This window comes from Dreissena polymorpha, chromosome 1 (assembly GCF_020536995.1).
Source record: "Dreissena polymorpha isolate Duluth1 chromosome 1, UMN_Dpol_1.0, whole genome shotgun sequence".
NCBI lineage: Eukaryota > Metazoa > Mollusca > Bivalvia > Myida > Dreissenidae > Dreissena > Dreissena polymorpha.
The window spans coordinates 1923116-1995204 of NC_068355.1; the positions used below are offsets into that span (position 1 = coordinate 1923116).

Consider the following 72089-nt stretch of genomic DNA (forward strand, 5'->3'; position numbering starts at 1 on the left):
GAAAGTAGGTCATATGTGGTCCAAACTAGGTCAACAAACCAAATCACAGAAAAGGTTAGTGAACACTCCAGAGGTCACATTTTCTTCCAGATCTTCATGAAAATTGGACAGAATTGAATGTTATCTCGATGAAATAAAGTTTCAGTTTGAAAGTTGGTAGTTTGTCAAAAACTAGGTCATTAGGTCAAAATATAGAAAACTTCCTTTACCTTTCTACAGGTCACATTATCTTCCTGATTTTCATGAAAATTGCTTACAATGTCCATCTTAATCAAATCAAAAGCTGAATTTGCAGGTTGGTCCTGGCAGGCTAAAGCTAGGTTACAACTTAGTAAAGTCATACACAAGTTTTTGACACTATAGAAGGAGTTTGGGTGAGCGATACAGGGCTATCTTGTTTTAGAACAGCCTGTAGTAAGAAAGGGAAGGTATTGTATTTGTTTCAAAAGTTACATTTTATTGTTATTGGAAGTAACTGAGCAATTATATGATGTCATAGTTTTGGTTATTTTGCTCACTTGTTATGATGTTACAAGGTGAGCTTTTGTTATCACTCTTTCTTGTATGTTATCCGAAGTTTATTGTGAACACATAAGATATCATTTTACAATGTTTAAATTTGGGTGTCACCTCTTTGCCAGATTCTTATGAAACTAGTCACCTCTATATCATTTTTGGTTTCATATTCTATCAAAAATTAGGGAACTAGGTCAAATATAAGAAAAGGTCTGTTAATACTTTAGTGGTCACATTCTCTCTCTGATCCACTTGTAAATTGGTTAGAACATTATTTTAAATGCTTTCAAAGTCAAGCATGAAAGAAGCATATTCAACATTTAGGTCACAAGGTCTAGTCTCAGTGATTAACAGGTCACGTTCCAAAGTGGGTCATGTGCTTCCAAGCATTTGATCAATAACTAAAATCATTAAAATCCATGTTAAAACTTACATTTTTTACCTGATCTTCATGGCAGTTGATCAGAATGTTCAAATAAATAAAAGTAGGATCTCGGTAACAAGACTCAACTAGATCGGATAGACGCAAATAGTTTGTTCATACTCACAATGCCTTTTTTTCTAGATCTTCATGAAAAATTAGTTTACACCACTAGGAAACAATCAGTTTCAGGTGAGCCACATTGTGCTGTTAAATCTATCTATGTATAGTATAGATTGTTACAATTTAACCTTGTTTATCAATAAAAATAAATGAGAAAAATGGCTTTCTAAAACTTGTAGTCTTGGATGATATATTCATCAACGTGTAATCTACGACAATCTTTTGAGAAGAAAAAAAAAGTTTGATTATTATTATACCCCAACATACTGTGATTGGGGGCTAGCACAGGAATTCTCAATTATGTTCCTCGAAAAATAATGGGTTAGCATATTGTTGCTGTTTTATCCAGTTGTCTGGACCATTTCTCCCAAAAGAATTTTAAGTTCAAATATGAGATATTTAGATATTTAAATAAATTTCATTGAAGGGATGCAGTGTTCAAGAACGAAAACGATTGCACCACAACCATTAACTATTGACCTGCGGATAAATGACAAGCAATAAAAATTACACAATTGCGGTGATGTAGATTAACTTAAATGGATGCTTATTTATGTTATGCTTTCCGGTGATTTATACAGAAATATCAGTGAAATAAACTGGTATTTTACTTTTTTAAACAGTGAAAAATAACAGTGAAAATATTGATATTTTTCGCATTTTTTCTGGGAAAATCGATATGCCACCGAATACAACAAATATCCTCTATATATCCATCCTCTTCAAAAGCATCGTCAAACCAGTACTTTCAGTACTTTGATTTTGTTATCTGCCACGTTCAAGTGCTAAAGATTTGTTATCTTTATTAAAACAGAAGAGTATTATCTGAAACTAAAAGTAAGCATTGCAGTTGACATTTCACATCTGACAGCATTTTTTAAAGACAGTTTAAACAGGAGAGTTTCTCGTATTGGGCAATTTATTTCTAATGTACACTTTTGCAATATTGAAGTGCACATTTTTCAATGGCATATCTAATGTTATTGTCATTATGTTGTCAATAGGTTATCAGTTGCATAACAATCTATAAAAGCAGATAAATGTCCAACTATGAAATGACAGAACAGAGCTGAGCAAATAACGTTTTGGAGGGACAGGAAAGTTTTAACATTAACGCCCCTGCATCTTTCCAATGCCGAATAAATAAGCCAACAACCATTAAGATTAAGCCATTATTCTCGTTGATTAAATCAATATTTAATTTTAAACACAACTCTTTCCATTTTTGCTTATCCATTTTGAATACCAATATGGCATACAGGTTGGTTATCATATCCCTCAAGAACAAAACCATCTCACATAATCATCCTAACTGTTAAAATTATTTGTGGTCTTTAATCTTTAAATTGTGTTCCAAACAATAACCAATTTACCCATCAAAGACTTGAAAACATGCACTAATAATCAATCTAGAATCAAGACTGGGTTCAAAAGAATAACAAGGGTTGGAAATCTAACACCTCACAGTTAATGCCAAAACCGTTGTCATTAATTGGGTCATAATGACTTCGTACTCAAACCTGATTGAACAAAAACACCAATGAAGTAAGGTGTGAAAATTACTGGTCGTTTGACGGATGTCAATTTAGAGCATATTCGTTGATTGGTTCTGATTAAAGTGGTAGTAATAGCCGATTAACGGGTTCGTCGAATAAGAGATAATAACGACATTGACATTTACAAAGAAAAAAAATGCTGAAAAATGCTGGTCGCCTTAGCGAGTTGGTTGTAATTACGTGGTGGTCGTTAAGAGTTTTTACTTTATATTATTGTATTGATTTAGATTCATTGATTGATTTATCTTTCACTTAAAATATACTTGATTTTTTTTTAAACATTTGAATACCATAGACAAGTTATAAGCACATATGGGAATTGATTAGCTTGTTTATTTTTGCAAGTATGGATACTCTATAGTGAAATTAGTGAAGTGGTTAGTTTTGCCCAAGTGGTATTTCTACAAAAACAACATTTTTTTTTAAAGCTGCAAAGTGTATTGAAAACCTTTAGAAAGTGACTTTAAAGAATGTGATGAAACCAGTGAGTTTGGAACTTTGCTACTGTGACAACAATTTTATTCAGGCCTTTTTTATATTGTTGTTTTTCCATTATTTCTTCTTTTTTTGTCATTTTCACATTATGTAACATAGCAGCTTTATATTATATCATAGTTATTAGCCTACTAAAAATATGGCCATGTAATTGGGATGCTGCTAGGTAACTAGTGACACACTTTGCCTGTTTACAAACCTCTATAGAAGAGATTTTATCACATGCCATACCCTGTTTCCCATGTAATATAACCATTACGAATATTTTTATCTTACACATGTGTAATATACTTGTTAAGCGTTTTCATTGGCTTATTTCTGTTCGATTGACCAATCGCATTTTGTTATTTTGCTGAAATGACGTTGCAACGTCAAATGACGTCATGAAATGTAAACACCATTCGGAATTTATCATTATTATTGCGTAAATATTTTTTTAATTTGCTCATTTAAAAGCATGTGATAAAAAAGATCTGACACTCGTTGTCAATTCATACTATATTTTATTAAACTCGTCCAGGAAATTCATTAATAAGCTCGCTTACTAACAAAATTCCTGAACTCGTTTAATAAAATATGGTATGATATGACAACTTGTGCCAGGCCCTATATATATATATATATAAAAGTTTTTGATGCATTTATATATATATCCAATGTATATCACCATGTTAGTTTGGACTTCACAAGTAACATGTTCTGCCTACTTAACAGTGGCCTAAGACATAGCACATTTACTTGAGATTAGATAACTTTAACTAGACCATCATTAACTTTATCAATTATAGTATAAATCATATTAGCATGGACATATGCATACAGCATTTTGAAGGACCAGGTAAGAATTTCTATACTTGTATAACTTTTGTTAAAGGTATTTTCTAAAACAAATGTCAATATGATGGGTATCTTGATCTATTGTCAATGACTAGAACCATTTAATGCCACAAAACAATATTTAAAATAATCACTTATTATTTTCATAAATTACAATAATTTTGTATTTCCATGCTTAACCTGCATGGTGTTTATGTAACCTATCATTGCACAAAATGTCAGCCTATTACACTTCCATCAAAACTTAAGTTATTGAGCAGGAACCATTTTCTATTTTTAGTAACAGTGACTTTAACCAGACTATTAGTCCCTAATGAAATCCCAAGTTAGGTCTGCATGTAAGTTTGCAATTCATTCATAGATTATTGGGAGTTTTCTTTATTATGTGACATTGTCCTTGACCTAACTGGCCAAAAAATACAATCCAAAGCTTAGTTTGCATGTTAGCTACATACAGGCATTTTGCCTAGGTTCACAGTGAAGCTTAATATGCCCTGTGAAATTGTAAAAAAAAGTTCTCAGTAAATCATCATAAATTTGGTATGTTTCTGGAGCTTAATGTCTTACCTGTCTCATACAAAAGGTTACAGTATACTAAATAATCGTTTCATGCAGGGCTGTACTCTCTTAAAAATTATCAAATTGACAGGAAGACATGTTTTATACTTCAAACTATTGTTCGGGTTTTATCTTTCTGAGATAAGGGTAGGGCATGAATAGGTGTTCACTACTATATCCCTGAAATATGATAAACTTGAAGACTATAGTAAAGCATTGCACTGACAAAGGTTACATTCCACTAAGAAACGGCCGGAAAAAAAGTTGCAAAAACAGTCGATTTTGATTCGTGTCAAGTTCTTTCTTGGTTTGAACATGACATTTTTTTTATTGCATATGATTCCGCTTAGAATGGCCTTTAAAGCTTGTTTCATTATTGAACATAATGATATATCTTTTGGAGACTGTTGCACTGTGTACCACAAATAAATACATAATTTCCAGTAAACTGTTACATCACAGACTTATGGTACGAAGTCCACAGGGTACGAACTAGATAATTTCATTTTTGTATAGCTAAGTAAATGATATAGACACCTTTTAAATTATTCTAATCACATCAGTTTAAGAATTACTTAACTACCAACTTATCGCGCGGATTGTTTATCTAAATTTAAATTCCAAAGAGCACAAGCAAAACTTCCAAACATAATGATAAATATGTAATACCACGAAAATATATATGACTCATGATTGCAATAGAAATTTGCGAGTTACAACATGTTTCATCCTATACTTTACATAATATTCTTAAAGTGTTTACCTGTTTGTTTGTCACTTTTTCCCCAGTAGAACAGCGTATAGTAAACTCTGCAGACCACAACATCTCTGTTGACAAGAACGAATCACTGAACACGTTTATAAAATAACGCCGTAACGTCACTTCCGGTGTAGACCGGCATTTCCTGTCATCTATTTTCGCGACTTGTCAAAATGTCGATCCGTGACATAAGTAAAATTAACAGTAGTTGAGACCACGACTACACTTCGGGAGTTTATATAAACGCAGAGAAACAATGTCTAGAGAAGAACGTATCCAGTGATCATAGTTTGAAGGCTAATTCAGTAATTGAAGTTTGTGTTTTGTTGGAGAAGTTACGGTTTTGAAAGACTGTGTTTAAGAGAAAGATTGATATTATTGTAATTGTTGGTCGTATTTATGTGACTGGAGTTAATGATAAAAGTCAACTATTGGACGGAAGTGCTGATAATTACAAAGAAAACTATTAGTAAAAATACTGTCGCGGTCGCCGGAGTGTCGAATTCGGACGCTGATTGACAATTCAGATGGAAATGTAGGTTTTTCACTGATTTATGCGATTTTTAATGTATATCCCATTTTTCAATTAATAAATTAAATGTAGCATAAATGGTCAGTTTCGTATCCATTAGGAATAATAAATGTATTTGGTATTAAATTTGGATGAAGAATGTTGTTTTCCCTTATTTATTAATCCAGTTTGAAAGTGTTCATCATATAAAATACTAGCACGAATGTCTGAATTAATAAAAGCAATGACACTTACACACAATGGATTATATCACACTTACTATTAAACACGTCAGTTGGTACTCCTATACAAGTGCTTGTTTATTTGACCTCGGTTTAGACTACAATTGTTTTGTTAAATATTAAACATGAAGAAAATGTCAATTATAGTAAACTGTAGATGTCATTTCTTTCCAGAAAAAAGGCAAGGCGAGGAGGGAATTATCGGGGGCAGTAACTGTGTAAAACCGTCGAAAAGGCATGTCAGTAGCTCAGGATACTTGATGGCATAAACTGGGTTTCGGCAGTCTAAAATGTAAGTTAATTGTAACAAACACTTCATTTGAAGCAATAGATTGTCACTGAAGCAAACCTTTACATTTGATTTTATTAAAACAATTAAGGAATGTATGTCTGTCTGACTGTCTGTCTGACCGTCTGTCTGTCAGTTTATTTTTAACTTTTAAACTTGTTAAGATATCAACTCCAAACTTCATGCATAAATAGTGCACACACATTACTACATATGTACAATAGCTGCATTTTATATGGATTTAATTCCCCTGTTCAGTTGTCCTTGTTTTACTGTCCAAGTTAGTTGTCAGGGGTGATATTTAGTTGTCCTTCAGCAATGGTTCTAGTTTTATTATAAAGTCAAATAATTTATTTCAGCACACACATTCTTGATGTCCAAGCAAAAGTATGGAGGGCAGATAGTGAAGTAGGTCATGTCTCATCGTATCTGTGAAACATATCTGTGAAACGTGCCAGTGGCGGCAAAGAAACCAGACCGGCCAGGTTGCACGTGCACATGACTGTGTCCACAAGTTTACTGGAGTGTCAGTGGTGAGAAGGGACTCAAGGAGCTTATTGAAGAGGGCAAGCCTGTTGAGATTTTAGAGGGTGATGGATATAATAATATAGAAATTCGCGTGAAAAGGATCATAAACCTTACTATACAGAAACGTTTTGATAAAAATCATGTCAAGAACATTTTCATAATAAAGAACTCAGACTGTCAGCCCAGGCGGAGTTCTGCAAAAATCAACCATGAAAATCATGTTTATATTGTGTATATAATAATAAGTTTAATGTTATTAATCACTATTCATTAATGAAGCTATTTTCCTTTTAACTGGTATGATTGAATGATTAAATATGCCATATGACTTAATTTTGAATTGCTTTATTTCCCCTATTACATGTTAAAGTCATACTCATTTTTATCTATTTTTGAACATTTGAACTCCTCAATATGCTCACATGTAAAAAGTCGCAAATTTTGTATGGTGTTTCTGGCAAATGTGGGTACCTTTGATTGTGAGGCAGGAACTTTTCATTTTTACTGGTGACCCTTTTAAGTAGTTCAGGCTAATATATAGTTTTAATTATTTTTTCCGAATTTTTTTCGATAAACCAAGTCAAGAATATTTCATGAACCCTTTTTGAATTCTAAGGATTCATGAAAAGTTCTTCATTAGTTCTTAAAAAAGGCAAAAATATTCAAATTAAAGTAATTAAGAACTGATACGTTTTGTATTGTGTTGGTTGATAAACTAAAATAGATAATTTTTTTAACTCAAAAAGTAGATCCATTTCAAATTTGGATATGTTGCTTCATGTGACAAAATAAATGACAAATTTAGTTTTCAGAAATATTGCTTATGTTGTTTCTAATTGGCGGCTAAGTTCATGAAAATTTATCTAATCATGAAATTTCAGGAATATGTTTTTCAGGAATTTTTCAAGAACTTCTCATGAAACAAAAATGACCTTTAGACATTCATGAAAATTCATCAAAAGTTCGTAAAAATTCATCCTGTCGTGAAATTTCATGAATCTTTTTATTCAAGTAATTTTAAAGAACTTTTCATGAAATCAGATTGTTCATAAAGTTCATCATATGGTTCATAAACATGTCCTTAAAAGTTCATGAACAGTCCATGAAACTAGTTGACGAACTTTCATGCATTATACTGTCTAAATTTTGTCTTTATACATTCATGAAAATTCATTGAAAGTTCATGAACATATATCAAATAATGAAATTTCAGGAATTTTTTTTTTCAGGAATTTTTCAAGAACTTTTCATGAAACAAAAAATGACCTTTAGACATTCATGAAATTTCATCAAAAGTTCATAAAAATTCATCCTTTCATGAAATTTTATGAATCTTTTTATTCAAGTATTTTTCAAGAACTTTTCATGAAATCAGATTGTTCATAAAGTTCATCATATGGTTCATAATCATGTCCTTAAAATTTCATGAACAGTCCATGAAAGTAGTTCATGAACTTTCATGAATATTTGTTCTTGAACTGCCTTTATAAACCGATCATGAACTATTCATGAATCTTCATGAACATTCATGAATGTTCATAAAGTGATGAACATTGTTACGCCTGGGAGGGAAGTTTTCCCTATATGGCTGTAGTAAAACCTTATTAACACTCTTGTTGTACTGAGGATGTTGGCGCACAATTAATGATGATGATGAACAATTATTGCATTACTCCAATTAATTATTGCCATTACTTCAAATTGTTATCTTTATTTTGCAGAAATTCAACATAGTGGTAAAACCAGTAAAACAACAAAACTGTTACATATGAATCTTATTTGACTTTCCATTCACTTTTTCTACTCTCCATAAAACTCATATCTGTGCTTGAATTGTTGCTGCTACAAGTGTTGATTGATGCCTTCTTGGATAGCCATGTAATGATTGTGTAACAGGCTTACAGTTCCCTGGAAATTGGCCTTATAGACCAGTTTCACAATACTACCGCTGTTGCTATTTTTAGATATTATGTGGCGCGTCGAATTTCAGAACGAGGCTGAATGTGTACAGATCTTTGGCGAAGATTCAATATCGATGATTATATCAGTTGATTTTTATTTATTACATTCCCGATTTTCATGAGCACTGACACTGGTTACAATTACGGCAAACATATGCATACATGCATGTGTTGTTTAGTCAATAAATTGACGAGGGGTGATAAAATAAGCATTCTTACACCTAAGTCATATTTCAATGCCAAAGTATGAAATACAACTAGTGTATATGTGTATATACACTTTATTTAATCTTTTATTAAAATTCCAGATACCCATGATCATCAGAGCAAATGTTGTCTGAAGAATAAAAATTAATAATTGCACAAAACAAAGATATGCATAAGTCGTATACTACAAAACGTTATTATATAACTTAAATTCTCAAATTTAAGGTATGTTTGTTGGTCTGTAATATTTTTCATGAACGATCGAACGTGTAAAATGTTTTTTGAATCAATTATAAGAAAAAGCAATAGTAAATGCAAAGCACATCACACTATTTAAATGTAATGTCATTTTTCTTTTAACTTGAATTAATGTTCTTTTATATTGAAAGACAATATTGAAGAATTATTTATACAGGTGAAAACAACGAATGTGGAGCAAACTGAACTGTCTATGCATGCACCTTGATTTCGCTTTAAACGTGATAATGTGTGATAAATATTTGTCACTTTATGTCATAAATCTCTTTTGTCTGTATTTTTCGGAAACATTATTTAACCCCGTGTTTTCAACAAAAATGCATGTTTTTATTTTGTTCTTCCAATCACTAAAAAACACTCTTCATAAGACTATGTAATAACGGAGTTTTATTTTAGCGGTACCCGCTAAATAGGTTTCGTGTTCAGAATAAAATTGTATAAATATTTCAAATGTAAAGGTATTAAGCACTTAATTATTTATCTGAACATTCTTTCGCAAGGACAATCGTTCCTAAGCTAATTTTGACAAGGCGGACATTCGTTCATACGTTATTTTGACATCCCGGAAAATCGTTCCAACATTATTTTGACAGGTCGGATATTCGCTCCTACATAGTTTTCACGCCCTGATTTCTGCAATGTTTCGCAAAGTACAGATCTCAGTTTAAGTCGATATATTCCAATATTTTTGACGTTATAATTCTCATGATCACGATAAAGTCTTACAACAGTATAAAGTATGACACAAAATATGAGGGAAAAAAAACTATTTTAATAACGACACATTAAAATACCAAATAAAATGCTCAGAGTGTCATATTATTTTGATTACATGTGATAATAATGATCAGGATAGCAATTATTCAGGAACGAATCTCTGGCTGTCAAACTTACGACGGAACGAATGTCCGGGCTGTCAAAATTATGTAGGAACCATTATCCGCATTGTCAAAATAACGAAGGCACGAATGTTCAGGTTGTCAAATAACATAGGATCAAATGTCCGCCTATGTGAAAAATAGGCTAGGACGAATGTACTGTATTATTATGATTAAACTGGCTAATATCTTTACAGTATTTAGTTAGAGTACTTGGCGTTACATTTGTTTTAGAAATGATTTCATAATACTACTTCCACGATAAGACGTTGGGGTATCATAAATGATGTTCATCTGCCACGGATGGTTTATGACACCATGCTGGTATTTAGTATTTGTCGGCACAGTTTCTGATCATCATGAGATAATGGGTTTGTGCTGAACACAGGGGCTATTAAACCACAGATGAATCAATGAACAAGATAGATCTTTATTCAAACAGCGCGATAAACAAGCTCTAACAAAGCGTGTCAATTGTGTGCAAAAAATCAAGGAAAAAAAAGTACTTTAATGAAGAAAATTTATTTAATGTATTGACACTTATAATGTGAAGTACATATTTATTACTTATCCTGAGAACATCATAGTGTTTTCTAAATCGTTACATCGAGGAATGTTCAAAAGAGTAAAAGACTGAAATCAGATGCGGCGTTGCGCGGGACTATTGGAAATGGCTACATGTTCAGCCTCGTTCTGGAGTTCTACAAGTCACGTGACTTTGCGCTCTAATCAATTTTGGCCTATTTAACTGTGCTCTCACATCAAAGACCTTTGTCTTAATGTCAGATGGACACTATTGATAACATAGACTGCTTATACAGTTTGCAGCCATTCAGTAATTTTAAGTGATTATCAAAGATTTGTGATTTTTACGGGTTTCATTGTTGTTTCAATAGGAATTATCATCGCTAGCTGAGTCTGAAAATTGTTCTGGTAGTTTAAAAAAAAATGTGTTCAATATGTGAACGATTAGGTATGAAACAACAATTAATAAATAAAAAAAATTTAAAAGCACAAAAACTGTTTGGTTAAATAGCTAAGTTGTTTTAGTAGTTGTTTTTGCAAAATTAATGTATTTATGCTATAGATTGTTTGTGCATTTGAATTCAAAATAGTTTAACAGTTATTTGGATATGATAAATTTTTATATTTTGTGTGTGTGCTTACTTCTCTATTTTAACTATGAGAAAGGGTAAGTGTCAAATGTTTGGTACCTAAAAAGAAGATCCATGTTGAATTTCTGTAGATATTCTCATACTCATTTTGTTACAACTGAATATGATAACAAATCAACATATTGTATTTAATTATGCAAACACTAGTTCATGAACACTCAATCTATTTAAAAAGAACAGTTGTTTTTGGTATCTAAAGCTATTCTTGCAAAAACAAGTTGCAACTAGTCATCTCGTATAACATCTTAAGATGCTGAGATGCTTATCTCATGATCTCAAAAGCTTGACTACATGCAATTTGTGAAAAAATGTACTTCCATTTCCTTTTGATGATTATGCTTATTATTAAATTTCTGTCCGCATATCTCTTTTATTCAAAATAAACCTTTGTTGCAATGAGAAACAAATGTCTATTTAAAAAACATAAAAAACCTACTTATAACACTTATATTTAAATATCTGTCAAATCAACAAACCCTTTCTTTTCACAAAACAATGTTATTAACCCTTGCTTAATGTTACTTCTACTCAGGTGAGCGACCTGTTAGGGCCACCATGGCCCTGTTGTTTGTTGTTCTTTTTTCTCCAAATTTAACCTTGATTAATTGTATATTGCCAATTATTGTACATTCTGATGGAACTTGAATGTTCACATTTCAGAATGGAGTGTACACAGTGTGGTAAACCAGTTGGTGATGAAGTCAAATTTTGCAGAGAGTGTGGCACAAAAGTCAGTAAGTGTAAGGCCGTAAAAATATTGATTTACCCACAAAAAACAATCATTAAATGTGGACTAGCTTTTACATATAACAAGAGCTGTCAGAGGACAGCGCGCTCGACTAATCGAGTGCTTGACAGTATAACGTAAGCCATCATGGTGAAATAGTTCATATTCAATAATTTATTAGACGATCTTTCAAAAATAAAAAAAGGAAAAAAAAATTATTAATTTTTTTTTGGGGGGGGGGGGTGGGGGGTAGGGGGGGGAGGGGGTGAGAGGGGGGTATAATGTGGGGTGTGGTCGTTTATAAGATGATCTTTCAAAAATAAAAGGAAAACAAAAATTGGGGGGGGGGGGAGGTGGGGGGGGGGGGCAGGGATTCTGGGTTGGGGCGTGGAGTTTTGTTTGGGTGGAATCCATTGTGGTATTCAGGTAAGTGTGGTTTTGTCAAAGTATTGATAAAATCTGATCATAAATAAAGAAGTTATGGCAATTTAAGCAAAATGTTCAATTATCTAAGTATAAAAGGGGCCATAATTCTGTCAAAATGCTTGATACAGTTGTCTGCTCTTAATATAGGTTGGGGTCATGTTGGTAAACAAGTATGCAAATATGAAAGCAATATGTCAAGGGACACAGGAAATATTTGGGGTAGTACGCAAACTTTAACATAGATTTATCAATAATATGTATATTCTAAGTATAAAAGGGGCAATAATTCTGTCAAAATGCTTGATACAGTTGTCTGCTCTTGTTTGTACGTTGGGGTCATGATGGTAAACAAGTATGCAAAATATGAAAGCAATATGTCAAGGGACACAGGAAATATTTGGGGTAGTATGCAAACTTTAACATAGATTTATCAATACTATGCATATTCTAAGTATAAAAGGGGCCATAATTCTGTCAAATTTGCTTGATACAGTTGTCTGCTCTTGTTTATTGGTTGGGGTCATGATGGTAAACAAGTATGCAAAATATGAAAGCAATATGTCAAGGGACAATGAAAATAATTGGGGTAGTACGAAAACTTTAACATTTGCACGCTAACGCTAACGGAAACGCCGACGCCGGTGTGAGTAGGATAGCTCCACTATATATATATTTCATATATAATAGTCGAGCTAAAAATCATCCGCCCATTATACTTAATATTTGTTAAACATGCTTATAATTAAGTTGTATATGACATCATTATTGGAATGTACCATGTTATTTCAGTATGAGTTTATAAGCTGTTTAAGTGTTGTATTCACAAAGTTTAAGTAAATTAGACTGTTGCATATATATTTGTATCATTTAAATTGATGAAACCACAAAACTGCATGTTTTTCATGTTTAAAAAAAATCCATAAAAAAGAAACTAAGTCCATAAATGCATGACCACAGTTTAAAAATACAGCAAAACTAATCAAATAAACCAAATTGGGCCTTTTATAATATGGAATGAGTGATATATATTGACGTTTAATTGAACAAATGTTTATGGGGGCTATCATTCCTTAAGTTGCAGCTTATAGCTGCAATTTGACTCGTTTGGATACAGGTCTATATCTTTGCTGAAATTTTGCATATTTATGAACTAGAACGTGATCTACATGTTGGTATATGTGTAGTGTATTTAAAAATCTAATTTTCAAGTATTTTGGGGTTAAATATATTTTTCTGGGAAAACACCATGCGCAAACAAAAACAATGTGGAAAACAATGTGATGTCAAATCATGAACAGCGCCAGCATCCATCTTGTTACGCAGAACAAAGAAACCCAGTTACGTGTTTATTTAACCCTTTCCCACTAAGAAGCAAAGTGAAAATGGCTATGTGCAAACAGCATTAAATCAGAACAGCCTGTGAATAACTCGCAGTCTGTTCATGTTTAATGCTGTTTGCTGCTCATCAGTATCTAAGGGTTTGGAATGAGACCTTCTAAATTTGAATCTATTAAGAAAGGTCTTTAATCAAATTTCACGTTCTAAGGGACTACAAATGCGTCAAAATACGTATCTAAGTGGTAAAGGGTTAATAAACGAAGACAAATTTAGTGTGTTTAAAGAAAGGATGTGAACAAATTCTGAAAATGATTTTATAATATTCATTCTTCATTACTCCAATATATTTGAAAATTCGATTTATGAGCAAAAGATTAAAATGTCCAAACTTTATACGAACGTTTGTAGCACTGTTCCTATTTGGCATAGACACCACTATGACCTTGAATGCCATTTTGTTTTAAAGGGTAGAGTAAGCATTTTGATAATAAAATTCTTCATTTTCACTTTATTCTTTAAATTTTCAAAATATATCAGATATTTCTAGTATAGTCAATAGATAAAACACTGTGTATAAACACCATTCCCAACTGCCCGATAAAACCAACTTGAAGAAAGACAATACCCCTTTGCTGATTCTGTCTGGTTGGCCCATTATAATGTCTCATTCATTAATGGCACCTGTTATCCAAACTATTACTGATACACAAAAGTCATCTGCACTGGACAAAACAAGGTGACCTTTTATTTCTTTGGAAGTTTGCTTAAAAACGAATATTCAAATACAAATTTTGGATTTGAATATTTGGACCAGTTTTTAATATTCAAATATTTGGATATTTGTTCCCATTCCTAATTTAAATATCATAGAACATTTATTTACTAAAAAAGTAAAAAAACTAGTGAAGATAATATTACAATATGTTAAATATAAATAGTAAAAAAAATAAGCGACGATGGCCAGCCTTTATTTGTATCTGACAGGCAAATATTATAGTTATCATATCGGCCCTTGGGGTCAATTTTTTCATACCTGGAGAGAATCGGATCGTACGACTTCAATTGCACAAATATCGTGCATATTCAGTCTAAGTCAACAGATATAAATAAAATTGAGCCACAAATCACCAAAGAAGGGAAAATAATTATATTTTAAACGTAGTACACAATTGGGATATTTAAAATATTGATTGCAAATGAAACCGTGCTGTAGATTTTATTGATTACACTTTTTAAGCTTTAACAGGGGTCATCAAACATCTAAATTCAGTATAAGTGGTATTCTTACCTAATGACATCTCAAATCCAATTTTTAAATTCTCAATTCTCAAAAATTAAGTTACAACAATATGCAGTTCCATTTTTTGTTTTTCCATCTCTTTATCAAAATGAAATTATTTGCGATTGTGTTTTTCCTATAGAAAATTTTAATCATGCACAACAAACACAATCCTAAATAGGTTTTGGATTCGTTTGATGCTTTACTAAAATATTTTTCTATTAAATAAAATACCATGTCCATGGCTTGTCTTTAAATTCCTGAGAGAGTTTAACATAAACAGGTGCGTTTTGTCACAGAAAAGTCGTCAAGCAAGGTAAATCCGTTGGAAGATAAATTTCAGAGGAATAGCAATATAAGATGATAGGTAATATAAACGATAACACACTGCAGAGCTTGGCCAGACATCTAAAAAAGCACACATTTAATAGTTACTCACAAGTATAAAAAAATTTGTGAGAACTATGGTAACCATCATCAAAAGCACAGAAATAATCAGTTTTCAAATTAATTTGATCACTCCACTCATTCAATCCCACGAAACCCGATGGTAGCACATACGGCACCAGGACAATCTGCACCCTGCATTTTTTGCATTCCCAGAAAATCTGCACCTCATAAATGTGTCGACCAGGACAATAGGCACCCAATCATATTGTGAACCCGTACAACAGCACCCAATTTAAGGCTAAGAAACATTAAATGTTTTTACCAATAAAGACATAAATTTGACTTGATTTGACTTTGCTGTGACAGAAGTTCTTTGAAAGGTGGCGTTCGATAAAACCCATCAACACCTTGTTGGACTTAATCCTACTGAACAGTCTGTTGTTTTTGGGAAGAATCATACGTTTAGGAATGCTTAAATTATCTTTGATGTTTGTAAATTGTTTACAGGTGTTATTAAACACATTTGCAGTTATAGTTTATTAATCGACAAGTAATTACTTTGATAACACAGTTTTTTGACTGGATTTATTAATCATCTCTTTTACCAAATTAGCGGATTAGACTTATTAGTCCAACACGGTCATCAGCTGGTAGGCTTTATCAATTGCCTATATTCGGATGCCAATTGTCCTGGTCGACAAATTTACCGGGTGCCGATTGTCCGGTAATGAAAAACAAGAGGGCCCAAAGTCGCTCACATGAGTTAACTAGAAATGGCGCGGCAGAGGCCGACGCCTATCCCCACGCCGAATGTTTGACCTAGGTGTGCCCCAGGGTTGGTAATGGGGCCATGCATAGTTGAGATTGACCGTATTGTCATAAGAGAAGTTCAGTATCAATTTGAAGTGAATCGGTGTAGAAATGAAGAAATTATAGTAAAAGGCAATTTTGGGTGGGTGTGGTCTATGTGGGCGGGGCGCCCCAGGGTTGGTAATGGGGCCATGCATAGTTGAGATTGACTGTATTGTCATAAGAGAAGTTCAATATCAATTTGAAGTGAATCGGTGTAGAAATGAAGAAATTATAGTAAAGGCAATTTTGGGTGGGTGTGGTCTATGTGGGCGGGGCCCCAGGGTTGGTTATGGGGCCATGCATAGTTGAGATTGACCCTAATGTCATAAGAGAAGTTCAGTATCAATTTGAAGTGAATCCGTGTAGAAATGAAAAAATTATAGTAAATGGAATTTTTTGGTGGGTGTGGCCTATGTGGGCGGGCGCCCCAGGGTTGGGATTGGGGCCATGCATAGTTGAGATTGACCCTAATGTCATAACAAAAGTTCAGTATCAATTTGAAGTGAATCCGTGTAGAAATGAAAAAAATATAGTTAATGGAAATTTTTGGTGGGTGTGGCCTATGTGGGCGGGGCGCCCCAGGGTTGGGAATGGGGCCATGCATGGTTGAGATTGACCGTATTGTCATAAGAGAGGTCCAGTATCAATTTGAAGTGAATCGGTGTAGAAATAAAGAAGTAAATGTAAAATAACCTAAAAAAATGAGTGATAATTTCTGACGCGGCCCCACCCCAACCGCTATAACTTTTGACCCAGGGGTCAGATCAAAATTCCAAATAGTGCAGGGTCGCACATATGCTCATAGCTACCATGTGTGTAAGTTTCAAGGTTCTAGTGCTTTTAGTGTAGGAGGAGATAGTGGCCAGGACGGACGGACAGACAGACAGACGGACGGACGGCGGAGATAACCACAATATCCCCACCTTTTTTTCAAAAAGCGTGGGGATAACAAGATATTATTGGGACAAATCTTCTGACCAAGTTTCATGAAGATTGGACTATAAATGTGGCCTCTTGAAAGTGTTAACAAGGTTTTACTATAGCCATATAAGGAAAAATGCCCCGCCAACTGGCAGCCATGTTTTTCAACCAACCAGCATCATTTTTGAACTCGTCCAAGATATTATCGGGATTAATCTTCTGACCAAGTTTCATGAAGATGGGACAGTAAATATGGCCTCTAGAGTGTTAACAAGATTTTACTATAGCCATATAAAGAAAAATGCCCAGCCCCTTAATGGAAGCCATGTTTTTCAAGCAAACATAATTATTTTTTAACTGATCCAAGATATCATTGAGACCAATCTTCTGACTTAATTTCATGAAGATTTGACAATAAATGTGGCCTCTAGAGTGTTAACAATGTTTTACTAAAGCCATATTAAGCCATATAAGGAAAAATGCCCCGCCCTTGGTGGCCATGTTTTTAAAGCAACCAAAAGCATTTTCAATCTCATCCAAGATATCATTGGGACAAATCTTCTGACCAAGTTTCATGACGATCGGAAAATAAACGTGACCTCTAGATTGTTAACAAGGTTTTACTACAGCCATATAGGGAAAAATGCCCCGCCCCCGTGGTGGCCATGTTTTCCAACCAACCGGCATCATTTTTGAACTCATCCAAGATATTATTGGGATGAATCTTTTGACCGAGTTTCATGAAGATCCGACTATAAATGTGGCCTCTAGAGTGTTAACAAGATTTTACAATAGCCATTACATAGCCATTACATAGCCATATAAGGAAAAATGCCCCGCCCTTTGGCAGCCATGTTTTTCAAGCAAAGGTTACCATTTTCAAACTCATCCAAGATAACATTCGGACAAATCTTCTGACCAAGATTCATGAAGATCGGAAAATAAATGCGGCCTCTAGAGTGTTAACAAGGTTTTACTATAGCCATATAAGGAAAAATGCCCCACCCCCTGGCGGCCATGTTTTTCAACCAACCGGCATCTTTTTCGAACTCGTCCAAGATATTATTGGGGTGAATCTTCTGACCAAGTTTCATGAAGATTGGACAATAAATGTGACCTCTAGAGTGTTAACAAGATTATACTATAGCCATATATAGCCATATAAGGAAAAATGCCCTGCCCCTTGGCAGCCATGTTTTTCAAGTAAAGGTTACCATTTTTGAATCCATCCAAGATATCATCGGGACAAATCTTCTGAGCAAGATTCATTTAGATTGGAAAATAAATGTGGCCTCTAGAGTGTTAACAAGGTTTTACTATAGCCATAAAAGGAAAAATGCCCCGCCCCCTGGCGACTATGTTTTTCAACCAACCAGCATCGTTTTTAAACTCGTCCAAGATATTATTGGGGTGAATCTTCTGACCAAGTTCCATGAAGATCAGACAATAAATGTAGCCTCTAGAGTGTTAACAAGATTTTACTATAGCCATATATACATGTAGCCATAGAAGGAAAAATGCCCCGCCCCTTGGCAGCCATGTTTTTCAAGCAAACGTAGCCATTTTCATTCTCATTCAAGATATCATTGAGACCAATCTTCTGACCAAATGTCATGAAGATTGGAAATAAATGTGGCCTCTAGAGAGTTAACAAGGCAAATGTTGACGCCGCACAACGGACGACGGACAATAGGCGATCACAAAAGCTCACCATGAGGTGAGCTAAAAATACAGGGTGCAAAGTGTCCGTGTGCCGCTTGTCCAGATACCATGTCGCAATTCTAATAAGTTTAAGAATAAAGAATATTCTTTAAATTGGTATATTGAAGAATTGCTTGAAATTTGAGTCAAACTTGAAATTTATATATATCATTCTTCAAGTAGAACATTTTGTTAATGACATAATCACCAGTGGATGCCTGTATTATATTCAAACACTGAATGCATTTTTTTTGGTTCCAAGTCTATTCTTTATTCATAAGTCTTAGAATGGATTGGGGAATACAGGCCCTGGATGAAAATGTTTGGGCCGATTGCAATCAGATTATTTACAGAATAAAATACCCCAACTCTGAACAGATTCTGTACAGATATTGATTAAGTCCATTTTGAATAAGCCAGATTCATTGATTTTTTTATGATAGGCACAAAACAAAAGGTGTAAAGATTTCTCAAATTATTGAAATAAGGATGATTATTTTTTAAGGAAGAAACATGTGGACAACATGTAAACTGGGGAGAACTATAAATGAGAATAACATAATGTACAGAAAAAAATCTGTAAATTCGCATTTTACAAATTCTGTACAGAAAAAATATGTGCCGAAAATGTTTTGTACAGAAAAATGCTTGCACAGCTAAAGTAAAATAACTACTGACAAGTCAATACAAACATTTGATTAATGACATCACAAGCTCAATTTAATATATGCAAAGTAAAATATACAGACAGTCAATCAAATCAAATTAACCCGTTCCCCCATAAGAAGCATATGAAAATGGCGTTTGCAAAGGGTTATGGAGGTTTCGGTAAATGACAAGTTCGGTAAATTGATTTATATAGTAAAAGCCGTGGAGGTTTCGGTAAATTGATTTAATAGAGGAGGTATACCTACAACGAGGTGTTAATGACACCTATTATCGGCTTACAATAACATTAGGGGCATTTATTTGCAAACTGTGGATTAATTTTGATGTACATTAATTGAGTTGTTTGGCACTAATTAATTTATCTGTTTAAATGTACGGACTTGATTTTATCAAATTAGAGAGTTTGCAAAGTGTTATTATTAATTATCCAGGCTTGCAACCTATTGATATTCTAATCGATGGAGGTAAATTATATATTAAAAGTTTATCTTTAGGTCATGATCGTTTTGTATTTTATATATGTTTTTAAACAATTAGTTGATAAAAACCTTAATTAAAGCGTATCAGTTAAAAAATATAATAATGTGGCTCTTACAAGAGGTTGCCTCCACGTGGCAAGAGCTGGGCAACATATTCATTATGTTAGCAAACTACCTCATGTTTATATAATGGTTAAGTTTCGGTGGTTTAAAATACTAAGATCAAATATGTTTGTTTCTTATATAAATAAATTTCTTGCTTCTTTTTCCTACAATCAGGTCAGCACATAAGGTATTATTCTTAAAATAATCTAGAACATGCTTTAACACTGGTGGCCGAGTTTTTACATACACGACCAGTAACTTTCAAACTGTGAAATAAATAAACGTTTTCCTTCTTTAATCATGTTTACCAAAAATACTGGTGGTGACATCAAAGGATGTTTATTTGTGGTAAAAATAACATTATTATGTAATTGGGTAATTATAAAATTATAATGGTCATTGTCAAATAAGAAATGATCATCAGCCACATCAATGCCCTGGGACCATCCACAGCGGTCCACCACATGCTCGACGACGACGAGTCTTGAACGATGAATGACTGATATGGTTGAAATGTAACATTAAATTGAATTGTGTCGTACATGTATCTCATTTGTATTAGAAATGTAATTAAATTAAATCAGCATGCGGACAATCTGAATGATAATAATGTGTCGTATTAATATTGTAGTGTGTCAAAAATGTATCTTATTAATATGTGATTACTCCCTCATTATTGTTTTAAATGACATGAAATATTCAAATATATATATTGCATCCATGTTTTACTTGTTGCTAAATAAAACGGATTACAAAGAAATCAGTTATTATTTTTTATTGAACCGATTTGTTTAGGCAAAAAATGATATCAGTTATTTTGGCCGTAAAACCCATTGTTCCAGTACAGTAGCCAGGTGCCTGTGTATTAAGTTGATAAGATAATGATCATCACAGCAGCTTGCTATTACACAGTGTATTCATTCTGCTGGCGTTGTGTTAGATGTCATTTTTATCAGTTTTCAATTATGTGTATCTCTTCGCTTAACTCAACGTTCAATGGCACGCGCACTTAACATAATTATAAAACATAACGCGTATCATTATATCACTTTTTATTAATTACGTACACGTATTAAATTTTATATATTGTTTTTTTTCTTGTGTTTTTCTCAACCAGAAAGAAATAATAAAACATATAAATAAATATAAAATTCAACATGAAATCATTTTTTATTAAATCATATTTTACAAGAAACTTTTTAGAATAGCATTAAACTTAATTGAAGAGCTTACATTGATTCCGCCATAAATCATTACTTCTTATTACTATTATGTTACTATTATGTTATTTAAATAAAAGCACCAATTAAGAAAACAACAGTATTGCGTTATTTAAATCGTAAAATTAACCAAAAATTTCCTAACAGAATTCGTTTTTCAGAGGTAGCTCATTCATTTCCCTTAATTCTTTACCTTAATCTTTAGCATTAATTACTCAACTCAAAATTAATCCACAGTTTGCAAATAAATGCCTCTAATGTTATTGTAAGCCGATAATAGGTGTCATTAACACCTCGTTGGAGGTATACCTCCTCTATAAAATCAATTTACCGAAACCTCCACGGCTTTTACTATATAAATCAATTTACCGAACTTGTTATTTACCGAAACCTCCAGCACCCTTTGCAAACTGCATAAAACCAGAACAGCCCAAGAGTAACTCGCAGTCTGTATAGGTTTTATACTGTTTGCTGCTCCTCAGTCACTAATGATTGGAAATGAAGCCTTTAAAACTTGAATTATATATATATATATATATATATATATATATATATATATATATATATATATATATATATATATATATATATATATATACAGGGATCATATTTTCCCGCAACATCAATCGGTCCGGATATAAATTGGAAAAAAAATTATCCGAAAATTTATGTCCGAAATCATGACATATTACGTTACGTACATTGATTTTGCCATTCATGAAGGTGGTATAAAAAATATACAAGTAAAATTCCCTTAGGCTTTTTTTTAAACGGAACGAGTTTTCTCAACTGGTTTTATCATTTGCTATTTTATTGTTGTTTCGTGTGCGTTTTATCAGACTTTTTCATAAGTCTATACCGAGGTTTTAAATTGTTGTCGACTCGATAATGGCTAACAAACATGCACTGAACCAAACATTTGTCTGTACGTAGATTGGCTACTGACAATAACACACAAAATAATTAAGAAATAATTCGTGTACATTATAGCTTGTTGTCAAATAACCCACGGCTGATAGTTTAGATTCGTAGGGATTTAATCACGAGAGCGAAACGCATCTAATTTTACGGTCGTGAGTTATTCAACAACAAAGTATAAAGTACACGAATTATTTCGATTCTAACACGGTTTTACTAAAGATTTATACAATGTATATTATTTTCTTGTGTACTATTTAATGTGAAGTTCCACCCATAAAAATAACTTTCGGCTGTTCTGCCGATCAGATCCGCGACTTTCATTCATAATTATATTACCGGATTATTACGCTGGTGGAATATGTATCGGCATGTTTTGTTTAGTTACAGCGCGTGCTTTCAGACGCGTCTTTTCGGATGCGTCTTTAATCCGCTGTTCACAAGTTTTTGATTCTTGGTCTGACGTGCAATAAACCGGTCCTGACCGGTTTAGAGACTGCAGCGAATGGTTTTGTCACACCTAATCGAGATAAGAATGTCATTAGGGTGTGTTAGCATGTACAATGTGTAATCGATTTCATGACATGGGAATTTTAGCAAACAGAATCGGACCGATTGTTTGGGATTTTCAATCGGTCTTTCATGACCCCAATCGGTCTAGGACCGACAAAACCGAAAAAAATATGATCCCTGTATATATATATATATATATATATATATATATATATATATATATATATATATATATATATATATATATATATATATATATATATATATATAGTAAGAAAGGTATTAATTATATTCAACCTTCAAATGGACTATAAACGCGTCAAAATACGTATCTACATGTAAGTTCATGGTAAAGGGTTTAATACAATTATTTACTCTAAGACATCCCGTTAACAAATACAATCCCTATGCACAACAAACACTATTGTATTAACGTTATATAACATAAAAAGCACAGTAAATGTATCAAGTTTCAAAACACTAAAATTCAATTCATTTTTTCACATTCACAGAGGTTGGCATTAAGTCAACATCAACACACCACTAGGAAATAAAGAGGAAATGAATAGTTTTTATACATTTTAAAACAAAACACTTGCATAAGCAGGGATAAATTAACTCGAATTTCACAATAATTTCAACTTCCTAAATCAAGTTTACTATGAGACCCTAAATTCGAAGATGTATATTGTTGATATACATATACTTTAAGGATTTAAAGGTAAACTATTATAAGACAGTGACTTTGTTAAAAAGCCTAAAATTAAGCCTACGGTAAGCTATAATATATTGGTCATTTTCATCCCAAAAAGTACCAGTATATAATCTAAGTTATCCATTTTCCTTTCAAAAAAAAAATTACAAGTAAGCAGTGCAGCCCAGATAATTAAAAAACAATCAGCCCTTTAAAGCTTTTCAAGAGTGAAAATGTGGGATGAATTTGTGGCTTTTTTCCATATTTTCAGTGTCAGTTCAGGCTCATTTCAGCCTTAATTTTGTGTACAGGTTAGCCGTATTAAGAATTGAACATTAATTTTGGTTTTCCTGTATATGGCTAATCATTCACGCAATGAACATTTAGAACCTGGAATAAATAGTATTTTTCTTTAATTATTTAACTTCGATGTTGAAATTCTGAATCAACAGTTTTAAGTCCAACATTCTGCCTCATTCTTGTACCAAGAACAAAATATTTGCCTTGCTAAAATGTAGTTCTTAAAATCTGCCTTGTAAAAGTTAAATTGTGTTTGGTGTAATAATGTTTACACATAAAATTCTGCTTCATTGTAATTATAATGCAATAAAAAAGCATTCAAGGCCCATCATTCAGAAATGCTTCAGGTGATTTGTCTGGTTATCCAACCTGGCCAAAATTAAATGCCTAGTTCCATAATGGTATGATTTAAACTTTTAAGAGTTATAGAGCAGACAAAAATAATTTTTATTGTTTTTATTATTCAAGGGCCATAGTATGGGAGTTCTCAGGCTGGTTATTGAACTTAACCAATATTATAATTATGCCTACAAACCATTAACATTAAGTTGCATGATTATCCAATTTAAACTGTTGACTTAAGAGAGAAACAAGGTTAAATCCAACAATGTTGACTTTAATTTAAAGGAAATTATTTTTCAAGCACCTGGCTCAGGTTATCAAACTTGGCCAAGATATTCTGCCCATAAATGATGATCCACATTAAACTGTTTGTGTAACAGAGCAGACAAGGTTAATATTGTCATTTTTTTTATTTCACAAATTATTATTTAAAAAAGCTTCCATCAATAGGCTGGTCAAAAAACTTAATTAATTAGAAAGAAATTATGCCCGCAAAGATTTAAGCAGAACATGTTGTACTGGACGCCGACAACTCACCCACATATATCCATTTTTTTACTAGCATATAAAGCCTATAATTCCAAAATTGATGCAGCTTCAGTTTCTTCTGTAACACATAGTATAAGGATATATATAATATTCAGTGAACTTTATGACAGAGAGACATAATTTTGGGTGACCCCATAATTTTGTCCAACTCCGTTACAGCCAAAAGGTCTTCATTTACAATAATTTACCAAAGAAGGTCTTTTTAGGGCAAAGCCAATGAACATTTTGAGGAGTAACACCAATACTTACATTATTTTCGTATAGCCTTCAGCTTCACATTTATAAATTAGATTATCGTTTTAGCGACTCGCTATTTACCGAACCGGTTTAACTCACTGACGTAATCAATCACATTTCTCATAATCGTTTTAGCGCTCCAAGCGACAACATCACGTAGATTAATTCAATTCTTCTTTTTGACCAGTGTTCAGTCGGTAAGTCATACTTGGTGATTTTTAATTTATATTGAGTGCTCTTTAGGACGCTGTCCAAAGCTTTGGTTTTGGGAATTGAAATGACCAGCACTCATGGGGATGATGTCCTCAGACTATCCGTCTCGTCAGATACAGAATTTTCGGGATTCGACATTGTCGATACGCAGTACGTAGCCCCAAGCAATTGATGTTTGTACAGATAATGTTTGTACTGAAAAACGGCATAAAAGGAAAAAAGATTGTAAAATCCTCTAAAAATTCCAATAAATCCAAGGATGAAAGTAAAAAGCAACCAAAACAGGATTCCCAAAAGTCTTCTTGTTCAAAAAGTAAATAACCCAAACAAACATTGGACTTAAATAATTTGTTTCCTGAAGCCCTTTTGGTACTAAACAAAAGTTTGGTTGAGTTGACTCGAGCAATTTGACAGAAGGCCATTTAATGAGAGGCTGAATATTCACGTCCGAATTGATAGCGATGACATTTTGGACAATGAACATATTTCGGACAATGAACATGGCTGGACGGTGGCAAGGAAAATAAGCAAAGAACTTTTTTCCAATAGTGATTCTGACGAGGAATGGTCGCCTCCCAAAACCAAATCAATGGAAAAGGGTCAACATATTTCTGATTCCCTTGCAAATATGATTACTGTAATTTAGCTTGTAGTACGCCTTAACATTGAGGGTATTGTTTCTAAATATAAAATTCATGGGAACCTTGACAAGGCCTGCCCTCCTCTTGTTAATGCAGAGGTGTGGCATTTTATGGATAGAAAAGGCCATGCCTCTGATAAGGGGCTGCAAGATGTGCAGGCAATGTTGACTGCTGCTATGGTTCCAATTATCAAGTTGGCAGAAACAGTAAAAAAGTCGGATGTAAAAGTTCAATGAAGGAATATATTGCAGATGCCCTACTCTCATGGGTCAAGTTCAATACAATATTTCTGTTAAATGCATATATGGTATTAGGCCACACCTGAAAAAAAATTGCATCATTATGTAATGTTTGTATGCCAATCACTACCAAGTTGTTTGGAGACGATGTGACAAAAGACCTGAAAGCCTGTGACTCAATGTTTAATATTGGATCAGGTAAACCATGGTGGAAGTCCAAGACTCAACGTCCATCTCACAGGCCATACAGAGGCAGTTCCAATTATTGAAGTAACTGTACTTCAATACTTGGAGCATTTAAGGTCTATTAACAAGTCATACTCTGTGTTGAACACTCATAAATCAATGTTAATGCACACTTTACCCTATTTTGGAAACAGAAATTTATGAAGGGGGTTATTCATTCTCATCCTCCAGTACCTAGGTACCAGTTTGTGTGGGATGTAACTCTTGTTTTGAATTGTTTAAAGTCTTTGACTCCATTGTGTAATTTATCATTAAAAATGTTAACATTTAAAGTGTTGGCACCTTTGGCATTAGGAAATGCACCTAGAGCTCAAACTTTGATTTCTATGGATTTGTCTTGTATGAAAAACGAAGGGGATTCACTTATTTGTGTGTTTCCTAATTTATTGAAAACAACCAAGTTAGGTAGACCTTATGTTATGAAGATTGAACATTTTAAGGATGAAAAATTATGCATTTTGCATTCTTTGTTGTTTTATATTATAGTTACGAAACAACTTCGGAAATCTTCAAAATTGTTCATTTCTTATCTGACTCATAAAGCAGTTACATCTAGTACTATTGCTAGATGGCTGAAGAATGTGTTGTACCTTTCAGGTATAAACACTGATTATTTTAAAGCAAATTCATTTCGAAGTGCCTCTACGTCAGCTGCATATGCAAAAGGTTGTTGACTAAAAGACTTCTTAAGTACAGCTGATTAGTTTAAACCTATTTATTTTAGCTCGATTGCATTGAAAGCCTAAGGCTTATATAAATGCTCTCGAGTCCGTTTCCTGGTTCTAGAACCAGTACTTGGTGTCTTTGGGGGAGATCTAAAGAAAGCTCGGACATCAGATAAGAATTTTAAAAAGTTCTATTTGAAGGAGTCTGTTGATTCAAAAAGTTTTGTAAACAGTGTGTTTTCAAAATAATGTTTAATTAAATATTAGGATGGGCTTGTTCTCTGTTTATGAATACTTCATCATTGTTACAGTGATGTCAATAATTGTGGTTGTTAGTCTACATATGTCAAGTTTCTTTTTTAATTTGTTGATATTTACATGTATTCTACAAATTTGATATACAATGAAATTTGGGGAAATAAATGTATTTTTCTTGCATACACTATTGTTCAGTATTCATTTTGATTTGTTTTTTAACTGGGTATGTTTTAATTGTAATTTATGCAGGTGTTTTTTATCTTTAAAGATGCTAATTTATACATGTGAAGCTGAAGGCTTTACGAAAATAATGTCCCCTCATCCAAGCTTTAGTGAGGAACGAAGGGGCATTATTGGAGTATAGCCGGAGGCTAGTGAGTATGTATAAACCCAACCCTTTTTCATAGTGTATGGAGATTGTTTTTTTAATCCCATATGTACTGGATCCCCTCCCATGATGTGGGTATTCACAAAAAACACCTAGCTTTAAACTTATGAGAAATGTGGTTGATTATGTCAGAGGGTTCGCTCAATTGAATGATTTTGAATTTGTTTAAACCGGTTCTGTAAAGAGCGAGTCGCTAGAAGGATATGCTAATTTATAGATGCTCAGCCTCTGGCTATACTCAAATAATGCCCCTTCATCCCTCACTAAAGCTTGGATGCGGGGACATTATTTACCAGCCATGAAGACAAAGAGGTATGGAAACGATGAAATGATGTCAAATGAATTACTGACATTATATATAAATTTTTTGCAAAAATGAACACTTTAAAACACTATAATTGTGTTTAAATCATTAAATAAAATGAACACATGACCCAACTGACACTTAAGTATGGACTGCTTTTGTAAAGAACATCCTTCTTATTGTTTACTATACATATTGTTTTGTTCCCAATATTAAATATTAAATGATATTGTATTTTGTACTTTTCAATATAAAAATTCTTGAAAAAATGAAAATATAATGCCAGATTTTATTTCTTTTTTTACAAAGTAATTTTTAATTATTGAGAAATATTAATCATCTCAGTAAGCCCAACACCCATTAATTGATGTGGGTGTGATGCAGAATTCTACATACAAAAGCTACCTCGAATAAATCCACACAATTCACTTTGACCTTAACGATTTGATTGATCTATATACATACATCAAAGTCGCTTCTAGCCGTCTATAAAAAATTAAACTTTTTTTATTAAATTTGCCGTAGCTTTCGACCTCTTGGTCTTCTTCAGCGGCATTTATTTGTGAAGCATATCATGTTTAGAGGAAGAGACGTTATATTGTTGAACGTCAGATTGCGCGCCAATTTTATTAGTATTTAATGTTCAGTCCATATGGTTTAAATATCCTCAGTTTATGGTTCCAAAGTTGTTCAATGGTTTTCAGGTACTCGTTGGATCCATTTAATTTTTCTAGTCCCATGACCTTGAAGTCCACGACGCTGTGGCTGTTTATGTAAAAGTGCTTGGCAATCGGGTCATTGTGTTGAGTCCGTATCAGGGACATGTTAACTACATATACAAAGGTCTTATAATATATATATATATATATATATATATATATATATATATATATATATATATATATATATATATATATATATATATATACATTATAATATATATGGCTACCAGGGATCATATTTTCCCACAACATCAATCGGTCTGGATATAAATGGGGAAAAAGCATCCCAAAATTTATGTCCGAAATCATGACAAATTACGTTAAAATATATTCCTTTGATTTTTCCATTCATGAAGGTGCTATAATAAATGTACAACTAAAAGTAAAATTTCCTTAGGCTTTTTTTTAAACGGAAGAAGTTTTCTCAACTGATTTTATTATTTGCTATCTCATTGTTGTTTCGTGTGCTGTTTAATCAGACTTTTTTATCGTTGTCAATATTATTAATCCGTGTAAGTCTATACCGATGTTTTAAATCGTTGTCGACTCGATAATAGCTTACAAACATGCACTGAACCAAACAAATGTCTGTGCCTAGGTTGGCTACTGACAATAACAATCCAAATAATTTAATAATTCGTGTACGTTATAATTAGTTGTCAAATAACCCACGGCCGATAGTTTAGTTGCATAGGGATTAAATCACGAGAGTGAAGCATTTGAAACTACGCATGTAATTTTCCGGTCGTGATTTATTCAACAACAAACTATTAAGTACACGAATTATTTCGATTCTAACACGGTTTTACTAAGTAGTTATACAATGTATATTATTTTTCTTGTGAACTAATTAATGTGAAGTTCCGCCCATAAAAATAACTTTCGGCTGTTCTCGGCTGTTCTGTCGATCAGAAAAGAGACTTTCATTCATAATTAGTTTACCGAATTATTGCGCTGGTGGAAAATGTATCGGCATCCGCTGTTCACAAGTTTTTTTCTCCTGGCCGGTTTAGAGACTGCAGCGAATGGTTTATCACACCTAATCGAGATAAGAATGTCATTAGGGTGTGTAAGCATGTACACGGTGTAATTGATTTCATGACATGGGAATTTTAGCAAACAGAATCGGACAGACTGTTTTGGATTTTCAATCGGTCTTTCATGACCCCAATTGGTCTAGGACCGACACAACCAAAAAAAATATGATCCCTGATGGCTACATAATTATCAGGGTCATGATGAATATTTAACAATGTGTTACGCATATTTAACAATGTGTTACGCGACCCAAACCATCCGGAAAAGACATTGTTTAGAGTATACTCTCAGTTTTAATCATGCAAGAGACTGCGGCGATTCGGTTCTGAAAAAAAATATTGTGGAAAAATAATTGCCACTCGCTTGTAATTGATGGAGAGGGTTTAGAAATGCACCTTACGTGCAACATTGGTATGAAAGTTAATGTAAAAACAGCATGGGCTAGGGCTGTTTCTAACAATATTCAAAAGGACACAATTGCCAAGCATAAAATTACCAAACACAAGGATGCAGAGGAGAAAAGTGTGTTTTGCTTTTTTATAAAATTGTCAAAAACTAATTGACAAATAGTTTTGAGGGAAAGAACGAATTGTTACAAAAAGCTTGTAGTGAAAACTAATTAACATGAAATCTTATGTGTTGCCCTGTATGCTGCAAGAGAGGGGCAAAATTAGTCAATATAAGGTTTAAGTGAAACAAATGAATAACCATGCAAAAACCTCTCGTCTATTTCAGTTATTATTATAATTGTATCACTTTGCACTTTGATTTTATTTTCAGACCGGCCTAGACCAGATGTAACACCAAAACAAATGAATCGTACCCATGGTAATCAAAAATGGTTTTCTAATCAAAATTATCTCATGCATACTTTGTTAATTTAATGCAAAGCAAAAGGGCTAAATTTATTGTAATATATGAAAATAAACATGCTAATCAACAGATTATATTATGTTCTTATGATATATTATCAGATCTAACAATCCTTCTTGTTGGTCATACTGGTCATGGCAAAAGTGCAACAGGAAACTCACTTCTGGGAATCACAAGACAGGAGGGATTTCATCATGAATTGAGCCCAGTTTCTGTTACAAAAGAGTATGAGAAGAAGGTATGTTGAAAACAAGATGGCAATGACGGCTCTTAATCACTCACTTGAGTTTAAATATAATGGCAGTATAACAGTTATAGGGTCCTTTTCACGTTTTGGTAAATTGATAAAATTAAAAAAAAAATGTTTAAGATTCACAAATTTTCGTTGTAGTTATGATATTTGTGAGGAAACAGTGATACTGAACATTTACCATGCTCTAAAATATCCATATTATGCATCTTTTGAAGATTTAAAAACCTGGAAATTATAAAGCGTTGCAAGGCGAAACGATTTAATAATTTGGAGAGTTCTGTTGTTGTTGTAATATTTTGTGATACTACGAGGATTGCTTATATAAAGTATAAAATACACTACTCATTGTATAAGCACAGATGGCTGAGTGGTGTAAGCGATAGACTTTTACTTCAGGGGTCAGTGGTTCAAGTCAGTTGAGGGTTACTTTTTTTAGCTCACCTGAGCACAACTTGCTCATGGTGAGCTTTTGTGATCGCCTTTTTGTCTGTTTTGCGTCGTTCGTCATGCGCGTCAACATTTGTCTTCTTAACCCTCTAGAGGCCACATTTATTGTCCAATCTTCATGACATTTGGTCAGAAGATTGGTTTCAATGAAATCTTGGATGAGTTCGATAATGGTTATGTTTGCTTGAAAAAAACATGGCTGCAAATGGGCGGGGCATTTTTCTTTTTATTGCTATAGTAAAATCTTGTTAAACTCTAGAGGCCACATTGATTGTCTGATCTTCATGAAACTTGGTCAGAAGATTCATCTCAATAATATCTTGGACGAGTTCGAAAATGATGCCGGTTGGTTAAAAAACATGGCCGCCAGGGGGCGGGGCATTTTTCCTAATATGGCTATAGTAAAACCGCCTTAACACTGTCTTCTAGAGGCCACATTTATTTTCCAATCTTCGTGAAACTTGGTCAGAAGATTTTTCCCAATGATATCTTGGATGAGTTCAAAAAAGGTAACCTTTGCTCGAAACACATGGCTGCAAAGGGGCGGGGCATTTTTCCTTATATGGCTATATATGGCTATAGTAAAATCTTGTTAACACTCTAGAGGCCACATTTATTGTCCAATCTTCATGAAACTTTTATCCCAATAATATCTTGGATGAGTTCGAAAATGATGCCGGTTGGTTGAAAAACATGGCCGCCAGGGGGCGGGGCATTTTTCCTTATATGGCTATAGTAAAACCTTGTTAACACTCTAGAGGCCACATGTACTTTCCGATCTTCATGAAACTTGGTCAGAGGATTTGTACCAATGATATATTGGATGAGTTTTAAAATGGTAACCTTTGCTTGAAAAGCATGGCTGCCAAGGGGCGGGGCATTTTTCCTGATATGGCTATAGTAAAATCTTGTTAGCACTCTAGAGGCCACATTTATTGTCTAACCGTCATGAAACTTGGTCAGAAGATTGGTCTCAATAATATCTTGGACGAGTTAAAAAATGATGCCCTTTAGTTGAAAACATGGCCGCCAGGGGGCAATAAGTGCCAGCTTAAATCAAGCATAGTAAAATATATTTTTACTTAACATAAACAGACCATTGTGTAAACACATGGGGTCTTTACTGCAAGTTTTTGCAGCGTATGTTTATTTTATAGAACGATTATTATTCCTGGTAGCTATGAGGAGCATAGTTTGTTTGAATACTTATTTAACACATTTCTGTTCCTGACAAAAACTAGTCACAAATGTCCACTTTTTTAAACTAATAAACTTCGAATGTGACTTTTATCTTAAAATAATATGAATTTCACGTTTTGATTAAGATTCATTTCAAGTTTGTTTAATCAAAGACAAAAAATCACATAAAATTAAATAATATTGCAAAAGTTTTATGGTAATAATCGAATGTACTATTTAATTTATTTCAACCAGAATTATTTTCCAATAGCAGTAAAGTGAAACACCAATCATAATAGCAAATATGCCCAAAATTTAGCTCAACTCTTTAGTTTAGCAAAACTTTCATTAACAGTAAAATCGCTCAAGTATTTATCAAAGCAAACAATAATTGGCAATGCTTAACATAAAAGAGCTGTTTCATAAATCAGATGAATTATCTTACCAAAATATATTTTTTAATTTAATCTGCATCATATCATAGGAAATTATTGCTTGATGCATTATAATATTTTAAATATTTGTTTTAATATGATTAATACAATCAAGATTTTTCAAATGTTAAGTAACTTGAAGCCAGCAATTGTCATGTACTAGTATTTGAATCACGCTCAGCATATAGAAATTTGGCATAAAATATTCCTTATGTTATTATCACGCCTCCATTGTATTTCTTGTAAGTTTCACAATGTTGTGATAAACGGTCAGCTGTATGCAGTGTTTTACTGCTTCAAATAATCGGTTGATTCTATGAAGTCATGTTCAATTGTTAAATTAAGTGTTGTATATTGAAAAATAAAAAAAGGAATATTAATAACATTCATTTTTGTATAAATTCCTAGATTAAGGACAGTATTAAAATTTGGTGTTAACTGAAAAACAGTGACAATGACCCAACAAGCCAAACATAATATTACAGGTAAGGTATTCATGTAAGCTACTTACAAAAACATTTTTTTCTGTGAAATAACATCCATTTGAAAATGGTTACGTTTGCTTGAAAAACATGGCTGCCAAGGGGCGGGGCATTTTTCCTTATATGGCTATATATGGCTATAGTAAAATCTTGTTAACACTCTAGAGGCCACATTTATTTCCAATCTTTATGAAACTTGGTCAGAAGATTCATCCCATTAATATCTTGGATGAGTTTGAAAATGATGCCGGTTGGTTGAAAAACATGGCCGCCAGGGGGCGGGGCATTGTTCCTTATATGGCTATAGTGAAACCTTGTAAACACTCTAGAGGCCACATTTATTTTCCAATCTTCATGAAACTTGCTCAGAAGATTTTTCCCAATGATATCTTGGATGAGTTCAAAAATGGTAACTTTGCTCGAAAAATATGGCTGCCAAGGGGCGGGGCATTTTTCCTTATATGGCTATATATGGCTATAGTAAACTCTTGTTAACACTCTAGAGGCCACATTTATCGTCCAATCTTCATGAAACTTGGTCAGAAGATTCATCCCAAAAATATCTTGGACGAGTTCGAAAACGATGCCGGTTGGTTGAAAAACATGGCCGCCAGGGGGCGGGGCATTTTTCCTTATATGGCTATAGTAAAACCTTGTTTACACTCTAGAGATCACATTTATTGTCCAATCATCATGAAATTTGGTCAGAAGATTTTTCTTATTGATATCTTGGATGAGTTCGAAAATGGTTACGTTTGCTTGAAAAACATGGCTGCCAATGGGCGGGGCATTTTTCCTTATATGGCTATATTTGGCTATAGTTAAATCTGGTTAACACTCTAGAGGCCACATTTATAGTCAGATCTTCATGAACCTCAGTCAGAAGATTCACCCCAATAATATCTTGGACGAGTTCAAAAATGATGCCGAATGGTTGAAAAACATGGCCACCACGGGGGAGGGGCATTTTTCCTTATATGGCTATAGTAAAACCTTTATTTTCCGATCATCATGAAACTTGGTCAGAAGATTTGTCCTAATGATATCTTTGATGAGTTCGAAAATGGTCTTGGTTGCATTAAAAACATGGCCACCAGGGGGCGGGGCATTTTTCCTTATATGGCTATAGTAAAACCTTGTTAACACTCTAGAGGCCACATTTATTGTCCAATGTTCTTTAAATTTGGTCAGAAGATTGGTCTCAATGATATCTTGGATGCGTTTGAAAATAATTATGTTTGCTTGAAAAACATGGCTTCCAAGGGGCGGGGCATTTTTCCTTATATGGCTATAGTAAAATCTTGTTAACACTCTTGAGGCCACATATACTGTCCGATCTTCATGAAATTTGGTCAGAAGATTCATCCCGATAATATCTTGGAAGAGGTCAAAAATGATGCCGGTTGGTTGAAAAACATGGCTGCCAGGGGGCGGGGCATTTTTCCTTATATGGCTATAGTAAAACCTTGTTAACAGTCTAGAGGCCACATTTATTTTCCGATCTTCATGAAACTTGGTCAGAAGATTTGTCCCAATAATATCTTGTTATCTCATGTGAGCGACTTTGGGCCTTTCAGGCCCTCTTGTTTTATATATTTGTAGAGTGAAATGATGTTATTTGGTGCGTTATGACTCTTCAAGAAAAAACAGCAATAAAGTCATTGATAAACAACATTTTTTTAAATTGTTTTTACTCCTTCCCGCATAGATACGCATAATCCCGTCTCGATCGATTCCATAATACATACGTATCAACCATACTTTCTATCTATTACTGCATACTTACTATTTTTCCCGTCGCTACTCATTACCCAATAATCCCGTATATTTCAGTTGTAAAGCAAATTCTGGTAAACATTTAGATAAAAGTGCTCAAGAATTTCAAGAAACACAAACTTTCACCATTTTTCTTAAGTATCAAATACATTTTGGCATTTGTTACGATATAAAGATGTGATGAAATAATGTCAAATCGGGGCGGTTTTTTTTCCCCCACTGAAAACGTTTAAATTGCCTGACGTAATGTTCATGTTTTTATACAACACAAAATACACTCACACTTTCCATGCGACGTTTTACATGTCTGCATAATTTTCGCACGCTTTTTATTGAGACGAAGGATAAAGCACTGTTTATTTAACGCTAGAATTTGTTAATGTTGCGTTAGCATTAAAATTCGGAAGTGTGTTTCTGATTACAAATTGAATAATGCTCATTTGAGAATCGAACGAAACATTTACAGTTGTGCGTAATTAATTCAACGATAATTTGTTAAAGCGCATTACGTGTTGAATAAATGTTTTGACAATATTATGCATAAAATGCACAATATCCATGAGGATTTCACCTGGTTGCCATCATCAGTCTTCTAAATAAGTGGCCAAGATTTCATTGTGGAGGTGTACACCGTAGGAACCGATGAGTGTGTTAGATAACAAAGCCAACAAACTTCCATAAAATCAGACACTTATGAAAATTACGTCACTCGTCGTCTGCATGATCTTACTGCATGTACAGGTATGACTGCTTACGAGTGTTGTCGCTCATTTAAAGCGTGCGCTCGCATTGGTCAATATCCATTTTCCATTACAACGACGATCTGCCTTTAGGTGGGTAAAGAGATACATGACGTAATTGCCAGAGAATCATAAATCGGTTCACACAATTTTAGGCGAAGTTGATATCGCTTTGATCTGAAGAATGCCTAGTTGCAGTTACTGAAAATACACATTGATCAGAAAATTGCAATTTAAGTGCCCTGCGGACTCTGATTTCGAATTTCAAGTGCCCCGGGCGAGGGATCGTAAAATGGCCTGTAGAAAGCACTGACCAAATATATTGACCAGTAACCCCCCTTTTTTATGCTGCCCATCCCAAACATTCCAAATGTATTTACAATGATATTCAACTTTGTTGAAAACCTGGTAAAAAAACCCATGGCAACTGCTATCAGCATTAAGAAACCTTTACAATTATGTTTCTTATTTGGTAAGACAAACTTGTTTAAAAGTTGTATTTGCATGTTGATCAAGTTTGATACACAAGTTGCAAACTTATTGCAGATCGAAGAAAGATTTGGAAGAAGATTAGCTGTTGTTGACACACCTAGCATTTGTGAGACCTCTTTCAATGACAAAAATGTGTATCAACAAATAACCAGGTGTATAGAACTGACATTGCCAGGCTTCAATGCTATCTGCTTAGTGCTTCGCCCAGATCGGTTTACTAAGGAATTGGTGGAAAGTGTTGAATTCTTCTTCAATTGTTTTGGTAAAGGGGTTGATGCATATACATTTGTCATTTGGACTCACATGGAAACGGAAGAAAAAATGATAAACTACATTAAAGAAGGGGAAAAAAATAATGACGATGCAGGACAAAAAGCATTTCAAGTGCTTAGAAAGCGATGTAAAGACAAACTTTTGTTCATTAATAACAGCACCTCCAAAGATCGTAAAGAAGAAATGGCTTGGAATATTTTAACAGCAATAGATGCAGCCAATTCCACAGCATCAAGCCCATACTTCCAAAACACACTGACTGAACAAAAAGCTACCGACTTTGATGTTACCCACATCGTTGCATTGGGATCAAAGAGGTCAACAGAAGGTAATCACCGTATTTAAGTCTTATTAGCCATTTGAATTGCAAAATTAACGCTATTGTTTTGGGTGTAGCTGTTTAACCCACCTAAGCTGACCTTTGGAAGTGCCCAATGAAATTTTTTTTAAATCCTGTCAGTAGGCCATATTTTTTTTTTAAATTAAACATGTGAGAAATACAAACATTTATCACATTTACAATAATAGATAATTCTATTGACTTTTTATTTATTTTGAAGTAAAGAGCATGAACAGGGATACTACAGAGCATATTGCAATTATGTAAACTGTCTGATCAGCATAAAACAATGTTATCTTTTATGAAAAGGCTTAAAGAATTGAACAGTTTTACACTCAACTATCGACATCAATACAGTGTGTGCCCCTTTATATTAAAAAGATTGTCAGCGCCAGAGTGTTATGACTTGACAGCTGTGTTCTCATGTTTAATCATTACTACCATATTGCATTCTGTGTAAATATATTTTAGATTATAAAAGTATTATTAGTCCCTATCATGATATTCGTTTTGCCTAAAATATTATAAATGGTTTTCGAAATTGAACGTAAATCATTTTAAAGTATAAACTAGCAGTCCTTCCAGTAGTGGAATCGTGACCTCATTTCAGCGCATTCCATTCAAGACTGCATGGTTTCAGGGTCAGTTCACAGTCAGTAAAAGGATCGTTAAATAATAATAACGGGACAGCGTTAATTTGGTGAACTGGAATTTTATTTTTACTAGAAATATTTAAGATGAAGAAATTTGGCGAGATTAATTATGTATGCCAATAATAGATTCTTAATGTGTTTTAAACATTTCCATGATAAATACTAATTTTAATTAATTTAACAATAATTAGATAATCATATTAACCAATTTTCTAAGCAAAAGTGCGATGATTCCCGATACTATTATAATCGAATCAAATAACAATGTCTGAAAAACCACTGAAACAGGTCTGTTCAAAGAACCTGCATATACATGTTTCAAATTAGTACAGATAATTTGCGTGTGGTCCGTATTTTTCGGGTTGTATGTTGCACCGGAATGAAAGACGCATCCCCTATTTTTTAACATTGTGTTCCATACATAAGACGCTCCGGCGTACACGACGCACATAAATCATTATGAAATATTCCCCAATATGCATTCACCCATGTTAATCCATTAAATGTTTAATCCTCTTTCGTGTTTTATTTAAGAAAGAAGATTCATCTTAAAATGATGCTGTCATTTGTTCTCTCACATGTTCATTGTCTTTATATACTTACTCCATTAAATTTATTTGAGCGCATTAATTTAAACAACAACGTCATTCAGAACAATGTATTACCGGTAATAATTGACCATATCCGCAAGCCGTTGCATTCGCACATTTGTATCTGTTTTGTCAAAACATCGCAGTCTAAACACTGCTGATCATGTTTTCACAATTACCAAAATTAAGTCCAGTCTTGACCAGATTTTCCTGTAAATCAGTACACAGAACATTATCTTTTTCAATAATAAACTACCTAAATGAGCGTAACGTCAAAGATACAGCATTCTCCTCGCTACACAGTTTTTTCTTCAACAGTATATACACCCACGCTAATTTTCGCGCGCTTTCCAACAGAACATAGAAAAGTATATGAGGAATAGATGTGGCTAGCATAAACGTCGCGTTAGCAATAAAATTGGAAAATACAAATTTAATTATGCGCATTTGATAATACAACAAAATGAAATAAAACACAATTATTGTGTATGAAACTGCATTTAGGCTATAAATGCAACATTTGCTGTTTCATAAAAAAATAATTTTACCATTTTCTAAAAATTGTATAGGGATGTTTGTTTGTTTTAATGTGTATTGTTTGCACAACTTTTGTAGCATAAAGTATACCGGCATTCTCAAATTGGTAACACGAGCATTTATGATGAATATTAAAATGAGGCCTGTTATGAGAAGGGCTAATATTCTTATCGTGATAATCTTAACACAAGTGTGCAGACGTGTGGTGTAACTGGCTTACCAATAAACGCTTTTAATCCACACTGGGGACATCATCTCCCATGGAGAGATTATGTTCGTTCATCTATCGCAGATGGTTAAAGGGTATTTGAGATCTCAGGTTTGCAGACATGTGGTATCGCAGGCATACCAATAAACGCTTGTAATAAATTGTTGTAAAAATCGTAAGGTTAGCTCGTAAAATAAATTTAGCAGACGACTACTTTTTTGTTGCATTGTTTTATTGACGTTATGGTACTGTATAGTACCCCAATAGTATCGTTAGTAGTGTGTAACCGACACGGTGTAAAATGAAATTGTGTTACAAAAACAGCGAAACTTACTGGTTATCAAACTCGCGGATTTATGCAATTCTTACTTAAAAATTTGACATTCTGACTTTGGAAAAAATGATTTTGTACAAACAAAAGACGCTCCGGGGCATACGACGCATGTAGCTTTTGTCTGTAAAAAAGTCGCGTCTTATACCCCGAAAAATACGGTATATGCTTTCATTTAATTTTCACTCTTGTTTTGTATTTCTTTTCTGTATCTTTAGTTATATAATGCAAAATAAGACCAGAAATCTAGGGTAATTATACCCATAATCAGTGTGCGTGTGATGCAGCTAAGAACTGTGCTGAAAAAGGCATTTGTTATCTTTGATCTCATTGATAAAACTTATAATCTTTCACCAACACCTACTGCAATTAACGCCCTATATCTTTTAAAAGCTTTTTGTTGTTAATAAATGGTATGACCTAATTTTTCGCTGTTACGTATTGTAAAAATTAATTAACAATTAGACAAAAACCCATGAAGCACGCTTTTAAAATCCACAGGAACCGATCAGTTCTGAGCGGCTTTGGAAATGTATTGGAAATAAATGTGGCTGCAGACTTATTTTTTACCACCAAATAATCATATTTGATTTTTGCTGAGACATAATTATTGGAAGAATTGTTCTGATCAAGTTTAATGAAAATTAGCTCAGCAAAATTGGCTCATTAAGAAGGCCATTTAAATTTTATCACATAAAAGTAATGAAGTATTTTTAATCATAAAGAAGATAGAAGTATGTATGAAGTTTAACATGTCTGTTTATTCGGCCTGCTCTACAAATATTACTGAAGCTATATGAAGACAGTATCAAACCTCCTGGCAGCCAAATGATTTAATGGAACAAAACAATTGTCATAAGGTGTCATTAAAACAAATCTGGCCATGTTTCATGATCACTACAAACAAATGTAACTTCTCTAAAGTGTTCACAAGATTGCTGCATACACTACGTCTAGCGCGATGTCTGCCTTCCGCCACGCATCACAGTGATTCAGCCCAGCGTGGCAACTAATTTCATCACCGCAATACACCATGGAACGCAGTGATGTCGCCATGGCGACATCGCAGTGACCGTCTCGATCAAATATATGAAAAGAATTCGAGCGCGGACATTATCAGGCAATAAATCTTGCTGTGGACCACTGCAATCACGGTGGAACACAGGGATTGCGGTGGACCACCGCGGCCTCAGTAATTTGCGGTGAATTACAGGTACATGTGAATAAACATGTACATTTAGATATATTGTTTTTATTTGTATGTAATACTTCATATAAAAATAGTCATTTATTCCACTCTTTTATATTATATTTACCATCTTTAAGAATCAGTTGAAGTGTCTTACATGGAGCGTGAATATAGATTACGTTTATGCTTCATGTTTTGTTTCAATAATGTTTCTGCTTGAAATTTCACTTGTTTTTATTTACAGATTTGTTTCTGTTAGCATCTGGAAAATGCTCGCTCCTTCGTGAACATATATAGCTCACCACCAATTTCATTAAAAAATGTTGTATGTGATTTCATATCAGACTATTTTAGTGATTTCCTGTTTCTATTGTGACCTGTTTTGCTTAGAATACATGTGTAAATTCGAGACGTTGACAGTATTCAAATCAGTGATATTTTAAGATCATAGTCATGCAAAAAGAGCATGTGTCATGTTAGCAAGTTACTATTTGTATACCTGTGCCTTGTTTATAACAAATTATTTCAATACATATGTAAACAACGTTTACGAAGTAATCTTGACATGATGATCACTAATGATTTAATTATAATATGTAAATCGATATTTATCACAATATTAATATGCATATCATTAAGTAAAACATAGAAATCTTCGCTTCGATTGATGTTCATGTAAATCACTGTTTAATTAAATGTACATGTATATACAATATGTACAGTCTCCATAAGAATTGATGATAAGAAATTGCAGTGAATTGAATGAGTCATAATATCACATCGAGCTTTTTTAAAACTGTTGACCTTTTTATTTCAAATACGACCAAGAATAAGGACATGATAACAACGATTACGATTTTTTTATTATTTATATAATAAACTTTTATTTAAATACATAATATTACACAAATTAGTTTTTAATACATGTGCAGAGTTGAATTGTACATGTCCCCGTATTAAAATACAAATAAAATAGTTTTTTACTTTAAAAAAATGATTGAAAATTTGAATTCTTTATCAATTTACAATATCTAATAAAAGATTGAGCTAGACTTTGATGTTCACATCTATTTACACAAAACAAACCTATATGTTGATAGTAGATAAATTGGTAATTAAAGAAACTCTAATGGGACATTCACAGAAACTAATTACAAACCGACAGATCTTTTTTACTGAATAAATCAATATTTATCACAATATTCCTTCGATTACGTTTTTCTTTTAAGTATGTGATGAAATGAACTTGTTACTGAATAAAACGGGTATATACATAGTCACTCGCCAAAATAACAACTGATTTGTTTTCATTAAAATATCAATGAATTGAATACTTACTGCAAAGGTCTCGAATGTGTATTCGAATCAATACATGTAACAATAGAAACAGGAAATCACTAAAATACTAACATGTACAATGTTTATATGTAATTATTGGCAAGCTGTATGTACAAAAACGAGAAAACATTTTCGAAATGTTAACAAAAACAATTCTTTTAATAAACATCAAGTAAAACTTCATGAAGAAACTATGCATTTACCTGTATTCACCACAAACTACTGTCCACCGTGAGATTGATTTCCCGATAACGTCCGCGGTGGTCTGCGGTCACTGCAATCAATCACAAGGAACCACCTTCAGACCACGGTAATTGTCCACGCTGTTGAAAAATTGTCCAGGGAAAGATTGAGATGGATAAAGATTATGTACCTCTGCAAGCCACTTTTATTTCATTAAAAATACATAATAAATTCATAAATATGGTTTTCGTAAATATTTATCACAATGAGTTGATAAATTGATATGGAACATTTAAATGTTCATAAACTGTCCTTGATACACTGTTAAGAATTACAGTTCATGATACATGAGCAGGTCAGAATTTAATGAGTATTCGGAGCTACACAGAAAATGTTCATGAACATATTTTGAATATATATTGAATTTGTATAATGATTTTTACACTTGAAAAGTGTTTTTTTGCGAATCAGGACCATTCAATAATGCATGAACATTCCTACACCGAAACTTGTGAAACGCAGTTCATGATTTCATGAGAAATCAAAGCCAATAAAGAACTGTATTTAAGAATCATTCTTAAAACTTTCTTGTATTTGTATCATGAAAATGTACACATTAACTGTTTTTCAAATGTGTATGTCAAACACTTACGGAGTGGATGTGGATAATATTTATGGTTCTTTAATTGTTCTTGAATTCCTGACCATTTCTTGTATTCATCTTGTTTGGGTATCTATTGTTGGAAACTAAAAGGGTATTTTCCAGTTAAAAGACGCTATAACTCCGTTATTGATATAAGGTTTGTGTTACATTCGGGGTTCATCATCCTCTTATCCATATATACACTCATACCTATAAAATAGGCCAAACAAATTTGAAGATATGACTCTGGACACAAAAGTGTTCCAGATGGACAAAAGGATGCACGGACGGATGGACAACACCAAAACTACGGTATATCCCTAATATAATAATAATTATATAAACAAGAGCTGTCTCCATAGGATGACATATGTCCCAGATGAACGCTTTGATAGAAGTTATGAATATTTTTCGAAAGCTAAACGCATTTTTTTAAACCTAAACGCAGACCCTATAATTTCAAGGTCAAGTTCAAAGGGGTCAAAATTTGTGTGCGTATGGAAAGGCCTTGCCTATGAGACATGCATACCAAATATGAATGTTACATCTGAAGCGACATAAAAGTTATGAGCATTTTTCAAAACCTAAATGCAAAGTGTGACGGACATACAGACGGACACACAGACAGACGGACGGACAGTGCGATCACAATATGCCCTCCTTCGGGGGCATAAAAACAATAAATTAATAAAAGCTGTACCAACTATGACAGAACAGTTTGATTTATAAAATAAGTTCAGAATCACAATCGAGAACATTCATCTTCTCAGGTTAATCCATGAATGATTGCTGATAGACACCGACTTAACGTGGTGTTTTTATACATTGTTTCTGATTGATCAATATCAACAAAATCCTCTGAGGAAAAATGTCCCATCATCCAAGCATAATGATGGATGATGGTTATATCTGATGTAAAGCCATTTCATCTGGTGACTTAGTTTTTATAAACATGACCAAAAGTCAAACTTGGCCAAGATTATGTCAAGTTTATTCAAACTTTTTCAAAATAATGTTTATAAATATAAGGTAATTAAGCTTTTCAAACATGTTTAACAACCCGACTCACAAACAAACCGCCCTATTCTTCAGCGTTCTCAGTCATAACAGCTTGCAAACAAGCGTTGAAAGAGGAAATGTGAACAACACAATTTTGCAATAAACTGCTTAAATGACAGGTTAAATTAGCTGAACAATCAGCATTAGTTTAATAAGATCATTATAATTATTGTTAAACAAATTAATGTGAACAACTACACATCAACATCATATAGGAGTTTTACCCTTTGAACACCTGACAGATACAAACTGACAGAATTCAGTATCAGAAAACTATTGGCAACTAAAAGCTTGACCATATGCTGATTAAAAGTAATTGAGTGTTGAGGCGATTCATCAAACTTTGAGTGATTCTAGCAATGGCAAACAAGTATCGTTGGAAACAAATTGTTTAACCTTGAGAAAATCTATTATTAGCCTGGGTGACCTTGACCTTGACACCAGTGATCTCAAACCTCATCAAAAGGTAAAGGTCCATGCAAGGTACCTACATGCCAAATATGTAAGAGATCAGTAAAATATTAAAGGCGCTATGAGAAACTGTAACAAAAGTGTGACGGAAAATCTATTATTAGCCATGGTAACATTGACCTTGACCCCAGTGACCTCAAACCTCATCAAAAGGTAGAGGTCCATGCAAGGTACCTTCATGTCAAATATGTAAGAGATGGGTAAAATATTTAAGGCGCTAAAAGAAACTGTAACAAAAGTGTGACGGAAGGAAGTAAGGAAGGAAGGACAAACTGAAAATTTTCAAGGAGCATAAAAATAACTTCACACAAGATTGGTTTACAAAGGGCCTTTTGTTTCTGTTAATTATGTTTGGATATGAATGACTAACAAGTGGACAGAGATCGTTTAGATCGCTCAGCAATGCAGTAGGCCATTGCATGTTTCAAACATAGGGTTTAACTGGTATTAGTACAAATAAAGAAGTGCAGTTCTTTGAAATACCATTTAAAGTAAAATCACCTAATGAATCTATTACATTAGAAGACCTTGGCGTAAATGGTTGTTTAGGGCCTGTAACAACCGTAGTTGCTATGATTACTACAACTCAAAAAGAAGCAGGTGTTCATTTAAATACGACGAGTTCGATCTTACATCATACGTATTACAAAATGTTAAAGCAACAGTTAGTTGAATAGTAGGTATATCAGTATAATGGAAACAGATGACAAGTAAATAAGACACCATAGCCTAAATCAAATTATTGACTTTAAAAAAAAAACGCAAACAATGTTTCGTTTATACGAGCGTAAACATAAGTTCATATACATCTATACACGTTTGACTGTCGGTTTGTTTTATATTATAACGCAATAATATTTAAAATGCAATATATTACTTATAGAAATCCCGATAATTGGATTGAATCTACGAACATGTGTAATTTATTCCTAAGGACAATCGTTTTTAATATGTTTCTCCATTGGAATGGTCGAAAATGTATGCATGATACTGAAGCTTCATTTTTTGTTTTAAATTATGGACATGTATTATTAGTCAAACATCAAAGAAAAAGATCATCACCCAATATCTCAATGTTAATTTTAGCCTGTGCCCATGTTAAACGTGATATTAATTGTGTAACACAATTATCTGATAAAATATATGCAATTAATTAAACGATCAATAGAGAAACGAGATGTATAAAGAGAACACGTTACACGGCAGTAAGGCGAACGGTGTAAATGACAACTTTTTTAGTTTAGCACGCCTTGTGTTTTAACCTAAAATTATTAAAGGTCGAAACATGCATAATCGATCTATAAACGGGCGTTTTGACGAAAAGGTGGCACACTTCTGTAATATATATTTGAAATAATACATCTTGTAGCTGGAACCACGACTGGCACGCAACAAACTACCGGTCCGTCTGTGACGACGGCAACACCGCCCACGACTACATCTGTTACACCATCTGGTAAGTTTGCATACATAATTTAGAGCTTAATTCGCATCATTCTTTCAGTTCGCTACATACGCTCTTGAATATTCTTTATATTACGCTGACTTGATAAAATTGGGATTCTGTGTCCGACCGAGTGTAAATTGAAGTTCTAATGTCTCTAAATGAATCTCTTAGTATGATCGTTTTTAGTTATTCCGTTAAGCTTGTCCAATGTGTGTCATGTATTATATGATTTAAATTGATAACAAAACTGAGAAGTTAATATCCTTCTCTCGAGCATGACTTTTGCAATTGTAATATACGTTGTATTTAACACTCGCTGTGATAAGGTATCGGTGGGGGTATCAAGTTCACTATCAGTTTTTTTAATATATACAACATGTTTCATGCTTTGCAAGTTACGCGTCATAAATGGTTGTTTTTGATATATACGATGAATATATTAAGTTTTCTTGCGATTACTTAGTCTTAAATTATAGACATGGACTAAATATCCATCTGCACGCTTTTAAACCTACATTTACGATTGAAATTGATAGAAAATTGCGTGATGGGCGGACCAGAACAAGACGTTGCACCAAGTTTCACAACCATTGACGTAAACGGCAAAACCGTTGAAGGGTTCGATCCGTTTAACCGGGCCGGGGGAATTACACAACTTACACCTGATCAAACAGACATGGCTGTAGTCAAGATTAACATTATACCAATAGAATTGAACGAGTTACATATTAAACCATATGACGCAGTTGTATCCGTCAACATTACATACGACGATAACACGATTCAAACTGAGGTACAATAACCTATATATTGATATTAAATGGACATCTTTTTACAAGCGCAAATCACAGTAAATGTAGATCATGGTACTGTTTAAAACTTATCTCTCTTTGTCATACAATTGTATCAGACGCAACCGGAAATGAAACAGGACACTGCTGTTGTGAGCCATCCAAGGAATGGCAAGAAGGTAGTAACTATTACGGTCACAATAAAGAAGTCTCCAGACGCCAACGTAATCAGATTGGGTCCGATCACCGCTCTGTTATGCGGCGAGCAATTAACAACAGCAAGCACCACAACGCCCTGTAAGTTTTAACGTATAGGCGTATACATTATCATCAAAGTGAATACTCCATTATCAATTCATACATAAATAACAAGTTGTTATACTATTTAATAAACAACATTTGTAAAATTATTTAAGGATTGATTTCATGTTTAATATTTAAGAACGCTGTTTGTATTCTTAAATATGAATCTTAATGCACTTTGTACTTTGTAAAACAGATTATATATTGGTGTTAAATAGTTTGTTTGCAAGTTTAATGTATGAACTGGATGTCATGTTGAACATGTTATTGAAAAGTTTGAGTTTACATTACATATCTATTCGCTGATAACAGTATTTGTTGACGCGATTCACAGCGTTCTGCGACGTCCATGACATAAATAGTTATATCGTTCTTTAAAACCATATTGTTTTAGCTGTACACACAACTTCAGCTGTTATGACAACACAACCATTAGTTTCCTCGACAGCAACTACACCATCGCCATCAACTACAAAGCCAGGTAAATAATATTTAAAGTCGTTTTGATGTTGTGATGTTGATACAACCTTTCTTCTTTAACAAATAAATGTTGGGGAATTTTGGGATTTTTTTTGTATAAGTATTTTTTAAATAATATACATTCTATAATTGGTCCCGATTACAAGTTCGCGTCGAAATTCATGTGTATACATTTTTCGTTTATATTAAATATCTATTCAAGCCTTAAAATAAAAAATGCTAGAATAAATCTAATGTATCTACATTAAAGTCATTGAATAGTTTTAATATGTATTCATATATCAACTTTGTAGATTCTGAATGGCTAAACTACCATTAAAGTATTTGAGAGTGAATACTTCTGTAGAAGTATTTGTTAAGCAATAGTGGTATCAGTTACACATGCGTAATACTTATTTATAAAATAAACAGCCAGTTTGCATGGGTTTAAAGTCATTGCTTCTATCTATTTATATGCGGATTGCTTAGTACAAATAAAGAAGTGCAGTTCTTTGAAATACCATTTAAAGTAAAATCACCTAATGAATCTATTACATTAGAAGACCTTGGCGTAAATGGTTGTTTAGGGCCTGTAAAAACCGTAGTTGCTATGATTACTACAACTCAAAAAGAAGCAGGTGTTCATTTAAATACGACGAGTTCGATCTTACATCATACGTATCACAAAATGTTAAAGCAACAGTTAGTTGAATAGTAGGTATATGAGTATAATGGAAACAGATGACAAGTAAATAAGACACCATAGCCTAAATCAAATTATTGACTTTTAAAAAAAAAACGCAAACAATGTTTCGTTTATACGAGCGTAAACATAAGTTCATATACATCTATACACGTTTGACTGTCGGTTTGTTTTATATTATAACGCAATAATATTTAAAATGCAATATATTACTTATAGAAATCCCGATAATTGGATTGAATCTACGAACATGTGTAATTTATTCCTAAGGACAATCGTTTTTAATCTGTTTTTCTATTGGAATGGTCGAAAATGTATGCATGATACTGAAGCTTCATTTTTTGTTTTAAATTATGGACATGTATTATTAGTCAAACATCAAAGAAAAACATCATCACCCAATATCTCAATGTTAATTTTAGCCTGTGCCCATGTTAAACGTGATATTAATTGTGTAACACAATTATCTGATAAAATATATGCAATTAATTAAACGATCAATAGAGAAACGAGATGTATAAAGAGAACACGTTCCACGGCAGTAAGGCGAACGGTGTAAAGGACAACTTTTTTAGTTTAGCACGCCTTGTGTTTTAACCTAAAATTAATAAAGGTCGAAACATGCATAATCGATCTATAAACGGGCGTTTTGACGAAAAGGTGGCACACTTCTGTAATATATTTTTGAAATAATACATCTTGTAGCTGGAACCACGACTGGCACGCAACAAACTACCGGTCCGTCTGTGACGACGGCAACACCGCCCACGACAACATCTGTTACACCATCTGGTAAGTTTGCATACATAATTTAGAGCTTAATTCGCATCATTCTTTTAGTTCGCTACATACGCTCTTGAATATTCTTTATATTACGCTGACTTGATAAAATTGGGATTATGTGTCCGACCGAGTGTAAATTGAAGTTCTAATGTCTCTAAATGAATCTCTTAGTATGATCGTTTTTAGTTTTTCCGTTAAGCTTGTCCAATGTGTGTCATGTATTATATGATTTAAATTGATAACAAAACTGAGAAGTTAATATCCTTCTCTCGAGCATGACTTTTGCAATTGTAATATACGTTGTATTTAACACTCGCTGTGATAAGGTATCGGTGGGGGTATCAAGTTCACTATCAGTTTTTTTAATATATACAACATGTTTCATGCTTTGCAAGTTACGCGTCATAAATGGTTGTTTTTGATATATACGATGAATATATTAAGTTTTCTTGCGATTACTTAGTCTTAAATTATAGACATGGACTAAATATCCATCTGCACGCTTTTAAACATACATTTACGATTGAAATTGATAGAAAATTGCGTGATGGGCGGACCAGAACAAGACGTTGCACCAAGTTTCACAACCATTGACGTAAACGGCAAAACCGTTGAAGGGTTCGATCCGTTTAACCGGGCCGGGGGAATTACACAACTTACACCTGATCAAACAGACATGGCTGTAGTCAAGATTAACATTATACCAATAGAATTGAACGAGTTACATATTAAACCATATGACGCAGTTGTATCCGTCAACATTACATACGACGATAACACGATTCAAACTGAGGTATGTACATACTTTTACAATAACCTATATATTGATATTAAATGGACATCTTTTTACAAGCGCAAATCACAGTAAATGTAGATCATGGTACTGTTTAAAACTTATCTCTCTTTGTCATACAATTGTATCAGACGCAACCGGAAATGAAACAGGACACTGCTGTTGTGAGCCATCCAAGGAATGGCAAGAAGGTAGTAACTATTACGGTCACAATAAAGAAGTCTCCAGACGCCAACGTAATCAGATTGGGTCCGATCACCGCTCTGTTATGCGGCGAGCAATTAACAACAGCAAGCACCACAACGCCCTGTAAGTTTTAACGTATAGGCGTATACATTATCATCAAAGTGAATACTCCATTATCAATTCATACATAAATAACAAGTTGTTATACTATTTAATAAACAACATTTGTAAAATTATTTAAGGATTGATTTCATGTTTAATATTTAAGAACGCTGTTTGTATTCTTAAATATGAATCTTAATGCACTTTGTACTTTGTAAAACAGATTATATATTGGTGTAAAATAGTTTGTTTGCAAGTTTAATGTATGTACTGGATGTCATGTTGAACATGTTATTGAAAAGTTTGATTTTACATTACATATCTATTCGCTGATAACAGTATTTGTTGACGCGATTAACAGCATGCTGCGACGTCCATGATATAAATAGTTATATCGTTCTTTAAAACCATATTGTTTTAGCTGTACACACAACTTCAGCTGTTATGACAACACAACCATTATTTTCCTCGACAGCAACTACACCATCGCCATCAACTACAAAGCCAGGTAAATAATATTTAAAGTCGTTTTGATGTTGTGATGTTGATACAACCTTTCTTCTTTAACAAATAAATGTTGGGGAATGTTGGGATTTTTTTTGTATAAGTATTTTTTAAATAATATACATTCTATAATTGGTCCCGATTACAAGTTCGCGTCGAAATTCCCGTGTATACATTTTTCGTTTATATTAAATATCTATTCAAGCCTTAAAATAAAAAATGCTAGAATAAATCTAATGTATCTACATTAAAGTCATTGAATAGTTATGTATTCATATATCAACTTTGTAGATTCTGAATGGCTAAACTACCATTAAAGTATTTGAGAGTGAATACTTCTGTAGAAGTATTTGTTAAGCAATAGTGGTATCAGTTACACATGAGTAATACTTATTTATAAAATAAACAGCCAGTTTGCATGGGTTTAAGTCATTGCTTCTATCTATTTATATGCGGATTGCTTAGTACAAATAAAGAAGTGCAGTTCTTTGATATACCATTTAAAGTAAAATCACCTAATGAATCTATTACATTAGAAGACCCTGGCGTAAATGGTTGTTTAGGGCCTGTAACAACCGTAGTTGCTATGATAAAATACAACTCAAAAAGAAGCAGGTGTTCATTTAAATACGACGAGTTCGATCTTACATCATACGTATCACAAAATGTTAAAGCAACAGTTAGTTGAATAGAAGGTATATCAGTATAATGGAAACAGATGACAAGTAAATAAGACACCATAGCCTAAATCAAATTATTGACTTTAAAAAAAACGCAAACAATGTTTCGTTTATACGAGCGTAAACATAAGTTTATATACATCTATACACGTTTGACTGTCGGTTTGTTTTATATTATAACGCAATAATATTTAAAATGCAATATATTACTTATAGAAATCCCGATAATTGGATTGAATCTACGAACATGTGTAATTTATTCCTAAGGACAATCGTTTTTAATCTGTTTCTCCATTGGAATGGTCGAAAATGTATGCATGATACTGAAGCTTCATTTTTAACCAGGTTTTCCGAAGGAAAAAACTGGTAATTAGATTGGCGAATGCGGGCGGGCTGGCTGGCTGGCTGGCTGGCGGGCTGGCTGGCGGGCTGGCGGGCGGGCGGGCGGGCGGAACAAGCTTGTCCGGGCCATAACTATGTCGTTCATTGTCAGATTTTAAAATCATTTGGCACATTTGTTCACCATCATTGGACGGTTTGTCGCGCGAAATAATTACGTCGATATCTCCAAGGTCAAGGTCACACTTTGAGTTCAAAGGTCAAAAATGGCCATAAATGAGCTTGTCCTGGCCATAACTATGTCATTCATTGTGAGATTTTAAAATCATTTGGCACATTTGTTCACCATCATGGGACGGTGTGTCGCACGAAAGAATCACGTCAATATCTCCAATGTCAAGGTCGCCACGACTAAAAATAGATTTTTTTTAAAAACAAACTTACAAAGGGGGTTTATTTTGTTTGTTCATTTCAAAAGTTCAGTTTGAGTTTTCTCCCTTTATCAGATTTTTTTTTCACAATGAAAACCTGGTTTTGTGACAATTTTGTCCCTTGTTTGTTTTAAATTATGGACATGTATTATTAGTCAAACATCAAAGAAAAACATCATCACCCAATATCTCAATGTTAATTTTAGCCTGTGCCCATGTTAAACGTGATATTAATTGTGTAACACAATTATCTGATTAAATATATGCAATTAATTAAACGATCAATAGAGAAACGAGATGTATAAAGAGAACACGTTCCATGGCAGTAAGGCGAACGGTGTAAAGGACAACTTTTTTAGTTTAGCACGCCTTGTGTTTTAACCTAAAATTAATAAAGGTCGAAACATGCATAATCGATCTATAAACGGGCGTTTTGACGAAAAGATGGCACACTTCTGAAATATATATTTGAAATAATACATCTTGTAGCTGGAACCACGACTGGCACGCAACAAACAACCGGTCCGTCTGTGACGACGGCAACACCGCCCACGACTACATCTGTTACACCATCTGGTAAGTTTGCATACATAATTTAGAGCTTAATTCGCATCATTCTTTCAGTTCGCTACATACGCTCTTGAATATTCTTTATATTACGCTGACTTGATAAAATTGGGATTATGTGTCCGACCGAGTGTAAATTGAAGTTCTAATGTCTCTAAATGAATCTCTTAGTATGATCGTTTTTAGTTTTTCCGTTAAGCTTGTCCAATGTGTGTCATGTATTATATGATTTAAATTGATAACAAAACTGAGAAGTTAATATCCTTCTCTCGAGCATGACTTTTGCAATTGTAATATACGTTGTATTTAACACTCGATGTGATAAGGTATCGGTGGGGGTATCAAGTTCACTATCAGTTTTTTTTTAAATATATACAACATGTTTCATGCTTTGCAAGTTACGCGTCATAAATGGTTGTTTTTGATATATGCGATGAATATATTAAGTTTTCTTGCGATTACTTAGTCTTAAATTATAGACATGGACTAAATATCCATCTGCACGCTTTTAAACATACATTTACGATTGAAATTGATAGAAAATTGCGTGATGGGCGGACCAGAACAAGACGTTGCACCAAGTTTCACAACCATTGACGTAAACGGCAAAACCGTTAAAGGGTTCGATCCGTTTAACCGGGCCGGGGGAATTACACAACTTACACCTGATCAAACAGACATGGCTGTAGTCAAGATTAACATTATACCAATAGAATTGAACGAGTTACATATTAAACCATATGACGCAGTTGTATCCGTCAACATTACATACGACGATAACACGATTCAAACTGAGGTATGTACATACTTTTACAATAACCTATATATTGATATTAAATGGACATCTTTTTACAAGCGCAAATCACAGTAAATGTAGATCATGGCACTGTTTAAAACTTATCTCTCTTTGTCATACAATTGTATCAGACGCAACCGGAAATGAAACAGGACACTGCTGTTGTGAGCCATCCAAGGAATGGCAAGAAGGTAGTTACTATTACGGTCACAATAAAGAAGTCTCCAGACGCCAACGTAATCAGATTGGGTCCGATCACCGCTCTGTTATGCGGCGAGCAATTAACAACAGCAAGCACCACAACGCCCTGTAAGTTTTAACGTATAGGCGTATACATTATCATCAAAGTGAATGCTCCATTATCAATTCATACATAAATACCAAGTTTTTATACTATTTAATAAACAACATTTGTAAAATTATTTAAGGATTGATTTCATGTTTAATATTTAAGAACGCTGTTTGTATTCTTAAATATGAATCTTAATGCACTTTGTACTTTGTAAAACAGATTATATATTGGTGTAAAATAGTTTGTTTGCAAGTTTAATGTATGTACTTGATGTCATGTTGAACATGTTATTGAAAAGTTTGATTTTACATTACATATCTATTCGCTGATAACAGTATTTGTTGACGCGATTCACAGCATGCTGCGACGTCCATGACATAAATAGTTATATCGTTCTTTAAAATCATATTGTTTTAGCTGTACACACAACTTCAGCTGTTATGACAACACAACCATTAGTTTCCTCGACAGCAACTACACCATCGCCATCAACTACAAAGCCAGGTAAATAATATTTAAAGTCGTTTTGATGTTGTGATGTTGATACAACCTTTCTTCTTTAACAAATAAATGTTGGGGAATGTTGGGATTTTTTTTTGTATAAGTATTTTTTAAATAATATACATTCTATAATTGGTCCCGATTACAAGTTCGCGTCGAAATTCCCGTGTATACATTTTTCGTTTATATTAAATATCTATTCAAGCCTTAAAATAAAAAATGCTAGAATAAATCTAATGTATCTACATTAAAGTCATTGAATAGTTATGTATTCATATATCAACTTTGTAGATTCTGAATGGCTAAACTACCATTAAAGTATTTGAGAGTGAATACTTCTGTAGAAGTATTTGTTAAGCAATAGTGGTATCAGTTACACATGAGTAATACTTATTTATAAAATAAACAGCCAGTTTGCATGGGTTTAAAGTCATTGCTTCTATCTATTTATATGCGGATTGCTTAGTACAAATAAAGAAGTGCAGTTCTTTGATATACCATTTAAAGTAAAATCACCTAATGAATCTATTACATTAGAAGACCCTGGCGTAAATGGTTGTTTAGGGCCTGTAACAACCGTAGTTGCTATGATAAAATACAACTCAAAAAGAAGCAGGTGTTCATTTAAATACGACGAGTTCGATCTTACATCATACGTATCACAAAATGTTAAAGCAACAGTTAGTTGAATAGAAGGTATATCAGTATAATGGAAACAGATGACAAGTAAATAAGACACCTTAGCCTAAATCAAATTATTGACTTTAAAAAAAAACGCAAACAATGTTTCGTTTATACGAGCGTAAACATAAGTTTATATACATCTATACACGTTTGACTGTCGGTTTGTTTTATATTATAACGCAATAATATTTAAAATGCAATATATTACTTATAGAAATCCCGATAATTGGATTGAATCTACGAACATGTGTAATTTATTCCTAAGGACAATCGTTTTTAATCTGTTTCTCCATTGGAATGGTCGAAAATGTATGCATGATACTGAAGCTTCATTTTTAACCAGGTTTTCCGAAGGAAAAAACTGGTTATTAGATTGGCGAATGCGGGCGGGCTGGCTGGCTGGCTGGCTGGCGGGCTGGCTGGCGGGCGGGCGGAACAAGCTTGTCCGGGCCATAACTATGTCGTTCATTGTCAGATTTTAAAATCATTTGGCACATTTGTTCACCATCATTGGACGGTTTGTCGCGCGAAATAATTACGTCGATATCTCCAAGGTCAAGGTCACACTTTGAGTTCAAAGGTCAAAAATGGCCATAAATGAGCTTGTCCTGGCCATAACTATGTCATTCATTGTGAGATTTTAAAATCATTTGGCACATTTGTTCACCATCATGGGACGGTGTGTCGCACGAAAGAATCACGTCAATATCTCCAATGTCAAGGTCGCCACGACTAAAAATAGATTTTTTTTAAAAACAAACTTACAAAGGGGGTTTATTTTGTTTGTTCATTTCAAAAGTTCAGTTTGAGTTTTCTCCCTTTATCAGATTTTTTTTTCACAATGAAAACCTGGTTTTGTGACAATTTTGTCCCTTGTTTGTTTTAAATTATGGACATGTATTATTAGTCAAACATCAAAGAAAAACATCATCACCCAATATCTCAATGTTAATTTTAGCCTGTGCCCATGTTAAACGTGATATTAATTGTGTAACACAATTATCTGATAAAATATATGCAATTAATTAAACGATCAATAGAGAAACGAGATGTATAAAGAGAACACGTTCCACGGCAGTAAGGCGAACGGTGTAAAGAACAACTTTTTTAGTTTAGCACGCCTTGTGTTATAACCTAAAATTAATAAAGGTCGAAACATGCATAATCGATCTATAAACGGGCGTTTTGACGAAAAGATGGCACACTTCTGAAATATATATTTGAAATAATACATCTTGTAGCTGGAACCACGACTGGCACGCAACAAACAACCGGTCCGTCTGTGACGACGGCAACACCGCCCACGACTACATCTGTTACACCATCTGGTAAGTTTGCATACATAATTTAGAGCTTAATTCGCATCATTCTTTCAGTTCGCTACATACGCTCTTGAATATTCTTTATATTACGCTGACTTGATAAAATTGGGATTATGTGTCCGACCGAGTGTAAATTGAAGTTCTAATGTCTCTAAATGAATCTCTTAGTATGATCGTTTTTAGTTTTTCCGTTAAGCTTGTCCAATGTGTGTCATGTATTATATGATTTAAATTGATAACAAAACTGAGAAGTTAATATCCTTCTCTCGAGCATGACTTTTGCAATTGTAATATACGTTGTATTTAACACTCGATGTGATAAGGTATCGGTGGGGGTATCAAGTTCACTATCAGTTTTTTTTTAATATATACAACATGTTTCATGCTTTGCAAGTTACGCGTCATGAATGGTTGTTTTTGATATATGCGATGAATATATTAAGTTTTCTTGCGATTACTTAGTCTTAAATTATAGACATGGACTAAATATCCATCTGCACGCTTTTAAACATACATTTACGATTGAAATTGATAGAAAATTGCGTGATGGGCGGACCAGAACAAGACGTTGCACCAAGTTTCACAACCATTGACGTAAACGGCAAAACCGTTAAAGGGTTCGATCCGTTTAACCGGGCCGGGGGAATTACACAACTTACACCTGATCAAACAGACATGGCTGTAGTCAAGATTAACATTATACCAATAGAATTGAACGAGTTACATATTAAACCATATGACGCAGTTGTATCCGTCAACATTACATACGACGATAACACGGTTCAAACTGAGGTATGTACATACTTTTACAATAACCTATATATTGATATTAAATGGACATCTTTTTACAAGCGCAAATCACAGTAAATGTAGATCATGGTACTGTTTAAAACTTATCTCTCTTTGTCATACAATTGTATCAGACGCAACCGGAAATGAAACAGGACACTGCTGTTGTGAGCCATCCAAGGAATGGCAAGAAGGTAGTTACTATTACGGTCACAATAAAGAAGTCTCCAGACGCCAACGTAATCAGATTGGGTCCGATCACCGCTCTGTTATGCGGCGAGCAATTAACAACAGCAAGCACCACAACGCCCTGTAAGTTTTAACGTATAGGCGTATACATTATCATCAAAGTGAATGCTCCATTATCAATTCATACATAAATAACAAGTTGTTATACTATTTAATAAACAACATTTGTAAAATTATTTAAGAATTGATTTCATGTTTAATATTTAAGAACGCTGTTTGTATTCTTAAATATGAATCTTAATGCACTTTGTACTTTGTAAAACAGATTATATATTGGTGTAAAATAGTTTGTTTGCAAGTTTAATGTATGTACTTGATGTCATGTTGAACATGTTATTGAAAAGTTTGATTTAACATTACATATCTATTCGCTGATAACAGTATTTGTTGACGCGATTCACAGCATGCTGCGACGTCCATGACATAAATAGTTATATCGTTCTTTAAAATCATATTGTTTTAGCTGTACACACAACTTCAGCTGTTATGACAACACAACCATTAGTTTCCTCGACAGCAACTACACCATCGCCATCAACTACAAAGCCAGGTAAATAATATTTAAAGTCGTTTTGATGTTGTGATGTTGATACAACCTTTCTTCTTTAACAAATAAATGTTGGGGAATGTTGGGATTTTTTTTGTATAAGTATTTTTTAAATAATATACATTTTATAATTGGTCCCGATTACAAGTTCGCGTCGAAATTCCCGTGTATACATTTTTCGTTTATATTAAATATCTATTCAAGCCTTAAAATAAAAAATGCTAGAATAAATCTAATGTATCTACATTACAGTCATTGAATAGTTATGTATTCATATATCAACTTTGTAGATTCTGAATGGCTAAACTACCATTAAAGTATTTGAGAGTGAATACTTCTGTAGAAGTATTTGTTAAGCAATAGTGGTATCAGTTACACATGAGTAATACTTATTTATAAAATAAACAGCCAGTGTGCATTGGTTTAAAGTCATTGCTTCTATCTATTTATATGCGGATTGCTTAGTACAAATAAAGAAGTGCAGTTCTTTGAAATACCATTTAAAGTAAAATCACCCAATTAATCTATTACATTAGAAGACCCTGGCGTAAATGGTTGTTTAGGGCCTGTATCAACCGTAGTTGCTATGATAACTACAACTCAAAAAGAAGCAGGTGTTCATTTAAATACGACGAGTTCGATCTTACATCATACGTATCACAAAATGTTAAAGCAACAGTAAGTTGAATAGTAGGTATATCAGTATAATGGAAACAGATGACAAGTAAATAAGATACCATAGCCTAAATCAAATTATTGACTTAAAAAAAACGCAAACAATGTTTCGTTTATACGAGCGTAAACATAAGTTCATATACATCTATACACGTTTGACTGTCGGTTTGTTTTATATTATACCGCAATAATATTTAAAATGCAATATATTACTTATAGAACTCTCGATAATTGGATTGAATCTACGAACATGTGAAATTTATACCTAAGGACAATCGTTTTTAAGCTGTTTCTCCATTGGAATGGTCGAAATTGTATGCATGATACTGAAGCTTCATTTTTTGTTTTAAATTATGGACATGTATTATTAGTCAAACATCAAAGAAAAACATCATCACCCAAAATCTCAATGTTAATTTTAGCCTGTGCCCATGTTAAACGTGATATTAATTGTATAACACAATTATCTGATAAAATATATGCAATTAATTAAACGATCAATAGAGAAACGAGATGTATTAAGAGAACACGTTCCACGGCAGTAAGGCGAACGGCGTATAGGACAACTTTTTTCGTTTAGCACGCCTTGTGTTTTAACCTAAAATTAATAAAGGTCGAAACATGCATAATCGATCTATAAACGGGCGTTTTGACGAGAAGGTGGCACACATCTGTAATATACATTTGAAATAATACATCTTGTAGCTGAAACCACGACTGGCACGCAACAAACTACCGGTCCGTCTGTGACGACGGCAACACCGCCCACGACTACATCTGTTACACCATCTGGTAAGTTTGTATACATAATTTGGAGCTTAATTTGCATCATTCTTTCAGTTCGCTACATACGCTCTTGAATATTCTTTATATTACGCTGACTTGATAAAATTGGGATTATGTGTCCGACCGAGTGTAAATTGAAGTTCTAATGTCTCTAAATGAATCGCTTAGTATGATCGTTTTTAGTTTTTCCGTTAAGCTTGTCCAATGTGTGTCATGTATTATATGATTTAAATTGATAACAAAAACTGAGAAGTTAATATCCTCCTCTCGAGCATGACTTTTGCAATTGTAATATACGTTATATTTAAAACTCGCTGTGATAAGGTATCAGTGGGGGTATTAAGTTCAAGATCAGTTTTTTAAATATATTCAAAATGTTTTATACTTTGCAAGTTGTTAGAGCTGCTGATGATACCAGAACTGATGAAGCTGCATGGCTTGAAACAGCAATAAGAGCTGTTGAAGCTGCTGATGATGCCAGAGCTGCTGAAGCTGCATGGCTTGCCATAGCAAAGAGAGCTTTTAAAGCTGCTGATGATGCTAGAGCTGCTGAAGCTGCATGGCATGCCATAGGAGAGAGAGCTGTTAAAGCTGCAGATGAAGCCAGAGCTGCTGGAGGTAAGAGAGCTTCCTTAGAAGAAAAGGCTGTTCAAGCTGCTGATGATACCAAAATTTAATGATGCTGAGAGAGCTGCCATACTACAGAGAGCTGATAAAGCTGCTGATGATAATACAGATGCTGAAACTGCTGATTAGGCCAAGGTTGCTGAAGCTGTGCTCAAAGAAAAACTTAAACAGCAACAAGAAGCTTTTGAAGTGTAGAAAACTAAAACTTTATATAAATAGTCTTGTTCAATTTCATTAAAAAAATGTATCAAATTTATCTTATAATTGGTGTATAAATGAATATTTAATATTTTTCGAGATTGTTGTTCTAAGAACTTGTATCAGTCAAATTGATAGTCTGAAGTAGTATTGCACAAGAGGAACAACACTCATCAAGATGCTAATATATAACAAGCAATTAGACTAACACATGTTCAACGAACACCATAGCAAAGTTATTCCATTTATTATATTCTGTTTTATGTATATAACTCCTTTAATACCAGAACTAATCTCTAAAAACTGTATATCAAGTATATGTTTTTGCTTAATTACCAGCTACTTAGTATGATATGAAAAAACATAACAAAGAAGCAACTATGGTTTCTCGCATTTTTGTAGCAGTAAGCCGATAGTTATATAACAACACTTAATATAATTGGTTTCTTCTTCATTTACTTTTTCAAGCTTACTTATTGGAACAACTTATTAAACAATATTTCTTGTTTCTCTTCTACTTGAAAGTATTTTATGTTTGAAGAATAATAAAAGTCATCAAAGTGATGAAAAGACTAAAATCAACTAAAAATATATATACCATTGATTTCCATGGCTTATATGTAAATTTTATAATCAGGAATTTCACATATACGCAATACAACAAAAGGTAGTCCTTTTATGCACTTTTAAATGTTGCTGCATTTTATTGTGAAATAAAATAATTTTTCTATATTTTGATTTAGCATTGCCCCAAATTGTCTACACACAAAAAAGCACTTATCTTTTACAAACTTTGCTTGACAGTCAAACAACGTCAACTTGAACAAGTGCTGTGCCAAGACACAGAGCTTGACTACTCTTTCGCTTTGATAGTATAGTGTACATTTCTGTTCTTCACTTGATAAAGTGACCACAAAGACATATTATAAGTTTAATATTCTTGTAGTTTTAAGGCTGTTGGCAAAGGCGGCGCCATCAGAAAGTGGAAAATCAGAAACACATATCAGATGGAACTTGTTGAATGTGTGCATTGGCTAATTACCCCTGCGTTAACTTGCTCGCAAAATACCAAGCTCCCTTGATACATATTTCTGATTGTCATATGTTCGTTTGCAATATTTCACCTCTTATTGTTTCATTTATGAGAACTGATTCTAAAAAACACTATTCTTATTGACAGCCTTTTAGATTTTCATTCAGTCAACTGTTCCTTTAAGGTGCAAGGTTAAGTTTTATTTTGCCAATGAATTTTGTGTTTGATGGGCCATTTTTCGAAAGGCAAAACTATTGCTGACAAATATGCATAACTCATGATTCAGGAAAAAAAGTAGAACCGACCTGCGAAACATGGGACTTGACTGCTGATCAAATCAAGAAGATTTCAAACTGACTTGACAAGTTTGATACACACGTAAAACTTAAACGAATATCCTGTGCAACACAGATGTAAGTTTCGGAAGAGGACTCAAATTAAGGGTGAGCCATTGATCCATTTGCAAAAGACAGAAACACTTGATAAGAAAAACTCATATTATAAAACAATAAATGGTAAGGGACCAAATTGTGTTTGTTGCCAAGAGCCGAAGGCCCCCGGAAGCTCCTGAAGGATAGCAAATTGATTTGCAAATAGGAAGCTATCCTCAAGTATAAGACCAACATATGTTGACAGTAATTCTTGCAGCTTACTTAACATGCATACAATGGAAAACAAACAATCGTTATGTTTTCACATGTACAATAACTTTATTCAGTCATTTAATCTATTAATTTTTGACGATGCTGGAACATTGTATGATAACCATCAAAAAAAAATTCACAATGGCGACCTATGTAAAAGACCGAGCCAGTCCGATTGAGATAACTCGATTTTTCTGTTACTTCCCTTTTGCATTCGCCACTGCGTAGGGGATTGCTCGTCATTCATAACATTCTCCTAGCAGAGTTGTCGTTCGTGTTTTAACAATGGCCGCCCCCATGAGTCTCGATTCAAAGCTTTTTTTCTGCATAAATTGGCTTTTTTCGCTATTTAGAAGCTGTCATTTAGGATATATGAATTATTTATTCACTAAATCTCCGCTTATGACAACAATAGTTGGAATTCGAAGGATATTTACTCGATGTGAATGAAGGACTTTCTGGACCGTAACAGCTTGACACGGTATTTGAAATAATTCGCGTTCAGAGCCAAGAGACTGCCAAAGCAAAAAGCATCAAAAGACTCTAAGGCGGCAATTTGTATTGACTACTTGACACGGCAAAACTGGCATACTGGTATTTTTAGTTATCAATATAAGTCACATTGAGCTTTATAAATTGTATTCGAGCATTTTACGACTTATTGAATGACTATGATACCCGATATCAACATTTCATCATGGATTTGCAGATTACCAAGCTGTCCTGAAATTCAACATTGATTTCAAACTCTTTACTGGTTTGTACTCTTTCTTAGTGTTAGTACTTTTTTATCATTTTAAAGTTAAATGAACTGTGTCACAGTAAAAGAGACATTAAGGCGATTGTGGCCAGTTTGGATCTAGATCAGCCTGCAGTCGCTTGAAATCTGTTTGCTTAAAAGCGTTTTTCTGACAATAACAAATAATTTAATTGGATACTGATTTGACTGCGCTTTTCCTGTGACCTGGCTCAAATAATAGAATTGTCATTTATCAAATTATTTATTTCGAACATTAATCAATTGTTTTTCTTGTCCCTCGGGATCAATGACTCCAGCACTTTCCTGTTGAGAATTGAATACTGCTAAAGGCGATGCTAGGGGGCGTGAGAGATGTTGCACCTTCCAGTATCGCTTGATTGTTCATTGTCGGCTCTGGTACTACGTACATGTACCCCGGGTACTCTTAAGTATACTTACATGTATCCCGGGTACGGTAAATGTACTAAAATGTACCCGGGAAATTTAACCCTAAATCAGTCGTTGTCGACTATTTTTTTGTAATAATTATATATACGCATTTATGTCAATTTTCTGTAGAATGGCCTCTATATTATCGGAACACATACTCAAAAAGCATGTTGATGCAGTTTTTTTTTAAGAGAAGTGTGTTTAAGATAATAGGTTGCGCGTTTTACGACATCGGATTTTGGGCGCGAATACAACTCGGGTACAGTCTAATATGGACCAAGTACAATTACGTTTATTTACCGTACCTGGGGTACATGTAAGTATACTTAAGAGTACCCGGGGTACATGTAAGTAGTACCAGAGCCCACAATGACCAATCAAGCTCCATTATCCCTAATGAACCGACTCAAAAAACCAAGTCGGCAATATTTGACTTAATTTTTGGTTTGGTTGCTCTCGAGGGATCGAAAATTTCAGAATTTTCCTAAAAGTCCTACGGGTTTGATCCCCAGAAGCGACATTGAAAACTAGCATACTTTGTTATCTAAAAAACTGCTAAACCTGATATACAATGATAATGTGAATTTTCTCTCACATGATGTTCATCAGTCATATTATATAAAAACTTACAGCAGTAGTTAACAACTGGACAATAATTAATGAACGCATCTTTCATTTGTCTTTGACGCATTGTTTTTGACATGGCCTTGATTTAAATATGTGACTGGACTTTACCAGCACTCTTGTAACAGAGCTGAAGTTAAAATGTACCACCTAAATCCAGATTTGCTATTATAGACGTGTGGAAAGTTTTAAGGGTGTGACAAGTAAGCAAAAATTGGTCATTACCCAGAGGCCACAACTGATCTATGACTGTATTAAAACAAGAAAAATCAGTGCCTGATTTAGATTTCCTTAGATAGTTCAATAAAAACTCAAAATTTCATAAGCCTGGTAACAGTTTAACGGTAATGCTACCAATGTGTCACACCAGGGCCTTGAATTTGAAATTTAGGACATGCATGGTCATTTCTTCATGAAATCAGGACACACAATTGTATTTTAAGTCCTTAATTGACCTGGCTATAGTTCTCAGATTATTATAAGCTCAATCAGTATATTTATAACATTTTATGCACACATAAAAAGTTTTATGTCATTGTTCGTCTTTTATTACTTGTGTGTAACCCAAAACGTAAATTGTTTCTATTTTTATTGTCCAATCATATCGGGTTATAGGATCACGTGAGCTCTTTCTACCAATAAAAATCATACTCGTTTTGGAATCCTTACTACGCAGTTGCATCTTTATTATTGTCTTAAAATTCGACAAATTCGCTCTTCAGCGGTAATATAAACGTTTTATTTATTACACCATATGGCACAGTCTTATGTGGTGTTTTTGAATGATTACATTTCTTTACACGGTGATCTAAATTATTTGTGTTTTAAACGTGTTTAAGGGACAAACATCTAGTTTCCTTTGTTTCCTTTGTGTGCACGACTAAATCTCGCGTGATTAAGCTCTGACTCCCGCGACGTGATCCAATTTGGCGGCGCCCATCTCGAAGAAAGTTTATATCTTTGGACACTCGTTCGTGAAGAGGTTGAAGGATTTCATTCGTCAGGATCCGTCACTTCGTTACGATTTTTTCCAGGCGCCACAGTGGACTGTCTCCGTAATAAATTACAAGACATCTTGGATTTCGTTCCAGACATTGTGATCTTGGTTGTGGGAACCAATGATATCTACAACCCGAATCAATCGCCACTCTCTGTAGCTTTGGCAATACGTGATTTTGTGGACACCTTACTTTTTGTTCATGGGATTCCTCGAGTTATCGTGCTGCAAACACTGCACAGACATTCCCCTACTTGCCACACTCGTTATCCAGTTGACATTCATTGGTTCAACAACAGGGTCGATGATTTGAACAGTCTTCTCATCGACTGGCTGAATTCTTCGCCCCATGGCCGAGCATACCTGTGGCGTTTGAAGGGGTTTTGGTCACCAGAATGTATCCGTACTAACTTTGCGGATGACGGTTGTCACCTTTCACACATTGTCGCTGCCCTAAAACAATCGATCTGATTTGTTATCATATTTTGCCTGATAACATTTTTTTTTCAAATTAAGTCGGTCTGTTTTAGTAGGTTCAGACCAGATATATATATATATATATATATATATATATATATATATATATATATATATATATATATATATATATATATATATATATATTCAGTGTCATATTTTTGTCACTTAAAGTTATCAATCCAAACTGGACACAATTTTCCGTTATATTACGACGGTTTTAGCTATCATATCCACATGAAATTGATTTTATTAAGGCCGTTATTTAATACTACGCCTGAGTTATTCAGTTCTGACGGATATTGATATTATCGTTCTCTTCGTAAGAACTATATTTGTGCCTGATTTTCATTATTCAGTTCAGGCTATGCTTTATATATTCCAATAATATGACTGATTTTAGTTATTCCGTTCAGGCGGATATTGACGTGCTAGTTCTCTATGTAAGACCTATGTTTATGCCTGATTTTAGTTATACCGTTCAGGCTATGTCTATATTTTCCAATATCATGCCTGATTTTAGTTATACCGTTCAGGCTGATATTGTTGTCATAGTTCTCTACGTTAGAATTATGTTTATGCCTGATTTTAGTCATACCGTTCAGGCCATATTTTTATTTTTCCATATCATGCCTGATTTTAGTTACATCGTTCAGGCTGATATTGTTGTCATAGTTCTCTACGTTAGAACTATGTTTATGCCTGATTTTAGTCATACCGTTCAGGCCATATTTTTATTTTCCCATATCATGCATGATTTTAGTTATACCGTTCAGGCTGATATGGCTGTTATAGTTCTCTACGTTAGACCTATGTTTATGCCTGATTTTAGTTATACCGTTCAGGCCATATTTATATTTTCCAATATTATGCCTGATTTTAGTTATACCGTTCAGGCTGATATTGATGTTATAGTTACCATATTTGTTATTCAATATTACACCTTATTCCAGACACGGAGTGTATATTGACAGGAGATGAATCGAGTATTTGACCCTTACTTTAGTAAATTCAATCTTATGCAAAAACTATTCATCGGATTTTATTGGTTTATACGTTATCTTGTTGCTTATTAATTCCTCTTTCAAAAAAATATAACTTTTAGTATATTCCTGTTGTTATTAATGGATTTATAGCGAGTTAAACACAAGAAATACAAATTTTATGTTTTACCACCGCGCGTTTTAACGTGTCGTGGCTATCGATCTTTTACGATTAGCGTACAGCGAAGCGCCGAGGTTATACATTTTGATGTACCCACTCACGTCTTTTGTTAAATTATAGTTTCATTTCTCGGCCGATTTTGACAAATTATATATCATTAGAAAGCTTACGTTACGCAGTAAACAGATATATCAATATATATTAAGTTTTTCTTCTGATTTCGACAGCCCGGCGAGTTATAACTTTAACTTTTGCAAATATCATACCGTTGTGGAGTTTTAGAATCTAGATTTACGGTTGACATGTTCGTACTTAATACCAATTTGTAGCGTTTATATTTGGAGTTCAGTTTTAAAAATTACATCTTGCTTAGGAGAAAAGAATTCTGTATACGATAGAAAAAAATTTTGTTTAAAAACCAAAGTAATTAAGGAATGAAGGCGGGAAAATGTAGCGCGCGTTCCTAACGCACTGAACTGATGCTACGGTCTTGGCGATTATGCTTTTGTTTAGAAATCGGCCATTGAATTTCTTTTGCCATCTTATTATATTTTTTATGGAATATATTGTAGTATTTTGTTCACGAAACATATCAATAAAGCTTATTATAAATGAATCTTAATAAATTAACGATTTCAGCTCTTGTTTATAACACAGAAAGGTTGTAAAATTTATGATGAAACAGCGTATATAGCGGACCCTCTCGATATTATTCGGCTTTGCATGCATACTTGAAATAAAATGGGTGTCAAAAACATTCATCGTTTGCTGTTTATTATCAACAAGGTAATTATGTATAATTATTTGAAATGTTATTTACCTTAAATTATCAATTTATTAAAGATTCTTGAAAATCACGGTCCGTGTTACGCGGGTCATTTCGTATTTTGACATCAGGGCATCATGTCCAACTATTGAAAATCAGATTTTTTCACCGGGACGATGACGGCTTGGATTTAGACAGGCAGACAGATAGTTTATTCAGACTTAAACAACAGTACATCGTCTTCAACTCAAATATATAAATTATTTTTAGACGAATTGTTAGGTGATTACACATATAGCAGTGATGATTCTGAGAATGTTGCCATGTTTCTTATCCGTGTATTCTAGAGTCCATGGTTTGAGCATTTTTATCGCGGTGTTCAAAAAAAGATATCTCAATAATCTTGTTTATTGATAGATCTGTGGTTTTATTGCCCCTGTGTTCAGCACAAACCAATTATCTCGTTATGATCAGATACTGTGCCGACCAATACTAAATAACACTATGGTGTCATACGCCACAGCAGGGACCTATACTTGTATATTGGTCCCTAACCACAGGTGGCAATGTCTGGTCAGATTACACTTTTTATGATACCTCCATGTCTTCTCGTGGTATTAGTGGTCATTTCTTGGAGTAATGTAACGCCCAATACTCAATTTTGCGTTTATGAGATATGTAGCGTATTGAAAACATTTATAGTCATCTGCCCATACAGATTGCCATAAACTAAATACTGTATAGATGTCAGCCAGCTAAATCACAATAATTATAAGTGCTTAATACCTATACATGTACATTTTAAACATTTAAAAAATCTAATACTTAACATTTGACGTATTTAGCGGGTACCGGTAAAAAAACTCCGTCATTTCGTAGTCCTATAAAGAGTGTATGAATAATCTTTCCGAAAAATACAAATAATACAGTGTTTTAATTTAGAATTCTATATATTTATAACTCTGTTAACTTATAAAGATATTTCAATATACATGCATAGACAGTTGACCGTGATTTTCAAGAATCTTTAAATAATTTTAATTAATTTATAATTTATGGTTAATAACCTTTCATATAATTTTACATAATTACCTTTTTGATAATAAACAACAAACGATGAATGTTTTGACACCCATTATATTTGAAGTATGCAAAGCCGAAAAATATCAAGAGGGTCCGCTATACATTTGTATACGCTGTTTCATCATAAAATTAACACCCTTTCTGTGTTATAATCAAGAGCTGAAATCGTAAATTTATTAAGCTTCATTAATACTTAGCTTTATGGATATGTCTCTAGAACAAAATATTTCAATATATTTCATAAAAAATATAATAATCATGGCAAAGGAAATTCAATGGCCGGTATCTAAACAAAAGCATAATCGCCAAGACCGTAGCATCAGTTCAGAGCGTTAGGAACGCGCGCTACATTTTCCCGCTTCATTCCTTAATTACTTTAGTTTTTAAACAATTTTTTTTTCTATCGTATACAGAATTCTATTCTCCTAAGCAAGATGTTATTTTTAAAACTGAACTCCAAATATAAACGCTACAAATCGGTATAAAGTACGAACATGTCAACCGTAAATCTAGATTCTAAAACTCCAAAACGGTATGTTATTTGCAAAAGTTAAAGTTATAACTCGCCGGGCTGCCGAAATCAGAAGAAAAACTCAATATATAATGATATATCTGAAAACTACGTTACGTTAGCTTTCTAATGATATATAATTTGTCAAAATCGGCCTAGAAATGAAACTATAATTTAACAAAATACGTGAGTGAGTACATCAAATTTATAACCTCGGCGCTTCGATAAAAGATCGATAGTTACGACACGGTCACGTGACTTAGACACGACAAGATATTTGGCGTAACGGTCCCGTTTCTTATCCGTGTAATCTAGAATCCGTGTTCCAGATGAAGCGAACAAGGCAGCGTAAAAAGACGGCCACGTCTACAACCTGCTTATGTTTCAAGGGGACTACATTCTCTGGCAAACAACCAAAAAACTCTACACCAGAAGGGCCGACAATGGAGCCGGCAGCGGACCAACCCAGAGATGTTCCTATACCGGCTGTGCCCGACAGCCTGACATATGCTCCAGCAGCCACAGGCTCCTCCACACCCTACCCATCACTGGTCCAGTCGGACATTCTCTTTCCAACTGCTACGACGAATCGTCAATTACCATTGCCATTGGATTCAAACGTTGGGCTACACACAGTGCCATTGGACCCAAACGTCGGCCTGCACACAGCCATGCCCTCTTTTGACATTGACTCCTCGAGTTTTTCCGATGAGGACCAGGGTTTCAGCTTTTCCCAGGCACTATATACATTCCATGGACATACTACCAGGTACTGGTAACCTCTATGCAGAGCCAATAAGTACCCCAATTTTGAGTCAGGTGAAAAAGTCCATCTGTAAAGACATTTGGCGCAACAAATTTGTTGAAATGGCAGCTCTGCTCCCTTCAACACTGTCCACACAGATCCATGGGCGGCGGGGTTCCACTTACGGCTCCTCTTTGTGGCGTGTTTGTTCCGCCCATTATGTCAGTATAGGAAATAACATGATATATTTTCATCTATGTTATGGCATTTTACAATAAATGCCCATTTTCGATCAATCATATTGTGTTTGTTCTTTCCTATGACATACGAGTCCGTCCGGTCTAAGACCTTTTCATTATTATAAAGGACAATACATAAATATCATTATTTATGCTTTGTGTATTGTAAACATATACACAATCATGCCGTTACATGATAGCAATAAATAATATCAAAGCTACCCATACTATAAAGGTCATTGACAAAGCCTATGGTCAAAATGTGAACACATTGAGTGTAATCGCCCTCTCGTGCCAGCAAAAACAACACGTTGACAGGCTGTCATTTTTGACAGTTCTACTTTCACTTTCATTTTGTGATATCAAACTATTAAAAATTATGTGGCTGAGAAAAATATCGCCATTGCTTTTTATGCCCCCGGTAGGGTGGCCTATATCAGTTGAACTGTCTGTCAGTCAGTCAGTCAGTGTGTCAGTCTGTCCGTCCGTCCGAAAACTTTAATGGCCATAACTTTTTTAATATTGAACATAGCAACTTGATATTTGGCATACATGTGCATCTCATGGAGCTGCACATTTTCTGTTGTGAAAGGTAAACGTAAAGATCATCCTTCAAGGTCAAATATCAAATATAAAGCGTCTGTCTGTCCGAAAACTTTAACATTGGCCATAACTTTTTCAATATTGGCGTGCATGCGTATCTCATAGAGCTGCACATATTGATTGGTGAAAGGTCAAGGTCATCCTTTAAGGTCAAGGTCAAATTTTGCAATATTGAAGATAGCAACTCCATATTCGGCATGCATGTGTTTGTCATGGAGCTGCACATTTTGAGTGGTAAAAGGTCAAGGTCATCCTTCAAGGTCAAAGGTAAAATATATGGCTTCAAAGCTGCGCAGCAGGGGGCATTGTGTTTCACAAACACAGCTCTTGTTTAATATATTTTCTGCACATTTCTTCAAAAAACTTACATCAATACACGATTTTCTTCGTTACTTCAATCATTCCTGACAGACTTGTGTACATATTTCGCTTACATTTTGACGCGCGTAGGTAGGACCGCATTACCGCTTCCGAAATGTGTATTCATACTATTGCCTTCGAGGAACTTATCTGATGTTTGACGGAAAGGGCCGAAAATGTGCGAGTGTGGGTCAAGTTCCCCACAGGTTCTACTTTCCCGTTCCCCCATTTTTTTTCCGTACCTAAAATTTTTCGTTCCCAATTTTTTTTCGTACCCAATTTTATGTTCGTACCCAATTTTTTTTTCATCCCCAATTTTTTTTTCGTGCCCAAATTTTTTTCGGTCCCAATTTTTTTGTTCCCAAATATTTTTTCGTACCCAAATTTGTTTTCATACCCAAATTTTTTTCGCAAAATTTTTGTACCAAATTTTGTTTCGTATCAACATACACAATTGTGGTGATTGTGGTGATGTAGATAAACTTAACTTGATGCTTTTATATCCATCCTCTCAAAAGCATCGTCACACCAGTACTGTCAGTACTTTGATTTATTAAGCATACACTCTTTTACTTAAAGAATTACTATAAATGTTCAATTATGAACACTAAAAATTGAGCTTTCTTTCTGTTTGATTCGTAATTGATCGTTTTCCCACAAAAGGTACAATACGCAACGCCATACATGTTTTTAAGCCAATTCCATTCATTGCATTCCCTTAGAATGAAAATCACATTTAGACAGCCATTGCCATCTCCATTAGTTTTTCGCTTGCTTTTCAAGATCTTGTGTGTTATATCCTACGGGTAAAATTTGAACTTTGAACGATAGCAAACGACGAGACAAAATGGCTGACGATGACAACCGCTTTTTAAAAATAATATTACCTTTGGCAGTTATCGTTAAAGTTTGTTACAAAACATTGCTTCTTGAAGAAATCTGCAGAAGACCTTCATACTTGAAACGGAGATTGACGAAAGCACTGACCGGGTGAATAGTGCCCAGAGGGATAGAACGATTCACGAGACAATAGAAAATGAAAGAGCAATACGCCCAGGGGGATAGACTAAGACATCTCGTCTGGACGATGATCGCTCCGCCCACTTAATCACGTGGCTTAGCGGTTAGCAAACCTAGACAAGCTAATACCAAAATGGCTTCTTTGTCTTTAGATTGCATATGATTTACGCGATATTCCGGATGATTTTTATGGAGTTTTTCACGACATATAACACATGGAAAAGGGGTTTGTGTCATTTAGTTATTCTGCAAATGCAAAAAATATATGTTTATAGAAAACCTCAGCTATTTCAGAGACGTAGATAACAGAGATAAGCAGCTCGCCAAATATCGGCAAACTCTCGCACGTCGCGGGTTTCGGCGAGATAAGCGCTCAACTGTTAGTCGGTTGCCACGGTAGTTAACACGCTTATCAACATTTCTGAAACACGCTTTCGCGTTTCAGTTTGTGCGATTTGAAACAAATAAACTGTGCAGTGTTTAAATTTGATAAATCCGAATGCCATTTACCTGTAGTATAATTTGAATAAAGCTTCTGACAGAATTTCATGATGACAGACAATAAACCGGAACCATCTTTTAACTTGTCCAAGATATCATTTGGACAAATCTTCTGACCAAATTTCATTAAGATTGGACAATTTATGTGGCCTCTAGAGTGTGAACAAGGCAAATGTTGACGCCGCACAACACACACCACACGACGGACAAAAGGCGATCACTAAAGCTCACCAATAGCACATTGTGCTCAGGTGAGCTAAAGGGCAAAAAGATAATCACTAGAAATTGTGTTCCACAAAAAATGGTCCTGGGTCATTGCTTTCATCTGAATGTAAACAGAGCATGTCCATGTCTCTTGCGTGCGTATTGGCAATATATGGCTTTGGATCACTTCGTTCA

The 72089-nt window shown here is 33.9% G+C and overlaps 1 protein-coding gene across 15 annotated transcripts; it reads left to right on the top strand.

Moving 5' to 3' along the window:
* The first annotated feature begins 3865 nt into the window (after nt 1–3865).
* LOC127868294 (integumentary mucin C.1-like) lies at nt 3866–60466 on the top strand. Of its 15 annotated transcripts, none has more exons than XM_052409954.1 (19): nt 3866–3949; nt 11976–12049; nt 30470–30517; nt 30664–30800; nt 36420–36966; nt 45550–45636; nt 46164–46420; nt 46538–46715; nt 47116–47202; nt 48589–48675; nt 49203–49459; nt 49591–49768; nt 50169–50255; nt 52191–52277; nt 52808–53064; nt 53196–53373; nt 53774–53860; nt 55783–55869; nt 59303–60466. In XM_052409954.1, exons 2-19 carry the CDS (start codon nt 11977–11979, stop codon nt 59584–59586), a joined length of 3003 nt encoding a protein of 1000 aa, XP_052265914.1. In that variant the 5' UTR covers nt 3866–3949; nt 11976; the 3' UTR covers nt 59587–60466. The 15 variants fall into 15 exon arrangements, with proteins under 15 accessions (XP_052265914.1, XP_052265996.1, XP_052266006.1 ...); XM_052409944.1 differs by lacking the exon at nt 55783–55869 and adding an exon at nt 58829–58915 and having other exon boundaries at nt 3867–3949; XM_052409932.1 differs by lacking the exons at nt 53774–53860; nt 55783–55869 and adding exons at nt 57365–57451; nt 58829–58915 and having other exon boundaries at nt 3867–3949.
* Nucleotides 60467–72089: the final 11623 nt, after the last annotated feature.

What these genes read in the sequence shown, in the direction of transcription:
- LOC127868294 (XM_052409954.1), top strand. Translation starts at nt 11,977, where the DNA reads ATGGAGTGTACACAGTGTGGTAAACCAGTTGGTGATGAAGTCAAATTT. An exon ending in ATAACACGATTCAAACTGAG is followed by an intron (nt 49,460 to 49,590) that starts GTATGTACATAC and finishes CAATTGTATCAG; the next exon opens with ACGCAACCGGAAATGAAACA. An exon ending in TACATCTGTTACACCATCTG is followed by an intron (nt 55,870 to 59,302) that starts GTAAGTTTGCAT and finishes ATACTTTGCAAG; the next exon opens with TTGTTAGAGCTGCTGATGAT.